The sequence below is a fragment of the Callionymus lyra genome, chromosome 7 (genome assembly GCF_982586985.1).
Source record: "Callionymus lyra chromosome 7, fCalLyr1.hap1.1, whole genome shotgun sequence".
Taxonomy (NCBI): domain Eukaryota; kingdom Metazoa; phylum Chordata; class Actinopteri; order Syngnathiformes; family Callionymidae; genus Callionymus; species Callionymus lyra.
The window spans coordinates 30245467-30315484 of record NC_141824.1 but is presented as its reverse complement, the minus strand read 5'-3'; the positions used below and the strand labels follow the sequence as shown (position 1 = coordinate 30315484).

Below are 70018 nucleotides of genomic sequence, written 5' to 3'. Positions count from 1 at the left end.
CTCTGTCCTTTGTTCTGCCTTTGTCCTCTTTGTCTTTCTTGTCACCAGATTCATCCTGCAAACCACCATCCTATGCTGACTTGCTAAACTCTCACCCACCACTACTTTGCAGTCACCGATCTCCTTCAGATTACATAGTTTATACAAGATGTAGTCTACCTGTGTGCTCCTACCTCCACTCCTAAAAATAACCCTATGCTCATGCCTCTTCTGGAAGAAATAATTCACTACAGCCATTTCATCCTTTTTGCAAAGTTTACCACCATCTGTCCCTCTGTTCCTGTCCTGAATACCAAACTTGCCCATCACTTCTTCATCACCTCTATCTCCTGCACCAACATGTTCATTGAAGTCTGCACCAATTACCACTCACCTATGGGGATATTCTGCATCACTTCATCTAACTCACTATATAATGTTTCCTTCTACTCTAATTTACATTCCACCTGTGTGGGCATTCCTAACAAACTCCTCTTTTAGGATAAACCCACTCAATTTCTCTTCCTGTCAATACCATAGAAGTACAACTTATAACCCACCTAAGCTTCTCGCCTTGCTACCTTTCCACCTGCTCTCCTGGACACACAGTATATCCACCTTCCTTCTGTTTGATTAAAATTGTTATATACATACACGCCATACTTAAATTAATGCTAAAAGAGAATCAAAATAAAGTAAGAGAGTAAAAAATATACTTTGCTTAAAAGCGGGGGAACTTTTGTCCACCCACACACACACACACAACCAACCAACATACATGCATACTGATTACTGATTATTATGGATGTAAATAGCGCAAGCTTTCCAAAGCTAGATGCTCTTCTGTCCTGGAGAGTCAGTTTGTTGAGTCGTAGGAAAAATGAGGCCCGGTCGATTGTGAAGACGCTTGACTTTCTTTTGCTTGGAAATGGTAAATAAACAGCCCGAAGATACTCTGGATTGTTCTTTTCCTGCACAGATTGAAGGATAAAACCCGAGACTGTAGTGACTGGTTTCTGTGTGCAGACGTTGTGTTTGACTTTAATACTTCTCTGCATCATGTCAACCAACTCTCTAGCGTTTCCCGTCATTGTCCAAATATTCAAATAAGTCCCTACACTCAGAATATTGCCTTTCCTCTTCTCTCTCTGTTTCTGAACCTGCCTTCCTCCTCTCCTTGTTCGACTTCGACCCAAGTAGCCCAATTTACATTGTTACTCTGTAGGTTATCAGCATCAATGGCGGTTGTTGTTAACTCAGGCCTCAACCGATCCGTTATGGGAGTCATAGTTTTGATTTGCATATTTGGTTTTACGTCGGATGCCCATCGTGACACAACCCTCTTCACTTATCCTGGCTTGGGACCGGCTCAAAAAGACACTGGCTTGTGACCTCCTAAGGCTGCATTAGATTTGTTAGATTACAATTATTATATAAATATACGCCATACTTAAATTAATGCTAAAAGATCATCAAAATATTAAGTATAAATTACTCGCTTGATCCAAGAGCGGGAACGTTTGACTACACATTCACAATCAAAAAATTACTCCAGACTGATTCACACTGTTTCAAGACAAGCTTGAAACAGAATTACAGTTACGACACCAGAAAATTCAAACATCTGTTTATCTGCAAATCAGACCTTAAATTGTATATCAAAGAATGAAGCAAGAGACACCCGGGAAAGGGGGAACGAAAGATGGAAGATAAGATGACCCGCACCCGAAAAGATTTGAATAATTAGATTACAGGAAGACAAATTAGGATGACTCTCAATGGAGGATCGGGCGATCGATTCTTCCTCTGCACGCCTGGGATCGGGTCATGGACGAAGAGGACCGGCTAGACTTCGAGGAGGAACAGTCAGACCGACTGGTGACGAAGGAGAACAGTCATACCGACTATGGAAGAGGAAGAACAATCAGACCGACTGAAGATGATGATGATGGACTGGACTACTGAGGAACATGATGAAAGAAAGATGAAGGACCAATTCTGAATGGGGCCGAGCCTTGTGTCACACTTTAAAAAATCATATTGCAGGCAGACTAGTATAGTTTCGGTTATACATATAGCGTATGCAGGTACATGATGAGGATGTTGTTAGGAAGATGATGAATATTTGATAAAAGGGGTACTTAATAAAATGTTTCAACGGAACAACCATTTATTTGGAAATTTTGTTTATGATGTGACTTATACAAGCCACGTCAACAGGGGGAGTTGTTAGATTAAAATTATTATATACACCATACTCAAATTAATGCTAAAAGAAAATCGAAATATAAAGTTTAAATTACTCGCTTGATCTAAGAGAGGGAACGTTTGACTACACATTCACAATCAACATTCCACTCAGACTAATTTAACACTGGTTCGAGGCAAACTTGGATAAGAATTAGAGTTACGACACCTGAAAATTCAAACATCTATTTATCTGCAAATCACACCTTAAATTTTAAATCAAAGAACGAAGCAAGAAGGGGGAGCAAAAGACGGAAGAGAAAGTGACCCCCGCCCCAAAACATTTCAAATAAACGACCCGTTACACACTCTGGATTGTCCATCTTTCTCCACGACGCAAAGTATAAGACCCGGGAAGGAAGTGACGTCGTGTTTGAGCAACGGAAGCGACTCTGTGTTTTGATCCTTTTATTAGTCAACCAATAATAATGTAATCAACAATAATATTATTTACCCAACATGTCCAAAAACTAAGTAGGATGACTTACTTCTCCACTACTCATTATTAACCATCAACAACTAAAGTACATCAAAAAAAATACAAACAAACATTCAGCAAAACTCAGTGGAGATATTTAAGATATAAGTAGAGACAAACCAATGCTTTCTTGAACTGTACACTTCATAGTTTTAGAATTACCATGGCAATGAAAAGTTAGGCGACGCGTCAAATGTTACCCGGGCCGTCTGAATCGACATTGGGGGAGTTCTCTGTATATTAATGGGTGACTAGGGACGGCTAAAACAGACATTTATGTCCCCCCTGTAGTGTCACCCTAGTGACGTCTGGGGGCATTGCACGGCGTCGGACGGTTGACAACTTGGGTGTGAGGAAACACCAATTACGTTTCTTTAGAATACCACAAATGAATGACAACTTTTACAAGTACCGCAGATACAAGATTACAAGATACATTCTCCAATGATGAAAATATCCAGATAACCCAAACAATTTTAACAAAATACTCAAAAAACGATGACAACAGTATTTGACTAAAACACACCTTCAAGGATTGAGCCCAATCTTAGACACCACAATCTGAACAGAGAAGTCGATTTGACGTCTCACAAATCCAATTTTCAACATGAAGGGTGAAGAGACCAAATCAAAACAACAGGCAGAGAGACACACTATGCTACGTGGACCAAGACTCTACCAGCATGTCGTGTCTAGAGTGTCGAAGACAATAATGAGGAGAGCCCGCTCAATCGCTCAATACATTTCAAACAACCTGTGGACGATGGGAGACCCCCTTAACTATTCCACCTATTTCAACACCAGTCGCTCTGGTGCCAAAACCAACTCTAACTAATCACCAATGAGAATTTATCCATCACCATACGCAAACAATTAACTGGCCCTGACTACACTGCCAAATACCTGCGGAGCCCCTCAACACAGAAAAACAATGAGATCTAACTGGCTTACACATTCCAGCTGGCAGAGCCTCCAGACCAGGATATCTCCTAAGCGGAAGCCCCTTCAAATCCCAAATATCCTCAAATTTATGATAGCTACTTGGCTTACCGAAAGAGTATGTCTACATTAATCAACCAGAGGCCAAAGCTTCCTAACTACCTTAGTATATAATCTATCTCAGATGCCCTGTAGGGGGAGACACCTAGCTACCACCCCTGAATTCCAGGAGTCACCCGGTCATGTAACACCGTCTCTTCTGCCTATCAATACAGCCAAAATTCTCATCAAGCATTCTTTCAACAATTCCTCGAGATAAAACATCAACCATGGCAACGATAATGTTGTCTACACTTAATACAACAACAAACAACAACTGACTATGCAATACACCAAAAAACGAGCACCAGAGCTTATAATTGAGCACTATTAAAAATGTAATCTCAATTTTTACGTCATCTGTCCAGGCAACCAAAATTAAAAAAATAAATGTTAGCTTTCCTAACCAAAAAATACAAACAAAAAAAAATGAATGAAAAATCTATTTAAAAATAAGCATATCATTAAAGCAGCATTAAAAATAATAATTACAGCTTGTATTATTGGTCAGTAACTCTAAACACTAACCACTCTAAGATGGCTGTGCCACGTGGTAGTTGTGGGAAGTTACCACAGCTGATGTCTTCTAGAGAGAATCAGTTGACTTATGCAGATGTCTGTCCTTGGTCCAGAGACTAGCTTGCATCATCTACAGATTGTTTTGTCTTTCTCAGTCTAAGTGTAGGCTTGACCTGACCTGAAGAATAGATGGATTCACAAGAGAGGCAATGATTATTTAATATGAATTAAATACAGATAGATTATCAGTTAATCAAGTGATTGTTTGAAATGTCTGTTAAATCTAGATGATTGATTACAGTAAAGTTGTCATATCCTTACAACACAAATACTTTAACAGAGACGATCAGTGGATTGTTAGAAATATATTAAGCCCCATCGTCAGGGCTTCACATCATCATCAAGATGGCCGACGGGGAAGCCGAGGCTAGCAATACTAAAAGCTTGATCGAACAGGCGAATTTGTCTGTTCTTGCTGATTTAGATATAGTTTCAGAGCTGAAACATGAGCAACAGAAGGCACTGAAAGCTTTTCTTACGGGAAAGACGTTCTCGCAGCAACTAGTCACTTGAATAATAAGTGCACCACATAATGCCTTCATTACCTGATTTCAAATTCCAAACGGAAGCGGTTCAAGCGATCCCAGACTATTTTTTTAGGGTAGCGAGTGTAGGAGCCCCCGGTAGATATAGGATGGCACCCAGGCTAAGACTATATTGGCGAAAAGGAAAAGAGATCCCAGCAACACAACAATAGCCTCTCTGTCGATTCCAAATGTCCAAATGAATTATGCATCAAGCCGACCTGACATTCTCTCCAAGATGGTACCTGATGAGCAGACAAGGTCATGAAACGCAGCCAGCCGGCCATTCTGGGCGACCCAGCGACGGTTAAGCGGATGACAATGGATGGATGGATTAAACATTTGTCAAAATAAACTAAAACACATTTTAAAAGTACAGTTAACAGTTATTCATTTAGCTGGGATAATAATAAGAATTAATAGTACATGCTACTACTGCTTTAACATTACATTTTCTATCATGATAAATGTTAAAGATGTACACAAAAACTCCAGATTGTCATGTTGAACACGTGATGCCTTTGTTTTTGTTTACTTTCTGTGACAGGCATGATTTCTTGGCGCTCTTCTTCCCATTCTTAAGGAGCACCTCGTCCCGAAAGAATCCACCAGAGTATTTTGTCTCCTGACTTAGGTTTGGCTCCCCCGTTTGTCTCTGGACCATTCTACTGTGTTTTTGGACTGTTCCTATTCTGATGTTGTCAGCATCTTTCAGTTCTAACGTGAGTTTTTTCTTGATCCTCTTTTAGTTGTCGTCCAGCCGCGCCCCTGCCTGCGTCCTGAGTTTCCTGTGTACCTGTTCTCATTTTGTTGTTACGTTTTTGTTTCTCGACACCCATTCTGGGGCAAGTTTTGGATTTATACCTTTTTGTGATTAAACCGCTTAGCTGCCGAGAGTGGATAACTGCTTTTACCCAGGGGTTAAATAACTCTGTCAAGGATCAGCTGGCCACTCGAGATGAACCTCATGGTTTAGAGGCTCTTCTTAGCTTATCCATTAAGATTGATAATAGCTGAGGGAACGCTGCAGGAAACTTGGCAAAGATGCCTTCTCTCCTCTTCCTTTCCTCTGTAACCGACCAGTTCCTCAGATGACTCCTACGACTCCTACACCGCCACCTGACGAGCCAATGCAACTTGGTCGAACACGCTTGACTCCACAGCGCTCACACAGACTAACAAGGGGGCTGTGCCTGTTGTTAGATTGGAAATTGTTATACACTATACGTATACGCCATAAGTTAAATGAATGCTAAAAAGATAATAAAAATATAGAGTATAAATATAAGCAAAACATATATAATGTTTGTTTGTCTTGAAGCGGTGAATAAACGACCCGTTACACAGTGAATTGATCCTTTTTTCTCCATAAAGCAAAGTATTAAGACCCGGAGGGGACGTCGTGTTGGAGCGACGGAAACGGACTCCGGTTTTATCCGTTTTACTGTACTGTGGAGAGCCTGGTCACAGACTACGTTTCTGTCCTAGTCGTCCTAAGGTCAGTGCTCAGGTGGGACACACCCTCTCTTCCCCTGACCCTTCTCCCCGGATCACTCTACCTGCACTCTATACGTTTGACATGACATCCACTGCTGAGACTGTTCTAATAGATTATGGTGCTGACGACAACTTTATTGACAAGAACTTCGCCTTTTCCCTTAACGTTCCCTTGGTTGAACTTGACGTTCCCCGACCAATCTGTGCCATTGACGGCAGACCCATGACCGACTTTACTCGGTTACCTCTTCCTCTTCTCCGTTAGTTCTTGGTCTGCCTTGGCTCCGTCTTCACAACCCCTCACTTTGACTGGGTGAATTCTTCTGTCTTGGGTTTGAGTTGTTAGATTCAAAATTATTATACACTATACGTATACGCCATACTTAAATTAATGCTAAAAGATAATCAAAATATAAAGTATAAATTACTAGCTTCATCTAAGAGCTTAAACGTTTGAATACACATTCACAATCAACATTTCACTTCAGACTGATACACTGTTTCAAGAAAAGCTTAGAACAGAAGTAGAGTCATGACAGCGATTCATTTAACATCTGATTCGTCTGCCCGTAGCGAAGCGGAACACCCATAAAAGGGAGGCTGGAAGACAAAGGCATCCGCCCACGCAACAGGGAAGCAAGGAGGTTTCTCTCCAGGTGACCGAGACATGGACCAACTTGAAAGAACCATCTGCCCCAGAAGAGATGACCCCCTGATGACAGGAAACTTTCCCTTAAATATAGCGATGCACTACAGTACTGGACCGTCTTTCCCGGAGCTATTGACCTGTAGAGCTGCCGGCAAAGAGCGTGTCAGATCGATCGTAAAAGTTTGTATCTTTGTTTGACTTGAAGCGGCGAATAAAAGACCCGTTACAGTCTGCATTTACCTCTTTTCTCCATAAAGCAAAGTATTAAGACCCAGAGGTGACGTTGTGTTGGAGCGACGGAAACGGACTTAGTTTAAACCGTTTTCTTGCCCGGAGAGACAGGCTCTTGAGACTTATATAGGGGAGTCACTGGTAGCTGGGTCGATCCGACCTTCCTCATCTCCCCTAGGTGCAGGGTTTTTCTTTGTTGTCAAGAAGGACAAGACTCTCAGACCATTTATTGACTACCGGGGACTAATCAAGAACGGGTACCCCCTTCCACTAATTGATCCTTCTTTTGATCCCTTGAACAAGGCTAGGATCTTTACAAAGCTTGATCTACGGAATGCCTTTCATTTAGTCCGCATTAGAGAGGGAAATGAGTGGACGACTTCATTCAAGACCCCTCTCGGCCATTTTGAGTATTTGGTAATGACGTTCGGTCTAACTAACGCCCCCGCAGTTTTCCAAGGACTGATTTATGATGTTGTCAGATATTTCCTAAATTAGTTTTTCTACGGGTATCTTGATGATATTCTTATCTTTACCAGAACCTCTGAGGAACATCTATGCCATGGTCGTCGCGTTCTACAATGCCTATTAGAAAACAAATTGTTCATTAAAGCTGAGAAGTGCGATTTTGGGGTATCGTCTGTATGTTTTCTGGGCTTCATTTTAGAGCAGGGCCAATTAAGGCCTGATCCTAAAAAGATTGAGGCAGTTACTCAGTGGCCAGTACCGGGTTCCCGTGAGCAGCTCCAACAGTTCCTGGGTTTTGCAAATTTTTATAGAAGGTTCATCAGGGGCTATAGCCAGGTTGCTGCTCCTCTCACATCGCTCACGTCCACTAAGAGTCCCTTCCTCTGGACGGTCGAGGCTGAAGAGGCTTTTCACAGGTTGTGCTGCTTGTTCTCCTCTGCACCCATCCTGCGCCATCCGGACCCAGCAAGACAGTTCATTGTCGAGGCTGACGCCTCTGACACTGGCATTGGTGCAGTGCTCTCCCAGCGTTGCTCTGAAGATGACAAGGTGCACCCATGTGCCTTTTTCTCACGAAAGTTGTCACCGACTGAGGGCAACTACGACATTGGGAACAGGGAACTCCTGGCAGTGGTGGCAGCTCTTCAGGAGTGGAGGCACTGGTTGGAGGGCTCTGAGGTACCTTTTTCAGTCCTTACGGACCATAAGATGGTTCACTTCATCCCCTTACCTAAGTTGCCGTCTGCAATGGAGACAGCTGACCTCCTGGTGCAACATGTATTCAGGCTCCATGGAATTCCCCTGGACATTGTCTCGGACCTTAGTCCGCAGTTTTCCTCCCAGGTCTGGAAGGCCTTCTGTAGGTCCTTAGGGGCTACTGCAAGCCTCTCATCTGGCTACCACCCTCAGAGCAACGGGCAGACCGCTGCGTATCTGCTCATCACCCTGCTTCCTGGTGCCTTCATCTCCCTTGGGTGGAATATGCGCACAATTCCCTGACCTCCTCAGCCACCGGGGTGTCTCCATTCATGGTAGTGCATGGTTTCCTTTGTACCTGTTCTCATTTTGTGGATACGTTTTTGTTTCTCGACACCCATTCTGCGGCACGTTTTGGATTTAAACCTTTTTGTGATTAAACCGCTTTGGATTTTCTACCTGGAACTCTGTACTACTTCCGCATCTGGGTCTCTCGACTTTGAACACCTGACACAGATTGTCCACAGGATGGCAACAAGGTCCGAAATGGAATAACCCAAAAAGCAAACAAGTCCTTTCTCTCAAAAGATAGTCCAGGGAAAACAAGGGGGTAGTTTCCGACAAGGCAGCAAGACACACAATCCACTTAGGGGGAAAAGAATAAAAGTCAAAACAAAACTCACCAAAAACGGAGTAACAAATAACGGCTAGGAAACTGAGGAACTAGGTTTGAACTGCGAGCTGGTAGAGCTTAGCAGAGTCAAAGATTTATCAGGTGGGACTGGAAATGAGCTGACGCTGCTGGTTGGGGCTCTGTGCGACTGTCAATTTGCTGTCAGGAACTGGACCTGTCAACTGTAAAAGGAAAAGAAATGGCGAAGCAGGAAGTACAATGACAAAATAAAAACAAACAGAATTGGATCTTGACATTACCTCCCCCTCAAGGAGCGCCACTTGGCACTCTCCAAGTCTTGTGTGGAAACTCCCTATACATTTTCTTTTAGGATTGTGGCATCAAGGATGAGGGCACAGGAGATCCAGGACCGTTAGTCTCCCAGTCTACAAGGTACTGGAAACCTCAGCCTCTGTGACCGAGGTCCAGGATTTTATGGACTCTGTAGGCTGGAGAGATGCCGGGAGCTTAAGGCGGACCGCACAGGGATTGATGATCTGCTCAATCTCAAAAGGGCCAACATATCTAGGAGCCAGCTTCCTTAAGTCGACTTGAAAGAGCAGGTCCTGTGAAGAGAGCCAGACCTTCTGGCCAGGGCATTAGTTGGGTGTTAGCATGTGGTTTCTGTCGACTAGAGGTCTGTTGCGCAGTGTGGAATGGCAAAGAGCTTGTCTGGTGTGCCTCCAAACCCACTTGCAGCGACGAATGTGAGCCCGGACAAAGGGGACAGCTGCATCATGCTCCTGGGAAGGGAAGAGAGGAGGCTGATAGCCGTTAGCTGCCATAACTATTATTGCTATGTTGATGCTTCAGGGACAACAGCGAAGACGAGTATAGGAGTCTGATACGTGACTTTGTGGACTGGAGTGAGAGGAAACACTTGGTGGAGAAAGTTGACAACTATAGGTACTTCGGCGTGTGGCTGGACAGTAAACTGGACTGGTCCTGCAACACAGACCATGTTTATAAGGAAGTTCAGAGTAGACTGTACTTTCTGAGGAGGCTTCGATCATTTAACATCTGCAAGAAGCTCCTCTGCATGTTCTACCAGTCTGTGGTGGCCAGTGTCCTGTTCTATGCTGTGGTGTGATGGGGTGGAAATGTGTCCAAGAGGAGTGTCAACAGGTTGGACAGGCTGATCAGGAGGGCTGGCTCTGTGGTTGGAATGAAGCTGGACTCACTGGTGACAGTTGCTGAGAGGAGATCATTGAACAAACTACTGTCCATCATGGACGATGACAGTCATCCTCTCAGAACTGTCATCAGTGAGCAGAGAAGCAGAATGAGTGCACGAATGCTCCTTCCCAGGTGCAAAACAAATAGACTCAAGGACTCATTCATTCCTCGGGCCATTCAATTGTACAATTCTAAGTTCGGGGGCAGGAGTGGAGCCAAAGTATCTGGATGTTCTGTTCTATGTTAGTCTTTGTATCCTTTGTCTTTGTTGTTTTTCTTTGATTTATGTTCTTTGTCTTTATCTTTAGACTTAGATTGTGTCATCTTGTTCTTTCTCTTTATGTTCTTGTTCTTATTTTATTTTGATTTATTTTTTATTTTTATAAAAAAAATGCTGTATGTATTGGCTATTGGAAAAAAACAATTTCAATACAGTTTTACCTTACCTTACTTACCTTACCTTAAATGGAGACATACCCGAAGAGGAAGATGTAAGGGAGTTGTGGGCATACTCCACCCAGGGTAGCTGCAGGTTCCAGGAGGCCGGGTGGCGAGCAGAAACACAGTGAAGTGCTGCATTGAGGTCTTGGTTAGCCCTCTCTGACTGGCCATTAGATTGGGGATGGTATACGTGAGGCTCAAGGTAGTGCCAATGGCTTGCAGAAAGCTTGCCAGACCTGTGAGGTAAACTTACGGCCTCGATCTGACACAATGTCAGTAGGTATGCAATGAAGACGGAAGACTTGACCCACCATGATGTCAGCAGTTTCTAGGGCGGACGGAAGTTTGGCAAGAAGAACAAAGTGAGCCATCTTTGTGAAGCGGTCGATGATCGTCATGATGGTTGTCTTGCCTTTGATGGGGGAAGACCAATGACAAAGTCAATATAGATGTGGGACCAGGGTCCTACTTGGAATAGGGAGAGGTTGAAAAAGACCAGAGGGGGGCCGGTGAGCGATTTGCTGCTGAAGCAGACGGTGACGTTGAGAGAGAGACAAATTAGGTAATCCAGCCCGAGATGGAGGAGGAAGTCCAATCAATCTGGGGGTTGTGTAACTGCAGCCAAGGAAGGCCCAGCACGATAGATGAAGAAGGAGAAGAGATCACTAAAAAATGCATTATTTCATTGTGGTTACCAGATACTGTGACGGAGAGTGGTACAGTCTGGTGCGTAATGTCGGTCAGGGGTCTCCCGTCAATTGCACTCACTCGTAGGGGAGAGTCGAGGCTGGAAAGGGAAATGGAGAGTGAGTCAGCAAATTTACGATCAATAAAATTCTCATCCCCTGAGTCCCCCAAGACTTGTACTGAAGTGGGAACAGAATTAACTACAAGAGTGACAGGCAAGTTCAAATGTAAATGGGGACTTGAAGTATTAGTCTGACTCACCATAGTGCGAGGCGAAAATGAAGGACCCCTAGGCCGAACTGAACATTGGGCAATGGCATGGCCCTTAAGGCCACAGTACAGACAAAGGCCTTGACGTTAGCATCGAACCCTCTCTTCTGGAGTGAGACGAGTCCTGTTAACCTGCATGGGTTCTTGGGAATAAGGATCCAAAAGGGTTTTGATGAAGAGCGCGCCGAAAGTTCAGCCAAAGCAGAGTTAATTTTCTGTAGCGACTCAGTAACCACCCTAAGAACATTCTCTAAAGAAGCAATCCTAGAACCCTGAGTTATAAGGGCATGTTGCAACTTATTGTCTCCTGCTGGGTCCATATTGTGGTCAATTGTTCTGTTATGAAATACTTAGCAAGGTGACCCACAATCAGAAGACAATAAGCAGCAGACAGGATATAAGTACAAAACACTTTTCAAGTTGTCTCCAGAGGAGATAAAAGATGCTCACACCATAGCCACGCATAGACGCTAGGTCGGGTCCAGGGGGGCGGACGGACAAGCTCAGAGAGACTCTTCCTGTGCAAAGAAATCAGGCCTTGGGTTTTAAAAAGCAGTAACCAAAACAAACAAGATGGCAGCCGTATTCTTATGGTGGATGAAGTTTTCAACACGCTAGAGGCTTTGTGAGAGGGTTTAAAACCATTTAAAATATCCACAGTTCAAGTAAATGTGAAAATAGCTGTTGAATCGTTGCCATCTTTAGCATCGAACCGGCCCTTTTTGTGGGGGGCCCCCGCGCGTACCTCTTAACAATATAAGGAATGGGACGGGCCCGTCACACAAGTACTGACGTAACAATTTTCCCCGTCCCTATCAGATTTCCACTTGTCCTGGGTGAGTCTATTCGGACCACTTTGGGGTCTCTTTGTGTTCTCCCTGTTTGCTTCCAGGGAGAACACAAAGTGTACCCTCTGGTTTTCACTGAAGACCACAGACAGACCACTTTTGGAAGTGGATGCTCTGGCCCATCGGACAGGGCCTAGGGGCCTGTTGTATGCTTTCCCTCATGTGAGACTCATGCTACCTTTCTTACACAGAGTGAGAGTTCAGCCTCTCACTGTGTTATTGGTATCACCAGAGATAGCCTGTTTCAGATCTTCCCTCGGCTCTGAGGTGGGGGGTGGAGGGGGCATTTTCTCCCGACCAGTTCTCGGGTGCGGCCTCATGGTGTGGATGTTGAGAAGGTGAGACTAGATGCCTTGGTACACTCCAGGTGTGTAGTTTTAACTATTCAGGGTGCTCGAGCACCATCTACTTCGAAAATGTATGCGTCACGCTTGTGTGTATTTGAAGCCTGGTGCAGAAATAAGGAACTGACACAATCTTCATGTCCAGGCTCCGAGATCCTGCTTTCCTGCAGGAGTTACTGGACAAGGGTCTTGACGCATCTCCACTGGTTCTTACCAAGTCATCCCTTGGTAAAGTGCTTCCTTGTGGGTGCTCATAGGATTAGACCTCCTACTCATCAGGTGTTTCGTCAGTGGGACCTTCAAAAGGTTCTTCAGGGCCTAGCTTGAGGTCCCTTCGAGCCTTTGGACCAGCTAGCTTTAGAGCTACTGTCACTGAAGAATACCCTCCTTTTGTCAATAGTATCAACAAAGAGGGTTTATGACCTTCTGTGGACCCAGCCTGCCTCGTGAGGCAGATGAGTCAGTAAGATTAAGTCCAAATCATTCCTTCTGCCTTCTAGGAAGGCTGAAGATATCTGTCAAGCTGCATCGTGGTCGTCTACGGCCACGTTCGTGCACTTTTATTTACGTGACATGACCGTTGGTTCTCTGTCTCACATAGTTTTGGAGACAGTAACTGGTGGAACCTCATCTACAACAGAGTGAGGTTAGGTAGGATGTTTTTTATTCTTTTGGGAACGGAGTGAAGATCTCTGTCCCAGCTAGGAGTGGACTTTTCGCTAAGGCCTTCGCCTAGGTTATAAACCAATAGCGAAGCTTGTTAGAGGGTGGAGCATGTACGTAATAGAAATATTTGTTACCGTAATATGTCCCATTTTGACTCACTGTCAGAGCTCGCCTCTTGTCTTTGGTTTGTATAAGATTTAACCATTTTTTAGCTGCAGCAGACAGCAGACATTGACCTTCACAGACGAGCTCCATTGTTGAATCAAAGGTTAGTTCTCAGAGGCATGTCATCTCAGCCGATACAGCAGACTGTTTTTTGCTATGTTTGACCCTCTTTCCTTTAATGAATGCCTTATTGTGGACAATTTGATTCGCTGTTTCACGAATCATTGTGTTGAAATACTGGATCAAGTGGCACCTGTTAAATCGAACCTGAAAATTCAGAAAAAATGGTGACCTTGGACAAATGAAGATCTCCTGAGTCTGAAGAGATGTTTTCGAAAGACTGAGCGTCTCTGGAGGTCCACTAAACTTGAGGTGCACAGACTTCACCTCAGGGATCTGATGTCTTCATAGAATGAGATGGTGGAAAATGCCAGATCTGATTACATCAGGAAACTGGTAGCAATAAATAAGAAAACCCCAAAGTGTTTGATTCTCTCGTGTCTCCTGCTCCTCAAATCATGCCTGTCACCTGCAAAGCTGACAGCAATTCAATGTTGAGATTTTTCATTGACAAAATTAAATTGATCAAAGAGAAAATCCTTCCCCCTGTGTGTGTAACCCCAGCTGTCACTGTATCTCTGCAAGATATTTGGCACTGATGAGCAAGATGAAACCCTCTTCTTGCTCGTCCGACGTCCTTCCTTGTAGGCTCTTTATCGAAGTGTTTTATGTAATTGGGCCCTGAGTTATCAAAATGGTAAACCTCTCCCTTTCCACAGGGGTTTTTCCCAATGCATTTAAACATGCCATTGTGGAGCCTTTGCTCAAAAAGCCAGGCTTAGACCGGACTAACCTCAGTAATTTCAGCCTATTTATTTTTTAGAAATCCAACAATGGCTTAGTGAAAACACTTTGCAGCTAAATGTGGACAAAGCTTTGGTTATTGCTACTGATGATAAGGTCCCAGGGTTGAGTCAGTACTTGGGTGACTTAGGTCAGTCTGTCAAATTGAGCCTGAGAAACCTGGGTGTTGTATTGGACAAAGACATGTCTCCAGTTCAACACTGCAGAAAACTGACCAGAAACTGTTTCCTTCAACTGAGAAAAATCTCTAAACTTAGGAAAACGTTGTCAAAGTATGATCTGGAGCTTATAATCCATGCATTTCTGTTTCTCGTCTGGACTATTGCAATAGTTGGTTTTCATGTCTTAACAAGAAGGAGCTGTCTCACCTGCAGTTGATACAGAACTCTTCTGTGAGAATTCTGACCTGCTGTAGTAGAAGAACTCACATTACTCCGATCCTTAAATCTCTTTACTGGCTGCCATTTTCTTTCAGGAAAAACTTTAAAATTCTGGTTCATACTTTCGGAGCTATTCATGGTCAGACTTCTCCTTACATCAGTGATCTGATCCAGCCTTACACCTCAGCTCGGGCTCTGAGGTCTGTGGATCAGAATCTGCTGATGGTATCTCGCATATGGTTCAGGACCAGAGGAGAGAGATCCTTCCAGGCTGTTACTCCTAAGCTTTGGAACAATCTTCCTCTCCCTCTGTGTTTGATGGAGTCTACTGACTCCTTCAAGAAACATCCTATTTGTGCAGGCTTTTCCCTGTTTCTTTGGGACTCCTGTGTTTGTCTAATGTGTCTTGACCTTTTATAGTATGTATTTTAACTGTGTATTGTTTTTGTTTTTATGACCCTGGTCTAGAAAGGCACTTTACAAATAACCACTACTTACTTATTTACTTACTTACCTACTTCAGGCCTTCAGATGTGTAACAAATAGTCATTTTTTGCTAATCCTGTCGAGTGAAAATGGCAGCTAGTGGCGGAAACACAAGTTATTTGCTTCAAGACCTGAGCCAAAAACACTTCCACATTCACAACTATGTCTTCAATCAGTTGTTAAAAATCCATTCAGGACACCTTCGCTAAAGGAAATACATTTGAGAAAAAAAGCAAGTGGTGGTTTGAGATACACACTGTCAAATTCCACCGGGTCAAGACAATAGTCCTTGTGAATACAATTCAAGAAACCACAATCAGTTTTTTCATTCTAGTTGGAACATTGTAACATGCATGTACCGCCGCCATGTGGCAAAACAGGATTTTAAAAACAATTTAAAATTGGATACTAAAGAAAGCCATCGTAGTAATTGAAATCTCATAAAAAAAATGGTGTAGAAGGTGCAAGTCTGTCCGGAGACAAGTTTAGGTAAATCCTTACACGTCTGCATATTTCCATTCACAGATCTCTGAGACATAATTTCCTGGAAGCTGCAAGTCAAAGTCTCCTTCACTCTCATCACTCGCTCTGAAATCCTTGAAATCACTGTTGTAACAAAACAACCTTTTTATAAAGATGTTCGGAAAGGACCAGATTATTTTAGCTTTCTTTTTAAAATAATTAAGAGCAGGATAGTTTTAGGAAGCCCATGGAGTCTCCTTTCCTTATCAATGTGGCCCTGCAAGGCTAGACTGAGCATCTATTAACTGTTGATGTTTTTTTTATGTAAGCCATGTATATAGTCTACAGTAGATAGGCCATGTTTTTATTCATACCTAAAAACAAGTTGAAGCTATTTTAGTTTATCTCTTATATGTAATTGATCTACCTTATAAAATGTTTAGTTGCAAAGTTTTGTCTTTTTTGTTAAGGGCGTTTTTTTAATTTAATTTACATTATTAATTAGTAGTTATTGTTATTGTGTATTACTTAGTTGATCTATCTATCTTACACAGTGCAACAATAATGGATATGACAAATTCCCATTCAAATGAAACACATTGACATTTTTAAAGAATTGCAAAACAAAATATTTAATTTCAATTTCTCAAGTTAATTTCTCAATTATTATGAAAACATCACATTATTCACCATTCTTACTTTAAAAACTTTAATGTAGAAAACAATAAAAAGAAGCCTTTTAAAAATGAGTTAAAAATAGGACAAACATTACATCTGATGAATCCTAAGAGGGACGACCAAATCCAGGTCTTGATAACAGCCAAGACAGGTTTTGGATTCACATTCATGGAAACTGAACCAAATGGTTTGTGTTGACAGACAACAAGTTCAATGATAAAAAAGCAGTGCTTAAACAAAATGCAACGGCCACAAAGACACTTAATGTCGATCCCATGTTTGATTGATTTAAAAACTATACAACATCCATCCCAAGACTCCAGGCCACCTTTGTGAGAGCCTGGACTGCCCCGGACGTTCCGCTGGACTCGTTGTCCTCTGAACAGTCTCCTCCTGCATCGTCCACAATGTTGGGCACCGCGCTCATCACACAGTAGACAGGCGAGTCGCCTCCTCTCGGGCTCTTCTGAGACGGTGACTCCTCCCCAACAGAGAGTTCGGAGGAGCAGGAGGAGGACGAGGACCAGGAGGAAGGTGAGGAGGACCCTGCAGGGGAAGTATGTCCACTCCCTGGTTGGACCTCGGGTCGCTTATTCTGGTTGCTGGTTTTGCGTCCCTTCCTGAGACCTTGAGGTTTGTTGGCCATGTTCATCATGATCTCGTTGGTCACTTCCACAGTCTCAAACCGGACCATGTTCACCTTCAGGAAGCCGTCCACATCTTTCCTGTAGCTGCCGGGGGTTAACAAATGGAAGCTTAATAAAACTTCAATGTTACACTCAGAAAAAAATATGAATCAAAATATAACTACACAGGTCAAACTAGTCGGACAGGAGAGTGAAGAGAGCGCAGAACTTGCTTAGAACAAGTATACCATACATAATTGATGGATGCTTTCAAACCTTTCAGAACCCTCCTAAAATTAGAACTTGACCAAAGGCGGGGACGTTTTTATTGTTATGGTCCTTGTCCTTGAAAGCACAACTTAATTATTCTTTTTTTTTTTTTTTTTTTAATCAAACTTACAACGTATCAATTGGTTAGGTTAACTTTTTAGCTTACTTATTAGCTTTTTGAATATTCAAAACATTTTTAATCGCAATAAGCTCGAAGGTTCGACAGGTGGCAGCAGCCATCTGAAACTGCCTTTGCACAATGTAGATTAATTCAGAGTTGATCAAATTAAAGCTTTAAGATTTCCCTTTTTTTCCCATTTTAAAATTAAACATTGTTATTGAAATATCTCCCAATTTTTTTCCCACTTGAGACCTTGTTTAACTTATTTTACATGATGGCATTTTAAACATATATTAAACTATGTATATAACAGAATTTGATCTTTTTTCAACAACAAACATTTTTGTTTTCAGAGTAAAGTTTCCATCACATTGGCTGGATGGGCTTTCTCAACAGTCCCTGTATAGTGTGGCCCTTTAGGAAGTAGATGTTTTACATTACATGATTTATTGTCATTTTGACGTAATTAATTTAGTTCATTAGTTGTTTGCTGACATACCGAAAGCGAGAATGACCGGAGGGCCACTTCAGCTCATGTGTCTTCCGCAGGTGAAGAGTAAGAGTGTAACACCAAGAGAAAACTTTGTCACAGATGTGGCACTTATATTTGGGCATTTCTCCCACCTGAAAAAAAAAACACACACATGTGATGACTGAGCAGAAGAGGTGAGCAGAAATCATCGTAAGATACAGGTGACAGACCTTGTGCACCCGTTTGAAATGGTAGTTGAGTGTTTGGAATGTCTGACAGAAATATTCACAGCCCTCCACGGTGCAGTGATATACGGCCCCTTCATTGTGAACCTCGGCGTGTTTGTGGACATCTCGCTGGTTCTTGAACCTTAAGAGAAAATCGTTCCGTTATAAAACGTTAAATTTATAAATAAAAAACATTTTTTAAAAGTCAGATTGAAACTTTTTAAGCTAAAACGGCAGGCAAGGGGCCCAGAGAAGGGAAGGGATTCTGTGTTTTTATAGTCTTTGCATCAAGCTATAATTTTATCGTTTTAGTCACCATCAAATTCTTTTACTTTAGACCAGTTTGAGTGAAAACAAGTCTCAGGATTTTTGCTTAATGTATTAATGGATATTTTAGTTGAAGTCAAAGAAAACTGATGATAGCTCAGATCCTCTTTCAAAAATCAAGAAAAGACGATTGACTCTGTATTTGAGTCACTAACGCTATTAATATAAAATTTTATCTTTTAGTTAGACAAAGAGGACAAAGGCCGAACAAAGGAAAAGTTCTATGGTTTTCAGGGAGGAGTTGAGAAAGAATCTGGGTGGTCAGGGAGAGCTCCCAGATGACTGGACCACTACAGCTAATGTAATCAGGGAGACAGTTCGGACTTTACTTGATATTGTCGCCTGGAAGGAAAGTAGAGACTTGGAGACTTGGTGGTAGAATGGGAAAGTGCAGGAGTATAGAAAGAGAAAGAAAAGGGGGGACATTGAGAAGACTGAAGAGAGCAGACAGGAGTACAGGGAGATGCAGCACAAGTTAAAGGTAGAGGTGGCAAAGGCCAAACAAAGGGTCTATGATGACTTGTATGCTAGGTTGGAAAGTAAGGAGTGAGAGAATGATTTATACAGGTTGGCAAAACAGAGAGATATAGATGATAAAGATGTCCAGCAGCTTCGGGTGATTAGGGATAGAGAGGGACATGTGTTGACAGGTGCCACAGAAGAAATAGGAAGATGGAAAGAGAACTTTTAAGAGAAAATGTAAGAGCGTAGGGTAGAAGAGGTGACTATGAACCATGAAGTAACAGATAATAGTAAAGGTAAAGTGATGGAGGCATGAAGAGGATGAAGAATGGAAAGGCAGTTTGTCCTGATGATATACCTGTGGAGGTATGGAAGTGTCTAGGAGAGGAGGCAGTAGAGTTTCTGGTTAGACTATTCAACAAGATCTTAGAGAGTGAGGAGATGCCTGAGGAATGGGTAACAAGTGTGATGGTGTTTGTTTTTAAGAATAAGGGACATGTTCAGAATTGCAGTCACTATAGAGGAATAAAGTTGATGAGCCATACAATGAAGTTATGGGAAAGATTAGTGGAAACTAGACTGAGAGCACAAGTCAGCATTTGTGAGCAACAGTTTTCAAGCCTAGAAAGAGTACTACAGATGCAGTATTTGCTGCAGGTCAGAGGGAGCTGCATTGTGCCTTTGTAGATCTGGAAAAACCCTATGACAGAGGGCAGAGAGTGGAACTATGATACTGTATGAGGAAATCTGGAGTAGCAGAGAAGTATGTTAGACTGGTGCAGGACATGTACGCCAACTGTGAGACAGCGGTGAGGTGTGCTGTAGGTGTGACAGAGAAGGTGGAGGTGGAGGTGGGACTACATCAGTGTTCAGCTCTGAGTCCCTTCTTGTTTGCAGTGGTGATGGACAGACTGACAGATGAGGTTAGACAGGAATCTCCATGAACTATGATGTTTTCAGATGACATTTTGATCTATGGTGAGAGCAGAGACGGTGGAGATATGCTCTAGAAAGGAGAGGAATGAAGGTTAGTCACAGCAAGACAGAATATATGCATGTGAATGAGAAGAACCAGGTGGAACCATGAGGCTACAGGGAGTGGAGATAAAGAAGGTGGAGGATTTTAAGCATTTAGGATTAACAGTCCAGAGCAGTGGAGATTGTGGAAAAGAGGTGAAGAAATGTGTTCAAGCTGCGTGGAATGGTTGGTGTCAGGAGTATTGTGTGATAAAAAGAATATCAGCCAGAATGAAAGTATGGTCTAGAGACATTGGCACTGAGGAAAAGGCAGGAAGCAGAGCTTGAGGTAGCAGAGACGAAGATGTTGAGCAGGAGGTCCAGATGAAGACCAAAGAGAAGGTTTATGAATGTAGTGAAAGAGGACATGAAGTTGGTTGGTGTGAGACAGGGTGATACAGAGAACAGGGTTAGATGGAGGAGGTTGATTCGCTGTGGTGACCCCTGATGGGAGCAGACGTAAGGAAAAGAAGAAGATAAAAGTACAGGCTTGGTTGTTCAAAGAAATTCAAAAACATAAAGCTTTTATTTCTTGAACCACAATTTATATCTCTTTATTTGACCTGCATTTTTTGCTGCATCCAGTCTTGATTTTGTCACAGTATGAACATTCAATTATACACTGGACAGTCACTACCTTTTGTTGCAGGTGTCACAGGCGAACGGCCGCTCATCACAGTGGCGGAACCTGATATGGATCTTCAACGCAGCTAGGGTGGTGCAGGTCATGTCACAGAACGGACATTTAACCTGATTCACTGCCGCACATAAATAAAGTAAAGTATATTTCACAAGTATTGTTTTCTGACATTCTTAGATTTTAAATGTGGCAATTAATTATTAATTTAACTGATGATTACTACGCTTATAATGACATTAAAGTCTGACAAAATGCTTAAGAAGGCTAGCTTAAGAACTTACCGTGCTGGCGAACATGATCCCTCAACAGCCTTTCGCTCGGGAAACACTTGCCACAGTTTTCACACACCAGAGACTCTGATTGGGATGAACAAGAAAGCGTTCTGCTACATTCATGTTTGATATGAATAAATAACTTCTACTCACCGACTGGTTCTGCTTGTCGTTGCAGGTGGTCGAACAGTTTGGTGTTGCTGGAGAACATGCTTCCACACGTGGGACAGGCTACCAGTCTTTCCTGAGTGTGACTCCTCATGTGCTCTCGCAGGCGATACCGAATCTTGAAGTAGGCGTCACAACCTGAGGGGAAACCCTTAAAATGTGAACTGGCACATCTAGAAAGATGAATAGCATCACATACCTCCCCACTGGCAGACCAGAGCCTGTTCCTGCTGGGAGACGGACTGCTGCTCTGCACTTTCTATGTGATTGTCCACATGTCGGTAGAACCACTCAGGATTGTTAAACGTGCACTGAATGGGCAGAAATAATCAGAAAGACCTTAGATACACAGTCCAGACTTGTATACTCACATCACAGCAGTCCCATTGGCAGACGTAACCCCCTAATCCTTCAGGTATTTGGTTGTTGCACTGGGCTTCGTGGTTGCAGCCGGGAAGATTGGGTTTCGACTTTAGCAATTGAGCCCCGATGAACTTGAGCTTTCGGAGATAGTTGTGAAAGTAGGCATGGGCCTCCAACTCAGCAGGGCTACCCAGGGACACAAAATCACATCCGGTCCAGAGACAAGGACATTCTTCTGTACAAAAGAGAAACAAACAATAGATTTGAAAGAGGCTATTATATGGAAATAATTTGCAAGACTCACACAATGCAATAGGACAACATAATAAGGTGGTATCATAAAAGTGCTATACTCTACAGCTAAATGTAACTGTTGGTATATATTTTCAAGATGAGACACTTAGTCAGTGGAAACAACAAGAAGGACGCTTGATCAGTCAATTCTTTACCAAACATCTGCTTTATATTGTGCAGTTGTTCAATAAGGGGACAGACAAATAGGTCTCACCTTTATCCTCCAAATATTCTTTAAGGTGCTCGGACATGTGCTCACTGAGCTCCTCCATGGAGTGACCCTTGAAGCCACACGCAGCCCACTCACACTCAACCTCGAAGTTGTCCAGCCTCTTCGTTGACATCGCCCCAGGGATCTGTTGACCTTTGGTTAATGCAACGTAGATGGACTATAACGGACGGGTCTAGAAGTTGTGGAGGCGACCATAAGCAGGAGTGACATTAGAAGCAACAAGGTGTTTATCTTCGTGACGTCAGCACATCGCTCTTATTAATTATTATACCGATCTTCTACTATTTTGTTCTTCCTGTATTGATGTAAAAGCTGCCCGATGTCTTCGAGTAACTTTCACATCGTAAACGTGGAACTAAAGGACGCATTTCTTTCAATGTAGGTATCTCTGCAGGCGGCAGCTCTTCCCTCCTAGCCGCTCGTCTTTGTTTATTTCCGGTCTCCAACAGAAAAAGTTGACTTCAAAACGTATTCTGTCAGAATTGTTCAGGTTCTTGAATCGCAATATAAAAGATCCCTTTTTATTCTTAAAACAATATATATAAAATACTGCCACACATACGCATTCCATACCAAATTCAACACGAATAATCTATTTGGGGATTTTGGTCTTAAAACAACGCTTGTCCCGAGATTGAACACTGTTAATTCTCTGGCGGAAATAGTTCGAGGCGAACACAGTTCAACACGAATTATTTCTGCAAGAAATAAGTTTCGACAAACACAATACATATGAAGGTGGATTGTGTGTAATAATAATAATAATTTTATTTATATTTAATATAATTACTAGCGCATGATATTTAAACTATAGTTACACGGCGCTTTGCATAAAAACAAAAAACTGTTAAAAATGGCACACTACATTAAAACAGCACAGTAATAAAACAAGATAAAACAACACAAGTTCCATTCAGGGAAAATATTATTAAATAAAATGATAAAGCACTGAAAATAAAGGAGAGTAAAAGCCCATTGATGAACCCAGTTAAGGGTTAAAAGGCGACATCACACAAAAGCCAGTCTGTTTTACCTTACCTTACCTTAAAAGTGTGTTTTTAAAAAGGAAAAGGATTAAAAAGGAGGCTCAAACTCAGCCAGTCTTATCTCCTGGGGCAGGTGTCCAAAGTCGAGGTGCCCTGATGGGAAAGGCTCTGGCTGTGGGTTTAATGTTTTTGCAAGAGGGTTCCGAGGAGGGTGAGGGTAACTGAGTGGGATTTGGAGGTTGGAAGACAATGATTTCTGATTTTGTTTTATTAAGTTGGAGGAAGTTCTGAGCCATCCAACTGGTCACGTCATCTAGACAAGATAAAACAGTTTTTACAAATATAACAAATATTGTGGTCAACAGTGTCGAAGTCTGCACTCAGATCTAAAAGAACATTACATATTTTTGACACTCTGTGACTACACCCATATAACCTCATTTACATCCATATAACCTCATCATAAAATATCTGTCTAAACCTTTTTCCCAAAAATATACTTTAAGTAAATATCTCCGCTCCAAGAGAATGAAGATAAAATAAAATTGCTTACATTGCCACAGTGCCATCGTTTATCTTTTATTATATATTTTATGGTTCGCTGAACACAACAACTGAATTATTCATACACATTATGTCAGGATGACTGATTCACTGAAAAAGGAAGCACCAACATCCAGAGTCCAACAAATCATGGAACTATAAATTTGACTTTTACCTGCTTATTGTTTCTCTTTCAGATGTCGTTATTATCCTGCGTTTGTTGTCCTAATATGACAATTTTTATTGATGCTCACTTCTTTCTGGTAAATAAAAAGGGAAATGATGCACAACTGATTAGTGAACAAAAACACTTATTTGTTATTTTGAAACATTAATAATAAGCCTTAATTTCAGAGGACTGAGTGTCTGACTCAAGATATTGGGGTCGAACCTGCAATTATTTGTATGTGGCCCACAAGAGCTCTAAAACAAAACAAATCTGGGTCATAGCTAAATAGCTTAATGTAATACTGTAAATTAAAATACAGGTACCGTTTTAGATGTCAAGAATTATCCCAGACACAGACAGAGCTGGACATGAACCAGAAATCCTTAAAGGGCGATTAAAGTGTTGATTTAAGTGTCTCTAAAATTGATCTTGGACCTCTAATGTACTCATCAGTATGTGTCTCTTTGTACTAAACTCTCTTATTATTTAACTATTTACATTAGAAAATGTCCTTAAATCCCGCCCACTGAAAACGCTTTGTTTTTCTGGAGATGAAATTATGTTTAACCACACCCCACCTGCTGTGTTTGGTCAACCATCAAGGTTTTTTAACCATGTGTCATCAACCCTGGAATTCTTTACCTTCAAGGGACTCATTGTATATATAAAGCGGGGCGTGATTGCAGCTGGCTGGAGGAGGAGTGGTCATGATGCGGGACTTACTCCATCTTGGAGAGGAAGACTTTATCATTTGAAACCTGGATGTGACAATGTGAGTCAGGAGAGCTGGGTTTTCACATTAGTTACTCTTTAAGCAAATACTTGAAAGAATAATAAAGTAGGCCCTTAAAATTGACGCGTGGCGGAGATTGTCCGTTGCTTCTTTTTCCACTACAGTATTTGATCATTATTCTCTGCTGCATATGTTTTTCTAAATGCTATTTTGCACATTTATGTCCAATTAAGGTGCATTATCCACTATAAACCTTATTGTAAATATATAGTGTATAAATAGAGTCTACTGACTCCTTTAAGAAACATCTTAGGACGTTTCTATTTGTTCAGGCTTTTCCTTGATTTTCTGGAACTCCTGTTGTGTTATCAGTGTTATCTTGACCTTTAAAGTATATTCTTTATTGAATATTGTTTTGATTGTTTAAGCGCTTTGTGACCCTGGTCTGGAAAAGCGCTATACAAATAAAAATGACTTACTTACTTACTCACTTACTTAATATTGTAATACTAAAAGTTACTCTAATCCAGGAAAATAAACCATTTAACAGAAGAGGCAGGAGAGATATTCTCCAAACCTTACTAAACTATGAGTTTCTGTTAATTCCATACTTAAGAGTTCTGTGAAAATGTTCTGGAATCACTCCTAAACAAATAATCCTTGCTGTTCAGGATTAGTAAGGAGCTCTCTCAGAATTACACAGAATCTTGAGAAAAAACTGATACTTGATGTTGGTTTTAATTGGTGGTGTTTTAAAGAAGTCGACCTACCAAACTTGAGGGAAGAAGAAATCATATATTAAGTCAGAGATGTTTGCTTCATTGCTTTAATCATATTTCATTCAGAGCGAGCTGAGAAGCACAAAATCACGACATCTGCAGCGATACGACACTCTCGGTTAGGTATTCCACTCTGGTCTGATGCCAGGCAAACTATGCAGCACGGACAGAAATATGTAATAGCACCAGGGTGTCTGTGATCCAGCGCACCTCTAGTGATCATGTCAGGAAAAGGAATTTGGACACGGTGAACAGGGTAGAGCATCAAGGACCAGAGTTGAGCAGCGTGAAGGCCATGGTGGCGTTTTTCAATCATACACACGCACACATCTCGACAGCGACAGTTTCACAAGCTGAAGTCCTGGCTCATTCCCTGTCCTTCAACATCTGGAGTCATGAAGGAATTTTCACTCTTATATGTTTTGAAGTTATTCAGTGTTTCTATCTTGTTTTCTGAGGATCACAGATGGGTGTTGGTGGAAATACAGTGCTGGTGTGTTTTTATACAGCAGCTCGATGGTGACTTTTTTTCCATCTGATGTGACCAGAAACTACAACTACACATGCAGTATATCTGAAAAATCCTTGTTTGTACTGTACATGTGCACCCCAAAACGGCTTCATTTACAAGCTATTCATCTGCTAAAATGTTGCTACTCAACCAAAGAACGGGGCCTCGCATGCATGCGCTAGTAATTATATTACAGTCCATCGGTTTCTTAGCAACCTGATTAAACCACTCCTTACAATGAAATGAAAACCAGGACCAGAGTGGAGGCACTGTGACTGTAGGAATCATAAAATCACTCACAAGAACTCTTTTTCAGCTTCTACAATCATTTCACGTGAAGTTTAAACGTCTGGTAGAGACGTGCATACAGAAAAAGAATGAATGGCTCATTGTTAGTGGCAAAGTTGTATGAATAATGTGCAAATCATGTGCTCGATTAATAAAGCGGTTCTGTGCAACAAACACAAGGAAGATCATTCACACGCAGGTCTTCGAACAGGGGCCACCAAATGTTCCTTTTCATCTCATCCATTAAAAATGTTGTGAAAAGTGTTTAAACAGTTCACTTATTGAAATTTTGCATAGTTCATAATTGACTTTTTTTCTGTAGATTTTTTGTCCGGATTTCATCGAATCTCACCAGACCAGAGACAACCTTAAGGTTCAGTGACCCCTGTTCTGAAACCTCAACATCCTAACAACTCAATGAGACTTGTCGAAGTAAAGGACCGTGTTGCATTACTGCTTGGCCTCCGCCAGTCTATTGCTGATCTCTTTGCTCTTCTTCGTCACAACTCCCTCAGGTTTGGCCTCCACGGGTGTCTTATTCTTAGCGGCTCTGGGGATCTGCTTCTCTTTTGCTTTCTTCACCATCCTCCCTGTTGTTGTTGTGGGCATCTTTTTTGGTTTAGTGCGAGGCACGAGTTTGTCCACCTGAAATGGAGCACAACAATGAAATTGAACCGTAGTGAACAGGATCGTGCTCTTATCTAACATGCCGCAAATGTATTCAGCTACTCCACCACGTGTCAAAGGGGATGTATTTGGTGGACAGTGGGATGACAGTTGAGCACAACATTATTTGTGCCTTTTATAAAATGAAAGAAGTGCGTGCATTAACCAGCACAACAAATACGATAAACATTAGCGTATGATGTTAGTTTTGTGCTTTGCAGGATTCAATAAGTTGTAGCTGTGTTACCTACGTCACTATGTAACCCATATAAGTTTATCTATGTAGATAATGTCTAGTTAAAGTGGAATGAAAAAAGATCAGCCCAGCTAATAATTCATCAAAATAATGTGTATTTTCAACTTCTAACACAGTTCAGGTTCTAAGGTTCAGGTTCTCAGGTTTCTTCTCTCAGACATAAACATCACGTTTGTTTCGAACGCACTGTAAGAATAATCAAAGTGTAGCTGAGATGCTAGGATAGCTTGTGAGCTGCTGCAGCTTAACCCTTGTTTTGCCTCTGGGTCAAGTTGACATCACAACTTAGCACAAACGCTAATACAAATATTAATACAGGTGTGCCTTATAGTAGGAATAAATGATTGAACTAGACAAATTGGAAATTCCTAAAGGGGAATATGATGATGGGGCTAAGGTTTAAATGTTTACCTTGATGATCAAAGGGTTTGCTGTTCACATTCAACATTTAGCTGAGATGAGCTCACTCTTTAATGTAACATGTGACAGTTGTGTTGCCCTCAGCACCATTTACAAAGGCAAAGAAAGTCTTCATCAGGCAAGTAAGCTAAAATGTGTAAGGTAAGGTAAGGTAAGGTAAGGTAAAACTTTATTGATCCCTCAGGAGGGAGTAATGTGTATAGATGACAATTTATTCAGAGGTGAGTTTACACTTCTGGTAAATCAGAGTAAGCTAGAGAAAAAAAAAGGTTAGCAATGTTAGTTGAAGACAGAAAAACATTGCACAGCGTGCCACTTTCACTGTCTCGCTACTCTCAAGGGTGCAGCAGATTTAAACAGCCAATTTGAGGGGAATGTAAGTCACATTGACAGTTAATAATTCAATAAAATGAAAATTAAATAAATCAAATTGAAAAAAATGTTCAAAGACCTCACTTTGTAATTTCAAGAATAAAAAAATGATTAACTATGATTTTCTATTTGCAGACTGAGTGGTGGGCAAACAGTGAAAATGCAGTTGAATATGATCTGACATCTGGCAGCTGTGATTAGGGTGACTTTGGCTCGGCGTAGCCAAGGTGCATCAGTGCAGGTTAAGATCGGAGTATTTCTGAGGTCCATGCCATCTAGAAAAGACAGTTAACACACCTGACTACAGCAGACCTAGAACAGAGCTGCTGTCTGTCTCTGAGGTGTCCTACAAGAACGAGAGAAGGGGCGACCATGTGAGAAAACACTAAATGTATGCTGATGGAAAACATGTTGTTGTCTCATGCTGTTCTAGGCCTAATTTAAGTTGTAGTTTTAACACTGATGGTAAGTGTAGATTACAGTTGTCTGCTCACCTTGTGGGTCTCTTTGCTGGGCTCACTGTACAGGCTGCGTATCCTCCTGCGTTCCTGCAACTTGTTGTCAGCAGGGTGGGATTTGACCTGCTCTCCTTTGAAAGTAGCACTGTAGCTGGTCTCCAGGCTGGTTTCCTCTCCAGGGGGCTGATATTGAGATGGAGCTTTGATGGGCTTAACTGGTTTCACATCCTTATAGGCCTTAAACTCAGTTCTGATAAAAGAAAAAACAGATGGATCTTTGAAATAATGCTTGTCAAGCTGATGGTCCGAGACACAAAGTCACACAGTTAACTCACATCTGTCTTTTAACTGCCTGCTGGACTGCAAAATGAACTCATCTGTGGTCAAGGCTATCAGGGACATGATGACATAATTATATAATATGATATGTATGTTATTCTAACCCCCTCTTTGCACTTTTACCCCTTTGTCAGCAGGAACAATTAGAAGACGGAATCTGACATGATAGTAGTTGTCAGGGATGTTAATTTTTTGATCTCTTTATCTTGAATCTCGTGGAGTAAGGTTAGCTCCATGGCGACAATTCTTCTTTGTCTCTGACACAAGAAGCATGTCTAGTCACAAATTAGTGCTAACAAAATGTTGGGGAAATCTCAACTGCTTTTCTAGGTCAACAGATAGCTTCCTGTCTTTGGCAGACATAAGAATCCCAGCTGCAGGTTTCCTCTTTGACTGTGGACGGTCACCTTATTTAACAAAGTAGATTGTGTTGTTGGTACTGTTTCCTTGGCTACAGTTACTTATCTCCCTGTTAATAAAGCGGTGTCTACTTTCCCCCAGATAAAGCGGTTTGCCGAGCTGGAGAGAACGTCTAAGACCGAATTAATCAGGAAAGTAATGTAGTATGACTCACTCTTCCATGGCTCTGTCCAGGTAACCTGCCCTGACCAGCTGCTCTGCTTGACCTACCTTTCTCAACTGTCACCCTGACCTCCTAAATCCACTTGCACCTTACCCATCTCTTACAGTTCAGTAAATCTAGTGTATGTGTTCTGCTGGCTTAAAAAGCATGTAAACAGAGTTATGAAGATTGTACATCCGGCTATAGGCCTCCTGGACGTCTTCCAACAACGACTCCCTCATCTCAAACTCTTGACTGGGAAGTGGTGGGTCTATTAGGATTTTGCACTTGCCAAGTTCTTGCTGTCGGCGAGGATCCAATGTATGTACTTTGGAGTTGCAGGCCTACTTCCTTCTTAGAACCTACCAATCTCCTGTCCCCCTTCTGTCCAATCAGCTGCTGGAATGAAGGAGGCCCTCTTTGAGTATCTCTCATGCATCCTTCTATCCACATCTCCCTTTACTAGTGTTTCCAGCACCTTGCTGATGTCCACGTCAAATGGTGTCTCATCAGATGTTACATCCGTGCGCTCTGCCAAAAGCTCGTTCTCCAAACTCAGATCTCGAGTCCACAGCTGTTCTTGCAGGTTTTCCCACACCTGCACACTGTGCTTCGCTCGGTCAGATCGGGGCTCTCAAGCCCGCTCCAATTTCTTTGGGGGTATACTTTCATTAATTGATTTGTAGCTATGAAAAAGATTCCTTCTCATAGAGGAATTGGTCTTGGCTGCCAACTCTTCCCGACACCGGTCCCTGTCTTTCTAAGCTATCAACTACCAGCCTTTTCCTGGTTGTCAACTGATATCATATGGTGTGTGAATTGTGATATTTTAAAATTAAAAAAGTCCCTGTATAGCATGGCATTGGCTTTTCATTATTTTAACTGTGCAGCGTTTTGTTCATTCTAAGGCGGACAATGCAGGCCTTTGTCTAGGGAGGCGTTTCCCATGCGCTGTGATGGACTGGCCATAGTCTCAGTGATCTCATTAGAAGAACTTTCCTATCAGAACCATCCCACTGGCATCTCTGAGGTCCAGGTATGGCTTCAACCATACCAACATGGTAAGGCTCAAATGTAAGGGTGTTAAAGTCTATCATAAAAGATTTCAGTTCACAAGATAGCGTTACTGTGTGGCATATAAAACACGTTTTACTACAAATTTATAAAACGTAAATGAAGTACATTATCTTTCCCTCTGTGCGACCTGGTGAAAAAGGTCTCACACTGCTTCTGTGTCCTGGCCTGGTGGTTGGGGACCACTGGTCTAATGAACAGCGGCCTAATCTACTTGTTCATGACGTGATCCAAGCCTTCATTCATTTACCGGCTCTCTCATTGATTTGGTTACTGTTGGGGTGGAAGAGGCAGGAAGGATCGATATGAAAACCTTATCAGCGGTGATAGCAAGTCATATGAGATTGTAACAGGAGGCCATAAAACAACACAAGATCTTGACAAAAGGAAACATACTCAATAAAGAGTAAACTCCTTCTGTTGCCTGAAATTATAAGCAAGTATAACAGGTTTTCCTCAACATTCTAGCTGTGTGCTACAACAATGGGATGTTGAGATTTATTTGACCACTTCTATGACCATGGTCAGCCAAAGCAGCAACAACTGACAAGAAAGTGTTGTCCTTTTTACTTAATAGCTCAATATATTAAAAAATCCAAATATTTTGTGTGAGTTTTTGTGTGTTGGTGTATTTCTTTACATGGTGATTACAAGTTAAACAGATTTGTTTATTCAATTTAGAAAGGTGAGAAATGTGTAACAAATACACAGCTAAAACAATGCATCCATTTGTAAAGATCATATTTACTGTGATTTTCTATTCTTAATTATTGTATTACAAAATTCAATTTAATTTTGATTATCCATATCATGGATTGACTAATGTGGTTAAAATAGTTTTTTTCTTTATAGATTGTGTGCCCCACGCCTGATTTAACAAGTATTACACCTTTATGAATTGCTATATCAGTTCATAAAGCTTTTATAATCGGCATTTAATTTGAAATAAATCGACATACAGTTTTCTTTCTTTAATATTCTCCAAATAATTTAACTACTTTAGTAAAAAACATTCCCTGTACCCTTCTATACATCTCCTGCTACATGTATAGAATAGTGTCTGTACCTGTAGCTGCTGGAAGTGGTCATCACCTCCTTTATCTGTCTGTTGACCGCGTCCGCCGCCGCTCTGCTGCGCTTCTGCTCGCCGCTCACCTCCGCAGACTTCGTCGCCTCCGTCTTCTCTCCTTTCCTCTCCACCGACTTGTCCCTCCTCTGCTCCTTCGTTTCCTTCTCGTGGATCTTTTCCTCTATTTCGCTCTTCTCCACGCCGGTCTCGGCCTCGCCTGTCTCCATCTTTCCGCTTTTCGCCGCTCTTGACGCGCCGCTCGGTTTGGGGATCCAGGGGTGGTCGTGCTTCTTCGCTATAGGCCACGGCTTGTAGTCTTTCTGATACTGGGTTTCTGGGTTGAAGGGTGCGTGCGATGGCTGGAACTCGTTCCTGGGTTTGCAGCTCGGCTCCGGGCGCACCTTCCACGCCTTGAAGTCTTGCCGCATGACGGAGCCAGAAGAGCCATCTTTGGCCGCTGCTGCGGCGGCGCTCGCCGCCTCGTCGCCGGGATGAGGCTGCGTTTCTATGGCAGCGGCTCTCTTCAGCCTCGGCTGCGGGTGATGAGGAAAGTGCTGCACGTCGGCCACATCCGAGTATTTGCTGAAGACCAAAGGCACTGCGATGTCCGCTTTGTCCAGCTCGGTCCAGAAGCGGTTGATGCAGCAAGCACGCGTGATGCACGGCCACGCCATGATGGAGGCAGAAGACACGCGCAGCAGCAGCAGCAGCTCCAATGAAACCTTCTAGATGTAACCCTTGAGCTGCCACTCGGGGGCTTCTTCACGTCGGGTCTCCTGGCGAGCACACCGGCCCCACCCAACTCAGTGTGACAGAGTCGGTGTGATGTGTACCCGAGGCCCCTCAGTCTGGACAGCGAGGAGGAGTTTTAACCCCCTCGTTGCCATGACGGTGCAAGAAGAACATCAGATGCCCTCTGGTTCCACTGGGAGGAAAATGGCGTCAAAAATAAAGGCACCAGTGGCTCATATATCCCGAGACATCACAGCTTGCAAACTTGCTTTTGCTTTGTCATTCAGTTACATAAGTGTCTTACTCAATACACTTAATACAAATCCAGCCTTCAAATTCACTGTGTATGTTCTGTTTATTAGTCCTGTAAATTATAAAAGCATTCTATGTGCGTCATGTAAGTAAGTAAGTAAGTATTTTTTATTTGTATAGCGCTTTTCCAGACCAGGGTCATCAAAGCACTTAAACAATCAAAACAATATTCAATAAAGTATATATTTTAAAGATCAAGATAGAACTGAAAACACAATAGGAGTACCAGAAAATCAAGGAAAAGCCAGAACAAATAAAAACGTCTTAAGATGTTTCTTAAAGGAGTCAGTAGACTCCATCAAACGCAAAGAGAGAGGAAGATCGTTCCAAAGCTTAGGAGCAACAGCCTGGAAGGACTTCTCTCCTCTGGTCCTGAACCGTGTGCGAGGAACCATCAGTAGATTCTGATCCACAGACCTCAGAGCCCGAGCTGGGGTGTAAGGCTGGATCAGATCAGTGATGTAAGGAGGAGCCTGACCATGAATAGCTCTGAAAGTAAGAACCAGAATTTTAAAGTTGATCCTGAAAGAAACTGGAAGCCAGTGAAGAGTTTTAAGGACCGGAGAAATGTGAGTTCTTCTACATGCCAGTGCCATCATGTGGTTCTAAGCATTGGAAATGGCGAGATCTAGGGGACAAGATGTAAGAATATATATTAAATACGTTTCAAATTATAACTATAATAATAATAATAATACAGAATATTGTAACTTGATGGAGTCTACTGACTCCTTTAAGAAACATCTTAAGATGTGTCTATTTGTTCAGGCTTTTCCTTGATTTTCTGGAACTCCTGTTGTGTTATCAGTTTTATCTTGACCTTTAAAGTATATACTTTATTGAATATTGTTTTGATTGTTTAAGCGCTTTGTGACCCTGGTCTGGAAAAGCGCTATACAAATAAAAATTACTTACTTACATACATTCCCCTCAATGTCTTTATTCCATTATATTGATCAAGTTTCTCTATCTAATTGTTGGCACTCCTGGCGTTCCACAGTCTTGTGTCTAATCCATTTCATGAGTAGATAGACAGACTTTATTATAATGTATTAATAAAGGACTAACACTTTATAAACATCTTCAACACAAATTAAAGACATTTCCACACATTCAGAAATTACTTTCTAATAACATCCTAAAATGTTTAAATTTTTTCCACGTTGTTGTAATTATACCACTAAAACGACTATACAGGCTATACTAAAGAGACAAAGGATTCAATAAGGCAAGTTCTCAAGCACTTGAATGTATTTATTTGCTCTTTTTGGTGGAAAGATATAGTCTTAAACTCAACCTGTTGCACAGGGTCAGACAGTTATATCATTACGTTTGTGAAATGAAGAAATAAGATTACATATTTTAATCAAGGATATTTCCGTCATTTTATTTTGAGGGACAAGACATTTTCAGAATAAAGAAAATTGCTTTAAAAACCGAATTAAAAATCAACTAGTAATTAATAATAAACAAGTACAATTGTAAATTCGCAGTAAGAAACCTTCTGGAAGATGGAATGCAAGGCTGCGTTTAAGTCCCAATTTATCAGCCAATAAACAATGTCAGGAGTTCTGATAATTATAAATATTTTAATATAATCTGGACGAATTACAGATGAGCTGAAGTCAAAGAATTAAACGATCATTTATACACTCGTTATTGAGTATAACCTATTTACAAGAAGTCCCACGCCATGAAACATACAAATGAAATGAACGCTACTACAACCTTTGCTGCCACCTTGCGTCAGGAAAATGAACTCCACCGTGACTCAGAAGAACAAATGCAGTATGTAACAATGATTTATTTTAGCGAAAGATTCTTCCCTCAAGCAGGAAGGTGCACTTTCAACATACACATAAGTACAAAATTAAATGAGATTTAAGAAAGGCTTTCTTGTGTTTCTGTAGTTGTGCTGTCGTCTGCCACTTCTAACTCAGGCTCAGGTTCGTCCTCAGAGTAAAGTCTGCAATATTTGTCCACCATGATTTCCAGGTCGTGTTTGACGTGCGTGTTCACGTTCAGCACGGCCAAGCTCCTGTTCCACTGTTGGCCAGACACACTGTCCAGGTACAACTGCAGTCTCTCACTCGCCTTGTTGCTTCTCCGATGGTCCAGTTTCAGCACCGGTAGCGTGGAGATCAGCTTCAGGAGGCAGTTGACGTTGGGAAAGAACTTTACATCTTGCAGCTGCAAGGTCTCGTGGATGGTGGTGGGCAGCCGCACCTCTTTGCCTCGATGCTTCCATTTTATTCTCCAGCAATGCAGCTCAGCGGAGAGCGTTTCCGGCTTGTGAAGGTCACCCTGGTAAATTTCAGCATAGTTCTCCTCAGAGGTGTTGAACTTCATCTGGCCCATGATGGCTGGAACCAGTGAGAGGCACTTAAGAGGTTTGAGGTTGTTCTCCATGAACATGTCCTCTAGCTCCTGGATGATGCTGTGGACCACCGGCACAGTCACATACTCCTTAAAGTAAAGCTCTGCTTGGACCTCTCCGACCTCGCCTGCCGACTGCTTGCGCAGGAACAAGCGTGGGATCCTGGCAGGGACGCCCATCACAGCAGCCACGCTTAAAGCTTCTTCGTACCAGAACTCATGGTAGACATCGATGTTGTCATTGACCTCGTTGAGTGAGTGCAGCACAGCGGTCAAACTGTTGGCGGCACAGAAGGCGTCCAGCGACTCTCCCTGGAGGTTTCTGCCGAAAGCTCTGGTGAAGGTGAGAATGTTTTTAAGGATGACGACGGTAACGACCACCTCGAACTCAGCGAGGGTTTCAGCGATTGAGTAGGCGGCTGATGTCACCTTCTCCTCAAACCTTCCTTCGGAGTTGATAAGGAATGAGTCCAGGCACAGCAGGAGTGGAGGCAAGATCTCCAAGAGCACGTCGAATACGTTGTGCTGCTCCGTCCAGTCGGAGCGACAGCACTGAATCAAGGTGTCGGCCTTCTCCTCATTTTTCGGATAATGGGCAGAGATGGCCTTCTCCAGCTCTTCCCGAGTGAACGGTGTTTTCAAAAAAGCTGCTATCCGTCTCAGGGTCTCACAGACCACCTGGACTATGGAGAAGGGAAGACTGTTGGCCAGCTGGATGTTCAGGGCAATGTCAGAATACGGTGTGTGCAGCGCTAGCGGATACTTCATGCTCAACAGAACAGCCACCGCCTTCATCTTGGTGGTGGAGGTCCCGGTGACCTTGTGGGACTGGCCACGACAGTCCTCCATGCTAAGGCCCCACCGCTCGGTCATTTGGGCCTCCAACCTCTCCACCAGCACGACTTCATCGCCATCAAACAGCAAGAAGTCCAAAAACTCCTCCCTCAAGGCATTTTGCTGATCTACGAAGCGCACAAACAGCGGCAGGTACTTCTCCTCCTCGAAGTCCACGATATCCCCTGTGATGATGGAGAAGAAGCGGCTCTCTCTGACCTCCATGATCATCTCTTCCCTCACCGTGTTCTCACACACGTCAAGCAGCTGGCCGAGTTGTATGGTCGAAAGGTATTCGGAGTTCACGGCCGTTCCTTTGAACCGCTTTCTCAAAGCCTCATCTCCTGCATTCAGCCGGCTGTTCACTAGTGCCTGGAAGTTGCTGGATGAGTCGTTGCCCTCTAGTGGGATTCCCTGTTTTCCCAACAAAACCACGACCTCAAACAAAGACCTCAGATAATCCCTGAACTCTTTTTCCTCTGTTGACATTTGAGGCGTATCATTTTGGACCGTCTTGTCCTCAACAACAGCTTCTTCTTTCTTCTGAGAAGCTACTAAAGGAGAGAAATTAGCATTTTCAGTTTAATGGAGGCATGTTTGCTAGCTTAACATTCAGGATCATCTGATGTACATCATTCATTTTAAATAGAAAAGCACTGAGACAGAACATATATCCTACCTTCACATAAAAAAAACCCATATAACCTTTTAATTAAAGTATTATATTGGCTCTGCGGTAAATTTTGCGACTGTAATGGTTATTGGCATTTTAAACCATCAAACCGTGTTTGATCAGCTCATTCAATAATTGACAGTGACTTAAATAAAGGCTGAGACTGATCAGTGTGACATCAGCAGATTCTAGAGTTTCTGCTCAGCCAAATCAAAATGACTTCAGGGCGATTGTGATGAATAAAACACAAAATACAAGACACAAATTTAATTAAGGTCATAACATTAGGAATGCTTTGTCAACTAACTTTAATTTGTGTTGATCATAGATCAGATGATGCTAATTGAGGATCGCTATAGATAACAATTATTGGCATTACATAAATCCAGCAAGACTCAGCTTCCTCACTACTAATTCAATTATTGAGCCTTTCATGAATCAAACATGGGTTTAAGACGGCGATCATGAAAAAAGTCATCCAGACTTCTTCTGCTCCTCAGTCTGGCAGTCGCTCAGATGCAGTTTTTCACATTTCAACTTCAAGTGAATAAACTTAGTACACCATTGTATGAGGCAGGGTATAGATTTGATTTGTTAACATAATGTTTGATGTCTACTACATCATTTGAGCGAGTTGCTTTAAATAAAATGTAACTTTAATTTTAAAAGCCAATTTGTGTTTAAGCACGGAGGACTATAGGCGTTCTTTTATCTGACTCATTTACAGAATGTGTGTTGTAAAACACTGTAAACTCCTTTAAGTACATTATGCTTGTTACAACAATACTGCGATAATAATGATAACCGTGATCATTTTGTCACAATAACCATAATATAAAATTGTCATAGTTACGACAGATATCATCCAGCAAAATCTTTAAACTTACATCTCCTCTGTTTGATCTTTTCAATGTCCTCTTCAGTCTGAAACCGAAGCAGTATGTTCATTTCAAGATGCAAGACTCACAATATAGGCATAAAAAACATATACTAACCAATTCTTTTACCCGCTTGCGATGCCGTAAATTAGGATTTTGTAGGTGGCTTGTCAGGTCAAATATGGTGGGAATGGCACTGTCCTTCAAGACAGTCCGGTAAGGGCTCTTGGGTCCACAGGAGATGAGAGTCATTGGTTACTTAATGTTTTTAATACAAAGCTGCTACTTCATTTAAACACACAAGGAAAAACTAACACAACATTTTTGCTCATTAATACTCACAGTTTTGTACACCATTGCAGGATCGAAGTGCTTTGCACATAAGCGATAGTGTTTGTTTAACTGGTCTGAAGTTTTCTCCTCCAGATCTGCACGACGGCAGTTCTCCACCCATATTCTGCACCTGAGGAAATGTAAGGATGAGGGCTGTGAGAACACACATACATTCATACACTTCGCTTTTTTATTAAAAAAAAAACATGCACTCTAAATAACTTGGATGGTTTAGAAGAGTGTCAGGATCTTGTGTTACCTGCAGTTAACATTGTATACAGTCAAAGGTAAAGTATTACCATGGACATCAAAAACTAAGCTATACCAACATGAGGATGGTTAATGATGTGAATTTTTATTAAAATAAGTTTATCTTAAATATTATAGACTTGTTATTACTCAACACATCCACTCATTTCACCCACATTTTTAACACAGATACTAATAAAGGAGATGGTTTTTGCTACTATTTACCAATTCCCCATCCTTGAAAACAACTTCTGATCTTCTCTTACTTGACACATTTTCTTACCGTTCGGGGTCTCTGGGGAAACGAAAGAAAGCCAGATCGGACTGGGTGCTCTTCCGTGTACAATTCGGAGCCGCGCAAAAATTTGGCATGGTTCGAACTAGCCGGTTAGCTTAGCATCCGTAGCTCACTCAAGAAAATCCTACTGGATACTGGTAGAGGATTAAACGATTGGCCTCAAAATTGATTCCTTTTAGTTTTTAAACCACTCTTTGTGATCACCAAACCATTTGAGTAAAATCTCCAGACAAGGCAACAGCTAATACAGAGAATGTCTCCCTCCGCCGAATAAGGTCCCGCCTGCCTCAACACGACGAGTTTCTATTGGCTCCGTGTTGAACATAGACAGCTGACTGACCAATCAGAAGAGACGTCGTCGTTTTGTGCGCGTGTGTTCTTATGAGCTCTGTACCGCCACCTACAGAGTGGAAAAGGATCACAGACGTATGCAAATGCAAACAAAAAAAAAAGATGATAGTGATCACAAATTTCAATCTGTTCTTGTTCGTGTCTTAAAACTTAAATCTACCATCAAGCCGTGTTTGGGACTCGTACTCAGGGATAAATAATAATGTGTTCGCTAAGCGTTTATCTGGCTCGTTGGTCTAGGGGTATGATTCTCGCTTAGGGTGCGAGAGGTCCCGGGTTCAAATCCCGGACGAGCCCTAATCATTTTCTTAACCTCTTTTTCCCAGTGAATTTGGAAGCTTCGCTTGACCAGTAGCTGAAAAGATCAGTCGACATTCGATTTTTGACAGTTCTAGCGACATACTGCTCTAATTGTTACTGACGTCATCTGGTCTGCTTTAATGACGTATGTTGGGAGTTCATACGATAAATCGTTACGTAAATCAATCAAAACAGATGTTTTATTGTAAAATTAAAACAAAAGATTTGGGCTCGTCCGGGATTTGAACCCGGGACCTCTCGCACCCGAAGCGAGAATCATACCCCTAGACCAACGAGCCAACTTACGCATTGGGGGGTAGGTTTACTAATAAATACCTTTGCCCTGGAATATTTCTAATTTATTCCGTAAAGTGAACGTTTGTGTAGTTATTTTGTACAATAAAGACACAAAGAGCAATTCAATTAACTTCTTTTTATATATCATACATAAGACTGTCTTAATATAATACAAAGGGCATTGTCATAAACACAGCAAAGTCTTGACTAGATCTTACAATCTGTGGATACATGGACTTATCCTTTCCCCCATGCTGTTCAATTCTATAGTGCATGTTGCATGTACAAAAAAGTGAAAAATGTGAAATAAAAAAAAGGAAAATAATCCAAATTAAATAAAAACAACTAAAAAAATCCACTTCTGATTGGTGTTTAGATATGTCATCGAGTGTTTGTGTAAAACCCACAAACTCAACAGGCGTATGAAAATGGAAACTTTTTTTCAACCATGTGCTTCTCATATAACCGAAAACTAAGGTTTGTGATGTACATGCACTTACAATATACCCTGTGAAAATTATTAAGGTTTGAAGATCTAGCTTTCCCTGTTTGATTCAAACCCTACCTCATAGTGTTGTCCTGATGTAGTCAAGTACCTTTGCCTAAAGGCAAGGTTTTGCCACTAAGAAAACAGGAGTTCCTGCCCACTGAATGGTCACCAAATTGACAAACATAATCGACAGCAGGAGCAAGGTAGTGAGTTCTATACTTCCTTTATTAAAAAAATATAAATATATACATAAATTCTATTTCAACTATTAAAAAGGGGCTGCATTTCATGACAACTGCTCTAAATAAGAGGTCAATCAGCATGATCTGAAATAGGCGCACACTTACGAGTCACTGCAGTCAATTTTTTTTTCCATTTTTCAGTCTTTATTTTTGGAATGTTTAGTACCAGTGTAGGAGCCAGTAAGAAAAAAAAAAACACTGGCTGTATATAGATATAGATATATTTTTTAAAGTATCTCAAATTCTGTGGGGGGAGGGAATATGAAAAATGATTGCGAATTTGCAAATAACCTTGACATCCAGATAAAACCCCAATCTCAATATAGGTAGCTTTACATTTAGGTCTGTGATATTACCAAGCAGGATTTCCTTAGGATAGATTCTCCGTTAAAAGACGTGACAACAGGATGACTTGTGGCCTGCCCTCAATTTGACAGGTGGCTGTGGGCAGGTGGTTCTCTCTGATTTCAAAGCTGGTAAACAAAAGAAAGGGAAAAACCTCAAAATACAAAAACAAAAAAAAATGGTGTTTCATAAATGTTTTAAGGACATGCATGTCTGTTTGGACAAAGTATGTGACTGTGGCATGAAGAATAAACTTCCCCTCGAGTAGGACAATAATGGCAATCTGCTCTTCCAAATCAGAACAATACTATTCAACGAAACAGTTTGCCACATTTATACTTATCCTGGCAGGAAAATGAAAAAGTCTTTCTTCACAGCAGAGACTTGCCAAATTGACCAAATGGTGTATGAAAGGCAGCAAAACCCTTTGAAATAGTGTAATGTGGGGGCAAAAAAATTAAACAAAAAAAAAAGAAAAAGAAAAGAAAAAGAACCAACACAGTAATAGAACACATTAGTCTCCTTTTTAAACCATCAGTTTCTATCCTGCTACTCCGGAGCCTGCAGAGTAACTACCAAATTCTCTAACATACCAAAAGTTTCAAAAGACTCCCAAAATAAACTACCAATTAATATGGAAACAATTTGGTAAAACAAATCTGGCCAGGATACATGATAGCCAACGGTCTCAACAACGGTCTCCAGTTTTGCTAAGGAATATATTGCAGCTGTTTGTATTGACGTTTAAAATAAGATCTTAATAAACTTTACGTCAAAGTGGTGAACTGCTACATTATTGGTTACAGACACCTATATGCTATAAAACAACTGCTTTGGTATAAAAACATATCCAAAGGGAAAATAAATTCTTGTAAAATTCACAGCATAATTTGAGGAGAAAAAAGGCAGTCACTTAACTTTTTTTTTTCTTCTGTTTCCATGTTTTGAATGGAGAGAGTTGTGCAGGTGGTTCTGATTAACAACATGCATTAAGGGGGAAACAAAACAAAAACAGAAAAGGGTAAACTCTGGAATAGTTTTTTCCACTGCAAAATCCTTAACCAGTGAACAAGGTTTTTAAGGAAGTAATGTTTAGGAGGTTGTCGTGTACAATAAGACCCTGTTATGTGGGGCCCTGCTGAAGAAAACTGTGGAGAAAGGCCTCAAATTACCATTCTTATTTACCTTTTCTAAAATGTTTTGATTTCCTTAAAGAATTAAGGGCTGTCTAGAGAGAAAAATAGAGGAAAGCCATCTTAATTCAAATGATAATGTCCAGCTCCATCCCGTTCCAAGTCCATGAGTCATAAGGCCAAAGGGTTATCTAGAACCAGCCGCTGACCGTCTTCCTCTCGGTGGGCTGGATCACGTACGTCTCCGAAGCCCGTCGCTGCTCTCGTCTGTGCCGGGCCCATTTGCAGCGTGAAGGGCTACTGGGCCCGTTGGCCTGTGGGTGAGGGGTGGTGCCTCCCCCTCTTCTTTGACCCAACGGTGTCAGTATCCACCTGCAGGGTCTTTTCTCCACGCGGCCAGCACACGCCCCTAGGGACTTCACTGTCATGTGTTCCCCTATAACAGAGTTACACAACACTGACCAACAACAAGAAATATCACCGCTAACACTTCCCCTTTTTGTCGAGCTACAGGATTTACAAGCAGCTTTATGCAAAATTTCACTAGAAAGGGCAAAATAATTCAGAACCAGTGGAACTGTAAGGTCAGGCAGTCCAAAGAAGAGGATGCCAAGCATTTCACCAACAGCTACCTGTAAGACACCTTCAAACTTTTCTCTGAAATGCACCTCAGAAGATTTTGCCACATAATACCATATGGTGATTACATGAATCTGGTGAAATGGTCATATGGATGTCTCAGTCTCACTATGGTTATCCCGCATTATTATTTTGTGCCTAATGGTTGCAAAAGAAAAATGGATGAAAATTACATTTTTTTTTTTTAAACAAAAGGTTTTTCTCTGTGGTAGCGGTTCAGTGATATCTCCCTTCTGACGTGAGCAGCTTTTATTCTCAACACACCTTGTAGTAAAAAACACCACCTTAAAAATGACGCACAGGGGGAACACACAGCCAAATGTCAGTGCAGTCACGAGCTGGCCATCGAACTCTGCTGCACACACACTCCAGTCATTGGAGACTCCTCCCGGTCCATGCCCTGCCTCATGCCCAGATGGCCCTCCCCTAGATAGTGGGCCGGCCCAGTGTTCGTGCCCATGGAGAAAGCAGGGTGTGCTGCCATACCAGTCTCCTGCCGTGGGTTCGAAAAGGCACCTAGCCCCATGCTCAGCCCACCATTCTGACCAAAGTCAAGTGCTCCTGCGGGCAAATGGCGGAGCTGGTAGGCCTGGTTGCCATGGTTCCCAGTGGAAGAGGACGATGTTGAGGAAGAGGAGGCAGAGGAAGACAGGGAGGTCATAGACAGATGGCCATGAACCACCTCCATGGAGTCCTGTGTCGAGGAGCTGTGTGTTGGGGAAGTGTAGTGGCGTGGGCGAGGCCTAGTGGCCATCATCTGCCCATGGTGGTGATGCGTATGCGAGTGAGGATGCAGGGCCTTAGGGTGTTGAGGGGGGACATGAAATGTGGTCTCCTGGACTGGATGCGTCTCTCCAGCGACCGACTCTGGTCCAACTCCGCCTCCCCACACCAGTGGGGGTGGGTAAGGCTGCCGTGTCTGTTAATGGCGAGAGGAAACAAGCATTAGTTAGCTTATAATCTACCCAATTAGTTATCCACACAATTTCTCAATTTTTTTTTTATCAAAAACAACTTCAAATGAAGTCATTCGGACCTGTGGGCAGAGACTGTCACCATCAATGGCAGGCAGGGCAGTCCCAAAGTGTCCTCCACTATGCAAGTGGTGATGGGTCGGGTCAGATCTTGCTCTTCCACTTGTACTCGTCCCAGAAGACCCTCCTGAAGGGTAAAGACAAGTACATGTTGTAGAAATGCACTGCAAAATAGCTAATGTATTGCTTAAGAAGAGGTTACACGCAATAGAATATGCAACTACAGCACCTTGAAATCTGATAGTGAATAAGACTTTTTAAATCTAAGTAAAATAAAGATGTGAAAGATCAATTGAAGAGTGGAATAGTGTAGATCTTGACACATCACAATTTAAAGATACTGCAATTAAGAGCTTGTTTATTTTATATATACAAGCTCGTGCACTCGTGCATTGCTACATTCCAGGAGGAAAATACCTGAACTAGAGGAGGTGCTGGATGTGGTTCCTGAAGACTGGGACTGCTCTAATGCGGGACTTGTTGACACACTGCTGCTCGTATTGGTTCCTTCGTCCGCAGTCTTCTTAAAGAAGCTGTGCTGCAGGGCATAGTAGGGCTGGATGCGGCTCTTCGGGTCGTAGTCCAGCATCCGGAGGATAAGGTCCTTAAACTTCAAGTAGTCAGCAACAGCATGGCCAGATTCACCGGCACGCCGGCCACCTGGACCCCCTGTCTCCACACCTAAGATGGAGTGGAGCTTCCGTGAAGCTGGAGGCTTATACTGTGGAAAAAAATGTAGTAGACTTAAGTTGCTGCTAGGGCTGGGTAAAAAAAGACAAATAATATCAACTTAGATAGATGGATGGATAAACCTTATGCAAAATATTCTTTCTATTACATTTTTTTAATTTTTATTTCAGACCATTAGATCAATGATTTGAACTTGATTACGCAGTTGCATATATGCCAGGTTGGGTTCAAGCTCAAGATCCTGCATAACATACACGCACCATGGCTGACGCATATACAACTCACATGACAACATGAACATGGGAAACATTACGTTTTATTAGAAATAGGGAGTGGCTATGAAGTATTACAATATGACATAATTTTTTCTAAAGAATCAGACTGTCACCAAGTGAGAACACAGTCAGGGGTACTTGAGTTTTATGTTGTAGTTATTTTTTTATTATTACAATCATAAACAATTTATTATACACTGAAACTTTTTGTTTTTTATTTATTTATTTTACAAATAAATCACCCCAGTTCACAGTTGTAACATGGGTTCTACATATGTGCATGAAAACTATAGCAAAAGCCTGTTGAGGGCAGAGCAGGAATGAAGTAGAACTGTCGTTTAAAATGTGGTAAAAAAGAAAGGAAATTAAAGCAAGTAAATTGTAGCACAGTAACCTTATTTTCATTATTCAAGAGCAGATTCTGAACCTAATCAAATTTGATCGATTCAGAACATTATTAATCGAAATAGAATCAGTTTAGGAAACTACCAATGATACCGAGCCCTAGTTGAGGCTTGCTTGTGAGTTTTATCAACAAGTTGCTTCTGATAACTATGGTATCAGGCTGAGAAAATAAAATCATAGTCTGCTTACCCTTTTGCCATCTTTGGTCTTTTTGACACTCCATGTACCATCTGAAAGCTTCTCAAAGAACTTTCTGGCTTTTGGGGCTAGGTCCATTATATGATTCGGTGGGATACCAAGAACTTCTACTATTTTGTTCATTTGGTCAACCTGTGGAGAAACATAGAATTATTTAAATTATAAACTGAATTTATTCAAATAAACTTTGATTGATAGTTAGTAAATTAAAATTGTATTTTCTTTAGGTTATTAAGATAAAATTAAAAAAATAATTTCAGTGGCAAACTTTTATTTATCAAAGGCAAGAGTTATCAATCAGAATGGTTGTTCCTTTAATATGAATTGACAAAAATGTACACAGACTGTAAAGAACACTTGAATGACATTTAACGCATACACAAATCTAAATTAACAAGACTTTTGATGTCAAGTCTGAATTTCGAAGAGTGTTTAAGCTGCAAATGTCTTTTAACATAGCTTATACTGAACCAAAATTAGCTGAACTAGACCAGAGTATGAGATGCACAACTAGGGCATTCATTTTACATTTGGGGGGAAATCTTACATTAAACCGTGTTCTCTATGCATTTACAATATTTCTGAAGTACTATCTTTAAACCAATAGATACAGTAAGTGATGATTTCCATTCAGTGCAACTCCAGGGAAAGTTTTGTCATTTATTTTGTCCTGATGAAAACTAAAAAAAATATACCACTCAAACAGTCCTCTCCTACCTCATTTGCTCCACTGAAGAGAGGCTCTCCAGTGTGCATCTCTACCAAGATGCAACCCAAGGACCACATGTCAATGGCCAGATCGTAGGGCATCCCCAGGAGAACTTCTGGAGAGCGATAGAAGCGACTCTGGATGTATTGGTATATCTAAAAAAAACAAAACAAGGAAAATCAAGACAACAAAAAAAAGAAAAATCGTACAAAATGAGTGAAATCAGGTTTTGCACAAATGTATTTTTTCTTTCTTACCCTCTGTCCCAGTTGGCAAGAGCTGCCAAAGTCCACAATTTTGATGGCACTCCTCTTTGGGTTACAGAGGAGGATGTTCTCAGGCTTCAGGTCACAGTGGATGATGCTTAGCTCAGGTGTGGCCAGAAAGAGCAGCGCTGTACATAGCTGCTGAGCAAACTTCCGGGTGAGGTTAAGGGACACACCACGGAAATTGGTGTTTCGTAGCAGGTCGTATAAGTTGTATGAAAGCATCTCAAACACAAGGCAGAGGTGGTTCCGAAACATGAAGTGACGCTTTAAATGAACTGCAAAGAAAGACCAAAAAAGACATTTGTAATTACAATTTTTTTTTTTTTAATATTTTACCCGACCCACGGTCAGGCACTTTTTACAATTGACTTACCAATGTAGTATTTCATTTCCGTATCATGTTTGTTCATGAGCTCCAGGAGTCGCACTTCAATCTGGGCTTGATTGAGGAAAGCTTTCTTGTTCTTGATGATCTTAATCGCAACCCATTCTTGCTCTGCACGATCATACGCCTTGACAACCTAGAGGGGTGAAAAGTAAATTAGAATGTGCAAAGTTTTTGTTGGTCCAATCCAAAAATACAAGATTCTAGTTATACAAGCACACACCTGCCCAAACGATCCCTTTCCTATCAAGGAATCAATCTCATATCGGTCCATCCACTTCTCCCCATTTTTGACGATGTAGTCATAGTTATCATCATCGTAGCCATCATTGAAAACTTTCCTCTCCTTCTTGTGACTGGAGTCCTCACCCTGGCCCTGTTGGTGCCGCCGCTTCTTTTTTGCATAATACACCTGCAGGTATATGACCAAATGAAGTCACCATCACATAAAGGTAAACAATATATGGGGGCTAAAATAATACAGACCTCATTGATGTGTTTGTATGTTTTGATCAGGTCAATGGAGAGCTTCCTCAGGGGAGCTGAAGTTGGGTCACGAAAGCACTGGGGCATGTGCCTCTGTAGTTTCAAAAATAAAAGAAAGGGGAAAAATAGACATTTTACATGACATTGAGAGATAGATCGTTACCCATCAAAGAGAGTGCAATGGCAATAAAACAGAATGTACATGATTTGTCATAAACTTTACATTTTTAATGTGTTTTTTTTGTGTCAAAACATGCTTAAGTACCTGATTGGCAGTGAGCTGTGGCGTCTGGTCGCTGTACGGTAAGACCGTAACAGATTGGTCAGTGCTTGGCTGGTGGCGGTCACTGTACTGCTGGTGCGTATGGGGCATTGGAGCAGCCATCTGAAGACCAGCAGTGTGTAAAGAAAAAGAGGGCGCAAGCCGGACGGACGAAGGTTTGCATGCTGAAGTCTCTCCTCCTGGAAGAAATGAATACTATGTTAAGTTATAATATTCCCCAAAGTGATATACAACTATGCATAAACGCATCAGTGTTGAAAACATTTGTCTTGATGCGTTATAATAATTAAAATACTATACAACATATTATAAAGAATTTTAAACTGCTTATACAATGTCCAGACTTTAAATAAAAAGACAAAGGCTCCTTAGATTTAATATTGATGAAGATAAGAAGTATGATGTTAACAACATTATATTGAACATATAATTTTAAATTACAAATAAATTTCTTTATTAAAATGTGTTATTAAAACAAATTTATCTAAATAAATAGGTGGAGATTTGTTACCAATAACATTTAATGTTATATAGAAATAGCATTTTTACAAATACAGCATGTTTATGTTTTTATACCATAAAACTAAAATATACAAAAATGTATTAAATTATCACATAAACAATGTAAAATAAGTGTATTTGTCAACCTTTGTGAAGAATAAGGAGGCAAGAAGGAGGATTGACAGTGGAAAGGGGAGGAAATACAGCACTTCCACACTGTACAGTGAATCATCCTTCATTTTCAGCCAGAAGGATTAAAAAAATATTAAATAGCATGTTCAGCTATCAGCATTTCTCTCCAGACAACACAATTCACCAGTGCTACACAGTAACCACTATTCAGAATCCCAGCAACAGCACCTAATTAGCATAGCCTATCACCACAGAGATACAGCGTGATTTGGCAAGCCCATCAATGCACAGACCAATCACAACGCAGTATGCAAATAGCCTACTTTTGTTGCCAGGGCAGAGCTGCTCCCATTTTCCAATGAGAAAACAAGAAATAAACAAGAAATAAAATTGAACTTTGGCACACTTAGACAGGCTTTCAACACAAGAGCCTGATAGCAAAATAGCTGCACAGCCCAAAACCTGCACTCCATCCGAGAGCGTTAGAAAGCTGACCCAGCTTTAGAAAGGGGAAAAATACACATCCACTGACAGGAATAAGAGTAACTGTAAGATGATAGAGCTCAGGCCTATACTGCAGCTACGCTGATAAAAATGTAAAAAACATATTCCATAATATTGAAAATAAAATGTTGATGCTGTAGTTGAATTTTAATCTGATAAATTTGGTTTCCACATAAAACAGTGACGTTTCATTCTGCTTGTCTATGGCCTAAGAAAATATATTTTCCCATTGAAATTCCACAAGAAACCATAGATAATGAATCTATCCTTTATACCCTAAATAAGAAAACAAGTGCTTTGTTAGCCAGAGTGTAAAGATAGTGATAGAGAAGAATGTTGATCTTGAGATCAGGGTGTTAGTTTCTCAAGTCTACATATAAAATGCGAACCTGGATGCATCTTCTCCTGTAAAATTATCATATCATCCTGGAAGGAGAGTCCAGCAGCAAAACACAATCCACTACAAAAGAAAATAAATATATTAAACAAGAAAAAACAAAAGAATTATACCGTTATTAGGTTTTGATAGTAAACCTTAATTGTGGAGAGGAGGGAGCCTATAGTGTCCAAAAACTTTTAAAAAGTTCCATGTATGGTAACAGGTATAATACATGAGTAAGTTCATTGCAAGTTGATGTTTTAATAAGAACAGTTTCAAATTCAAGGTATTGTGTGTAAAGTACTAAACCAACTATAGGGATTGGCAAGTTAGTGTTTTGCTTCCAGTCATTTAACTTAAACTTTTTAAAGACCACATATCATACTTAAAAATAACCAAGTCAGGTGAGATAATAATTAAAGCATTTTGCATTAGGCCTACTTTACAACAACATTAACTCTTAAAGTGTATCTATCTATCCATCTATCAGTCAGGTCACTGGGTACTTTAAACTAACATGCAACAACATTTCTGATGTATTAATAAAATCAGTCGTTAAGTGCAGCCTTTTAAATTGACCAGTATTTGATGTTCGTTTTCAGTACCGATATATGAACAGTTCCTCTCCTGATTTTAGCCGTCGCGGAAAAATGGGCCTGTTTTTGTTGTAAATATAACAGCGAGTAGCTTGATATTAACCACAGTCAAACATCGTTACATTTTTTTTATTATTAGTACAGCAAAATGATTTAATAAAAAAGGGGCTCTTGATAAAAAATATCAATCGACAACCATTAAAGGCTAACATTGATCTATAAAGAAGGTGTCCGGGCTTGGTCTGTACTTACAGATGGTTGGGTAGATCTCGTCATGGTTGGAATTTAGAAAGCATATTTCAGTGATAATTTAGGTCCTTTTACTGCTTACATGTTGTCGATAAAGAATCCGATCCCTCGCGTAAATGACAAATCGGGCTCGCGTGACCGTTAACTGCCTAACTAGTCGTCGTTACCCTCAAACTGCGGGGCATGCAGGCAGGCGAATGGATCTCTCACCAATCCAACGTTAGCCAGTGACGCTGTGATCAGCCAGCGGGTTGTGGGGCCCTGGATTCAGCTGGTTCGTCAACAAGGCAGCGTTAACCACTGGGTTAGGCAAATAAACCCACCCGTTTTAACAAGGGCGGCTTATTAAACCACAATTATATATAGTAGTCAGTAAGTCGTATATAACCTAAATGTAACCCCGTTTCTAAATTCGTTACTTAAACCCCTACAATGACAGTGCCTAATATTGCAGGGTTAGCCGTAACATCATGACTCTTCATCAAAGACAAACACGATTCGGACATAAATACGTGTTTTATAAACGGAGTGACAAGTGATCTCTGCACACATTTAAATATGACCCACTGACTGGGTGCAAACGTTAACACCACGGCACCGCCATAAAAACGTTAGCTAGCCGCCATACCGCCAGCGCAACTTTAACTTTGCCTGCCACCTTTGTTCGTCGAGTAAATATGTTTAAAAGGAGACAGACCATGGTTGTAACATCACTCACCTCTAATGGCACGATCTTCATTTAAAGTCCAATAACCAGTATGATGAGGAAACGTATCCAGCTTGAGATTCTCCTCCCTGCACGGTTAGCGAGGAATCCAAACGTTAGATCCGCTCCCTGTCCGCAGACCGGACCGGCAAACTCTAAAATTCGCCAGTAAGATTTAATGTCCTTTTCATCCCGTATGTACTGAGGAAGAGCAACTTGGACCGACGTTACTATTCGCTGACGACTAGCAACATGCTAACTAGCAAGCATAACTTACTAGCTAACCTTAGCAACGAACGCGGCTATCATTAGCTACCTGTTAGCCCGAAGCTAACCGCTAAATAAACGGAACACTAAATTCAGATTTTTAAGCAGTCTCTGGAAATTCTGCGTCGACCAATTCGATGTGTGCGACAGCACCGCAGTAATCCGGGTGTTAAGGACGCGAAATAGAAATCGTGTCCTCTGGTAATTTTGGTGAAGAATTTTGTGTCAATTTTCACAAAATGGCGCGCGGTCGGTCCAAACCTGCGCAGTGAACCGGCCCGGCGGACCAGAGAATCGGATAACTGTTCTGTTAGACCGTCGGCCTTTCAATCTTCTTCATCCGATCCACTGGACGTGTTTCGCTATCCAAAAACGACAAGTGTATATCCACTGACAGCATTATTCCGGCGGGAAGGTAGAACATTTGAAAAGGACTGTGAGCTGGGGGGAAAAACCCTCCTGACAAAATGGCGATGCTCTAGCTTGTTGCCATGGTAACTGTCAATCAAAAAAAAAAAAAAAAAAACCCGGATGTAGCAATGACGAATAAAAAAATCCAAGCGGCCACATTTACAGGACACGCACAACTTTCGCCTTCATCACCATCAAGCATCATCATGTGTTCCTACATTCACCTTACACAACTTTTAAGTTCAAAGCGCAATATTATACATCACAAAAGACGAACGCAAATATAAACATTAGCAGCCAAGGACCCCGCTGGACAGCGAGTACAATGCAATACCTATCCTGCACGTAATACACGAAATTACTTTGATAATCTTTGAGATCAAATATGAGTCTCTCACAAATCCAGTCAAATCAATGTTAACCTTGACACAGCTCTTTTGAGTTAAAATGATTAATGAGCATAGCTGCAATTTTAAAACGCCAAACTTGAGATTGTTGATTTAATTATTTACAATTGTCTCAGATTATGAAATATTATTTTGAATCCCATAACAAGAAGAGAATAGATTAAAAAAAGTGCTAATAATGCAAATATTTTAGTTCTTGTTCCACCAAAGAGTTATATTTAACTGCTTAACGTGATAGAGAGAAAGAGAGACTTTCACTCATGGGACCTGTCTGACTTTATCTTCAACCTACACACAATATACACACAATATACACACAATATACACAAGTAGATACACACCACCCTCTAACACAAAAAAACAAAAATGATATACAGAAATATGTTGTATATGAACGTATTCATTTCCATTTAAAGACGGTGTGAAAACCCAACTCTCCTGACTTACTCACATATTTAGAAATGTTGAAGTCTTTCTCTTAATATGTTATTGTATTATGTTTATAGCTTGATGTTTGATGTTGCACAATGGACCAAAGCAAATTTCAAATTAGTTGACTCTCTCCACTAATAATGGCAATAAATAAATCTGATTCTGATTAAAACGATGCAGTAAGTCCCTCATCATGACAATGTTTTGAAGTTATTATTTTATAACGTTTTCCTCCGTCTGAAATCTCGACCAACAATAGGTTACGAGATTGAAGTCAATTATGCCATAATAATGGGCTTCACTCCTAGCCCAGCCAGCTGTTTGGAGGGGGAGACTTCAGGGATAGAGGACACATGGTGACAAACCCAGATACTTTGCCACAGCAGACTTGATTAGGTTGTGGTAAACAAGATTTAATCTCAAGAAACTAGACCCACATATTTATTTATTTCATTCTACTGGCATCCTGAAATTATTCTCTGTCATTATCCCAGATCATGAGGCTATGTGAATGTATTTGTTAATTAAGGTACACAAAACAAGAATGCAGAGTTAAGCTGTTCTTTGAGTCAGCAGGTACAAGTTAGTCAGGTCCCGTGAGTGAATGTCACCAGCTGGACTTGTTGTGCATGCTACCAAAAAACTGTTAAGATATCAGGTAAACCGGTTTGATATGAGCGCCTGTTTCTATTTAAGTGGAAGGCAGTAAAACTGTAGAGCACAGTTCACTGAAACATTTTATTTAAAGTAATTTATCACAATTGCAGATGAAAAGATGCTAATAACATAAAACACATTTGTCCTTCAAAGAATTGTAAAGAGTAATGAATAAGTTAGTTATGCATTTTAGTTTAAAGTTTGTTTAACTTTCACAATTTCAGAAAAAACAAAACAATACCTAGTTAATACTTGATATAATATATGTCAATAATTAGTAAAAACAAAAATAATAATTTAAGCAACCTTGTAACTACTACTAATTCTGAAAAGTACCATACTTAATAATAAAATCAACAAAGAAAAATGTTTAAATTCGTTATTTTTAAGACCTGTGTAGTCAGGGTGACTTCCAGGTTAAACATTAAGGTCTCAATGTATTTGAACATGGCCCACAATTATTTTTTTACAATGTGTCCTGTTAGTCTGCTGGTAAAAATAAGAGTTTGAGCCACCGTACCCCTTTAAATCACATTTTAATTCCTGATTATTAGTGGTCAGTTGTAGAAAGTTCTATAGATATTTTTATCATGAAAAGTCACAGAGCTGGAGGTAAAAAAAAATAGCCTTCAATAACATTTTATCTCCACACATCTGCTTGTCCAATGAATTAACAACAACTAAAGGCGCGCTTCCTGTCAATGGACCCCCAACTTCCTGACCACAGCAGAATGTGTCAACATCAAGTCCACTTTAACACTCATTTACTCACTGGAGTTCTACTCTACTCCAATATGTCTATTCGACAATTCTAAACAACATCTGAAGTATATTTGTTCTTGGGGTAATTGTATTAACAAAATATGATTTCCTTTGTCTATTTTATTAACAATTTACAAAGTCTACTTTTGAAGGTACTTACAAGATGAACCTTGTTGTTAAACTTGATAAAGAATTGTCCCTTGTTTTTTATGAATAAGAGGTTAAGTAGTTATACTAGAAGCAGGAGAAAGAGGCACCGTTGTAGTTCTTGTGGGTGGAGTAAAAAGTACAGTAGTCATTTTATTAGGTAGAGGAAGAGGTACAGTACTTATAGGAGGAGTAACAGGTTAACTAGTAGAACTTGTAGTTTTAGGAAGAGGTGCATTAGTAGTACTTGAACCTGAACCTTGAAGTACAAGTAGGTTCAGAAAGAGGTTCAGCAGTAGTACTAGTTGGTGGAGGAAGAAGTACAGTAGTAATACTGGTAGGTAGGTAAGATGTATGGTAGTAGTACTAGTAGGTCGAGGAAGAGGTGAAATAGTAGTACTAGTAGGTTAAAATAAGAAATACAGTAGTAGTACTTGTAAGTAGAAGAATAGGTATAGTAGTAGTACTAGTAGGTGGAGGAATACTAGCATTACTAGTAGGTGAACGAGTAGTAATTAAGTAAGCAAGTAATTTTTATTTGTATAGCGCTTTTCCAGACCAGGGTCACAAAGCGCTTAAACAATCAAAACAATATTCAATAAAGTATATACTTTTATCAAGATAAAACTGATAACACAACAGGAGTTCCAGAAAATCAAGGAAAAGCCTGAACAAATAAAAACGTCTTAAGATGTTTCTTGAAGGAGTCAGTAGACTCCATCAAGCGCAGAGAGAGAGGAAGATCGTTCCAAAGCTTAGGAGCAACAGCCTGGAAGGAGTAGGTAAACTAGTAGTACTATTAGGTTGAGGTACATGAACAACTAGTAATATCTGTACCTGAAATAACATATGTAGTAGTAGTAGTATTAGGAGGCAGAAGAAGAGGTAAACTGGTAATACTTGTAGTTTTAGGAAGAGGTACAGTAGTAATACTAGTAGGTGGAGGAAGTGGTACAGTTGTAATACTTGTATGTGTAGAAAGATGTACAATAGTGTTATAAGTAGGTGGATGGATAGGTAAAATAGTAGTACTTGTTGGTGGAGTAAGATGTACAGTAGTAGTACTAGTAGAAAGAGGAACAGTTGTAGTGCTAGTAGGAAGAAGAACAGTTGCAGTACTAGATAGATGAGGGATGGATGGGTGGATGGATGGATACTTGAAGCAGTGGAAGTTCTATTCTATTCTTATTATTATTCTGTTCTATTCTATGTTAGTCTTTGTATCCTTTGTCTTTGTTATTTTTCTTTGATCTATGTTCTTTATCTTTGGACTTCGATTGTATCATCTTGTTCTTTCCCTTTATTTCTCTTTGTTCTTGTTCTTATTTTATTTTTATGAATAATTGTTGTATTGCTAATTGTAAAAAAAACTATTTATATCAATAAAGTTCTACCTAACCTAACCTAAGTGGTATTGTGGAGTGTACAGTGTTGAGAGGACAAAATAAATATGGCTATATAGCCATATATATATATATATATAGCCATATTTATTTTGTCGATATCAAAACAAAGGTGCAAAATATTTTTAGATAGTATATATATATAGATATATATAGAGATATATGTATTTAATATACATTGAATATATAATATAATATATAATGTAGATCATGTTGATTTGAAAACGAAAATTTTGTACCACAAATGCCTTAGCAATTCACATAACGGCCACTAGATAGCAGTGTTGCTACGAGCATTGGCGAGCTAAAACATTGCCAGACATTGAAATTAGAAATCGTCATATTGGCCTTTTTCTGCGGAGCCCTACGGAGCTCCTAAGGGGATGTGGGAGAAAACTAGATCTTTTCAAACTTCTTGAGATGTAATTTAAACTTGTCGAGATCTTTCTTAACTTCTTGGGGTCTTTTAAAACTTCTCGAGATCTATTTTATCTTTCTTCAATGTCCTCTTAGGACCTCTGCAAAGCCCCTGGCAAACTTATTTGTTGACACAAAATACAAATCCTAGCCACAAAATGCTACAATCTTTCAATCTACTTATTCCCAATTACTACCCTAGATTGCATCTACCCTGCATAGTGTACAATACTCAAAGATTCCTGAAGTCTTTGTTCACAATTTCTATGAGGTCTTTTTAGAGATATTTACTTGGGCTCTCCAGGCTTCCTTGTTTAATTTGGTAAATGCATTTACTAAACACGATGTAATCTCACTTTATCTTACTTTATTGTAATCCATTTTTTTAGTCTCATTTCTTTAATAATGTGTATTTTAACGTTTTTATTCCGTACTGTCAACAGATGTGTCACGTTCCCCTTTCCGTGGACTTTTATCTTGTATAGCTGTTTCCGGTTCCTGCCCTCTTCTCTCTTTCCCTTAATAATAATAATAATAATTGATAGGTTTTGTATAGCGCTTTTTTGGAGGTCACTCAAAGACGCTTTACATTGCATAGAATATACATAAAAGAAAAGAAAAAACACGAAAACAAATTCAAAATAGAGTCAGGTATGGTATGGGTGGAGTCAGGGGTTGACTGTTGGCGAGCACGGCCCTTCCTCCGGCGCTCTGTGAGAACCACACAGCCACACCCGCACTGAACTGTCTCCGTTTTCTCTCGGACATTCGTCGTTGTTGAACTGAGATACATACTTGTGTCGCACTGTCACCATCTTGCGAAATCTTCTTGTATTGCACCCTGTTTTTTGTATTAAATTGTGTCGTTTGATTGTCACCTCAGCCGTTGTGGTTTTAGTATCTTCCGCACCTGGGTCTGGGTGAAGCAAATCATTACAGAACCTGTTGAACGCAGCGGAAGATGATAAAATTCAACAAGCTTTGGTCACCCATGGTTCTAGTATTGACACGCATGAAGTCACTGAGTCCCTTAAGAAGATGAATGTGGCTCTTGTGGCACTCGCTTTGGGTTCCTTCAGTCCTCCAGCACCCATGTTTGCCCGCGAATCTTCAATCCCTTCTCCTCAGTATTTTTCCGGTGAAACCGGGCAATGTGAACAGTTTTAACTACGGTGTAATTAAATGTTTGACCAACAACCTTACACTCACTCTTCTGATAATTTCAAGATTGCTTATGTTATTAATCTGCTCGGGGGAAAGGCTAGTCCTCGGGCTACTTCTGTATGGATATCTGGAGTTTTCTTCGGAGATGTGTCCGTTCCACAACTCTACAGCCGTTTCTAGTAAACTTTTAAAGCTGCGCCAGGGGTCTTCTTCCATTGCTCAGTTCAGCGTAGTTTCAAGTGGCGGCTTCAGAGTGTGGTAGGAAGGAACGTACTCTGAAGTCATTGTTCATCTTCAGCCTTAGTGATGACATTTGTGACCAACTCATGACCTGGGACGAGCCGGATATCCTAGATGACCTTATTTCTCTTGCGGTTTGTATTGACAATCGGCTTCGGGAGCGTAGACGCGAGGGTCGCTCTATACGTTTAAACCTTCTGAGTTTTTTCCTACCCTCTGACTCCCTTTCTGTACACAGAGATTCTGCGGACTCTGAGCCCATGCATGTCATTGGCACCCATCTTACTCCAGAGGAAAGAAGCCGCCACTTCAGTCGGCGTTTCTGTCTATATTATGGTCTCAGTGGCCACGTTATCTCCAAGTGTTCGACTTGTCCTAAGAGATCCCGGCCTTCGCCACAAACTATGGTGAGTCAGACTAACACTCATACTCTGCCTCCATGTCCTAATATCCCAGTCACCCTCCTTGTGAACTCTGTACACAAGTCTGTCCAGGTCCTTATAGATCTGGGTGCTGATGAAAGGTTTATCGATCGTATGTTTGCTGAGTCTCTGTCTATTCCTCTTTACTGCCCAGATGCCCCGCTTCCAGTGAGCGCTATTGACAGGAGGCCTCTCAAGGATGTAACCCACCAGACCGCTCCTCTTCTACTCATTGTCTTGGGTAACAACAGGGAGGCTTCTTTGCTATCTCGTCACCTTTATCTCCCATCGTGCAAGGTGTTTGGCTTCAATTACACAACTCTGAGATCCATTAGGTGTCCTCCTCCATCTCTGGGTGCAGTAATTACTGTCACTCTCACTGCCTTGGGTCCGCTGACCCCAAGATGGGGGAATCTAGTGCTAGTTCCTCCACTCCCGCAAAGTTAAAGCAGTTTCTTATCCCCCTCACTTTCCTTATGCACTATGGATCTGAGACCTGGTGCGCCACTTCTTTCTAGTTGCTTCTACAATGTCTCCCACCCGGACCAAGATGCCCATAGGACGTACATCTCTTAATTCCTTTGCCCAGGGTTGATTAGGCCTTCCTCCTCACCTCATGGGGCTGGTTTATTTTTTGTGGCTAAGAAAGAGACACTCTGGCCTTGTATAGATTACCGCGTCCTCAAAAAAATTGCGGTGCGTAACAATATCCCCTGCCCTTGATGGATCCTAACTTCAAGCCACTCAATCAAGCCACATTCACTAAGCTAGACCTACGCACCACCTCATGCGGGTACGTGAGGGTGATGAGTGGAAGACTGCTTTTTAGACACCACTCGGCCACTGAATATTTAGTTATGCCATTCGGGTTAACCAACACCCCTGGTGTATTCCAGGCTCTGATTAATGATGTACTGCTTGACATGCTGAATCTCTTTGTCTTTGTGTACTTAGATTATATACTGATTTTTTTTCTAAGTCTCTTGATGAACATCATGTCTGCCTGGTTCTCAAGTGACTACTTGAAAACACACTCTTTGTGGAGGCAAAGAAATGTGACTTTGGGGTGTCATCTGTTGGTTTTTGGGGTTTTATTTTCGTTGCGGTTGTTGCCTCAGACACTTGGCGCCGTCCTCTCCCAGAGGAACCCCAAGGAAGGAAAGGTTTATCCCTGCGCTTTCTTCTCACAGACGCCTAAAGAAACTACGACTCCCGCCAGGCCTGCTGGACGTTTTTTCTTCTCTCTCTCATACTGACCGGAACCAGGAACACTAAGCTAGAAGCCCTCTCCCATCCCAACTATGCAGATGATTTTATGACAAATCTAAAAAACATGCACACATTTAAAAAGTACGCACAGAAATTAAGATTTCAGCAATGGCAATAAATAAAAGTTCTGATTCTGATGTTTCTCTGAAAAACTTAAGGTGCGCTGCCTAGAACTTTTATATGCCAGTTGTGAAACTCTTGTGAATTTAATCTAGTGTAACAAATCTTGGAGAAATGAGGTATACCATTCTTCGGAATCATCTCTATGGTATTAAATGAAAACAGAAATAAAAAAGGAGAGATATTCTACTTTAAATTTTTTAGTTTGTCCATTTATCAAATGAAATTTCTGGGTCTTTCAAGTGGCTTGTGGTTGACCACCCCAAGGAGCCTCTGTATCAATTCAATTCAATTCAATTTTATTTAAAGTGTCTTAACATAACAAAGTTATCTCAAGACACTACACTTGGAATAAGACTACAGTTGATTAAGGAAAAATAGATCCCAGCAATTCAACAAAGAGCAAGAAACAAAACACTGTACAGTGAGCTGTACAGTGAGCAATGGCGAGGAAAAACTTCCTTTTAGAAGGCAGAAACCTCGAGCAGAACCAGACTCATTGTTGACGGCCTGCCGCTTTGACCGGCTGGGAGGAAGGATGGGGGGGTAGACAGATGCATAAGGAGAGGAGTGAGGGAGGATATAGTGAGAGAAAAGAGGAGAGTGTAGGAGAGTCCATGGGGGTGCTGGAGAGAACTCGGGATCTGATGACGTGGTGAAGATCCTGGATCAGCAGCAGCTCTGGAGGTGGATCCCTGGGGCTCCGGGAGAGAAATAAAAAGGTGTGGGTTTGGGACAAATGTATACAATACACAGGTATAAAGACTCCGGTGACGGGTGAAGATATATAGAGGGGAGGGGGGGGGGGGAGGTTGAAATAGCCAGGCCAGAGGGCACATACCTAGCACAGCAGGATCCAGACACGGGGGCCCAAGCCGCGGCAGGAACCCGTGGGAGACCAGGACCCGGCAGGCGAGATAACCACCAGAGCCAAGCCCGACCCCAAACACCAGCGAGAAGGCGGACCACCACCGGGGGCGCGAGAGGGCAAGCACAGGTGAGGACGACCGAGGAAGCAAAGAGGGGGAGGCACCAGGCGCAGGCACGGAGGCAGGGCGGGCCACGGAAGACCCCCAGACCGTCAGGCCGCCACCAAGTCCATAGCAGGGGACCGCGAGAGGACAAGCCAAGGAGATAGGGATCCACCACAGCAGCAGCAGCGGAGCCCCCCCAATACCCTGCGGACACGGCCAGTAGCCGGGCCGAGTGCCACCGCATGAGCCCAGGGGAACAATGGCCAGGCACCGGCTCAGGTCCTCCGGTGAGAGTCCCCCGGGTCACAGGGGGGCCACGGTTGTGCGGGCACGGCCCCCAATCTTCAAACTGTGGACCGTCCCCAACAGCCACAGCCCACCTCCCCCATGTCATGAGGGAAGTTTGGGGGGCCAGCAGTATTTCATGGGCGGTCCACGGTCTTTAAGGTGCAGAGGCCCCGCCCATCACACGTACTGACCCCCAGCCCCCGCCCCCACCCACCATGCAGCACCCAGGGGGACAGCATCACTTGCATGGGCGGTACATGGTCTCTACGGTAACATGGGTCCGCCCAATGCCTCTGCCGTCCCCCCAACATGGCCCCGCCCAGTGTGGCCCCCCCCACCCGGGAAGCCCCCGAAAGACCGACCAACCCGGCCATGAACCCCCAGGACCAAGGGTGACAAACTCCCCGACCACAACACATGCCACACAGGGCGGGTAGAGGACCACAGCCACCGCTGCAGCAGACACCCACCCCAAGACAGGCCCCCACAGCCCCCCACCACATACCAGGTGAAGCCATCGGGGCCGGATGGCCCTCCGGACTGAAGCCGGTAGTTTGTTCCACAGCAGAGGGGCTTGAAAACTGAAGGCCCTGGCTCCGAATCTACATTTAGAGATTTGTGGTATAACTAATAGATCAGAGTTTAAGGATCGTAAGGTCCTTGAGGGTTGGTAAGTTTGGATTAAATCTTTAATGTATGTTGGTGCTAGACCATGTAAGGCTTTATAGGTTAGGAGAAGGATTTTAAATTGTATTCTAAATTCTACAGGAAGCCAATGTAGGGAAGACAGTACAGGGGAGACGTGTTCGCGCCTCTTAGTCTTAGTCAGGACACGAGCTGCAGAGTTCTGAATGAGCTGAAGAGTTCTGAGAGATTTTTTAGAACATCCTGAGAGAAGAGAGTTATAATAGTCGAGCCTGGAGGTTACAAAAGCATGGATGAGCTTCTCAGCAGCATCTAAAGGAAGGAAGTGCCTGATTTTTTAAATGTTACGCAGGTGGAAGTAAGCAGTCCGTGAGATTTGTTTTATGTGTGAGTTAAATGATAAGTCCTCGTCAAAGCATACACCCAGATTCTTTACAGTGGTGCTAGTAGCAGGAGCAAGTCCATTTTGTAAAGCTAGATCATTAGTTAATGATTGTCTGAGATGTTGCGGACCAACTAGTAAAACCTCAGTCTTTTCCGAGTTCAGTAGGAGGAAGTTTTTGGTCATCCATGACTTGATATCTGTAATACAGGACTGTAGTTGTGTTAGCTGATTTCTTTCATCTGGCTTCATGGACAAGTAAAGTTGGGTGTCATCAGCATAACAGTGAAAGTTTATAGAGTGTCTTCTAATCAAGTCCCCTAGTGGGAGCATATAGATTGTGAATAGTATTGGACCAAGAACAGAACCTTGTGGGACACCATAGCTGACCTTAGTGTGTGTCGATGAGAGGTGGTTGACATGTACATAGTGCGTTCTATCCGACAGGTAAGATTTAAACCAGTTAAGAGCAGTTCCACGAATGCCTATATGGTTTTCTAGCCTCTGTAGAAGGATTTGGTGGTCGACAGTGTCAAATGCAGCAGGCGGTCTCTGTGCTGTGGTGTTCCCTAAAACCAGACTGAAACACCTCAAATTGATCATTGTCCTGGAGATAATCACAGAGCTGACTTGTTACCACTTTCTCCAGAAGTTTTGAAATGAATACTAGATTAGAGATAGGCCTATAGTTAGTGAGGACCTCTGGATCGAGAGTGGGTTTTTTAAGCAGAGGTTTAATTACTGCAACTTTAAAAATCTGAGGCACATAGCCTGATGTTATTGACAAGTTAATAATGTCAAGTATGAAAGTGCTAAGTAAGGGGAACAGTTCTTTAAGTAGCCATGTGGGAATAGGATCGAGAAGACATGTTGTGGACTTTGAGGAGGAAAAAACCTGGGACAGCTGTCGAGGACTCACTGGTAGAAAGGAGTCAAAATATGTATCAGTCATAGTGTCTGTGTCCGGTGAGGCTGCACTGGTTGTATTAGAAGAATCTAGGAGGTCTTGAATCTTTCCTCTAATAGTTACAATTTTTTCATTAAAAAAGTTCATGAAGTCACTGCTACTAAGATGAGAAGGGATGGACTGCTCAATGGACTGATGGCTCCGTGTCAGCCTGGCTACAGTACTGAATAAGAACTTGGGGTTATTCTTATTTGCTTCTATAAGTGATGAGTAGTAGCTGGCTCTGGCTTTCCGAAGAGATGCCTTGTATATTTTTAACTTTGCTGCCAGTCCTGGTAGAATTCATTATGTTTTGATGAACGCCATTTCTTCTCTAGTCGTCTAGAATCCTGTTTTAATTTACGCATTTCCTGAGTATACCAGGGAGCAAGACTACTTCTGTTAACAGTCTTTTGAGTTAGTGGTGCGATTAAGTCAAGCATATTGTGCAACGAGTCTGTAAAACTGCCCACAAAGTTATCAATGTCTGGGTGACTATGGGTAGAGTTTCTTGACACACTGAGGCTAGGCATTTTACTGAGCACAGAGGGAATTATTTCCATAAACTTGGTAACGACACTTTCAGACAGACATCTTTTGAGAGTGCTCCTGCTCTGTAGACTTGGCTCATTTAAAATGAAGTCAAAGGTTATTAATTGATAGTCAGAAAGAACTGAATTCTGAGGAGAGACAATAACATTTTTAATTTCAAGTCCGTATGCTAGGACAAGGTCTAATGTGTGCTTAAAGCAGTGAGTCGGTTCATGTACATACTGAGAGAAACCAAATGACTCCAGGATAGAGTTAAACCTGTTAGCTAAGCTATCATGGACCATATCAACATGGATGTTAAAGTCACCAACAATAATCACTTTATCTGATTTAAGCACCAGGCTGGTCAAGAACTCAGGGAACTCAGACAATAATTCAGAATAAGGTCCAGGGGGACGATAGACTCCAACAAAGAGAAGTGACTGACCTGATCTCAAGGTTGTATTAGATACGCTAAGTATAATACTTTCAAAAGAGTTGAAATCACATTGTGGTCTAGTAAAGGTTGACAGACATGAGTTGATGATGGCTGCGACTCCACCTCCTCGACCAGAGCGTCGAGGGGCGTTAAAGTTAGTGTGGCTGGGTGGTGTGGATTCATTTAAAGATACGTAATCATCTATAGACAGCCAAGTTTCGGTTAAGAATAATAAGTCAATGGTTTTATCTGATATAAGTTCATTAATTAGTGCAGCTTTTGAGGACAGGGATCGGATATTCAACAATCCACACTTAATTCTTCTGTCCTCTACAATGGTAGTATTTATTTGATTTAGATTTATTTGAATTAGATTTTCTTTAATAGCTCTTCTACCGACATTTTTACTTGGTTTTATTAAGCGGGTCAGATTGACCCTCTCTATGTGGTTAGAGGCGGGTGGCTGTTGTGGGAGAAGGGCAGAAGAGTGTGGAAGACCGCAGTTCTGCCTTCTGATCTGTGCTCTGAGTCACGTTACACTAAAACTCTCAACACTGCTAGACAAGAGAGATGCTCCTTCCAACGTGGGATGGATGCAGTCTCTCCTAAGCAGACCAGGTTTTCCCCAGAAGGTTTTCCAGTTGTTAACAAAGCTAACCCCATTTGCGGGGCACAACTCCGACAACCAGCGATTAAATGATGAATAGCGAGTAAACATATCATCATTGGCCATACTGGGAAGGGGTCCAGAGAACACTACGGAGTCCGACATTGTTCGTGCAAATGCACACACCGACTGAACGTTTACCTTGGTGACCTCCGAGCGACGTATTCGGATGTTGTTGCTGCCGACATGAATAATTATCTTACTGTATTTATGTTTAGCTTTAGCCAGCAGCTTTAAATTTGATTCAATGTCGCCCGCTCTGGCCCCAGGAATGCAGACTACTCTCGCTGGCTTCGCTAGTTTAAAGTTCCGAAGAATGGAATCGCCTATGAACAGAGCAGGTTCCTCGACAGGTGACTTGTCGAGTGGAGAAAATCAGTTCGAAACGTTAAGGGGTTGGTGGTGCTCCGTTGACTTTGGCCGGGAATTATTCCTCCCACGAACAGTCACCCACCGACCCTGGTTTCCCGGCTGCTCGGGAATTGCTGGAGGACTACCTGCTAGGCTATGTGGCTGTGCACTGTCTACCTGACACTGGCTAGCTAGCGGTTTAGCTTCGACAGCGCACAACCGGCTCTCTAGTTCAACGAGCTTCACCTCCAGTCTAGCTAACAGGCTACACTTTACACAACTAATGCTATCTCTAAAGGAGGTCGAAGCGTAACTAAACATCTGACACACCGAGCAGGAAAGAACAGAGGAGGGAGAGGGAGAGGGAGACATAGTGAGGGGAAAGTTTGACGAATGCGCTCACCGGGAAGTTTTTCAGACTTGTTCTCGGCCCGATTCGACTTCGGAGGATGTTGGTCCAAAAATAAATGTATCCAATGCTGCTGGGTAGAAGATGGCCTTCAACAAATTTAGTTTAGAGGGGTCTTTGGCAGCACTCAAGGACGCCGTATATGAAATGAAAACAGCCAACCATAAAATCAGAATTGAAACATTAAGACATATATTAAAATGTTGAGACCCAGATATAAGTATTAAGTAAATTAAATTTGTTTAGTGTTTAAATAGCAGTGAGCTAAATACTTCTATAAAGTAAATTGATACCATTTAGCATATTTTGTTTAATTTATTAATACTTTGGATTTTGTCCTGTGTTTTTCGGTTTGCATGTGTGCCACCTCGTCCGATTGTCCCTTTTGAAGCGACAAACCTGAGGAATAAAGTTTCCAAAGAAAGAGATGGAGTCTGTTGCTGGTCTTTCCTCACCGTTTTCGCTGATTGGACTTGCGGATGGAAGAAGATTGGACCACTACTGGTACAAGACACGAAACCAGCGAATCCAGCGAAAAACCTGGTAAGCCATAAATAAGCATTATAAAAAAGAACATAACCGACAGTCTTAGAGCAAGTGCAAATAGTCTGTGTGATGTCGGAGACAAGCCTCGCAAGGTAAGGCGACAAATCATTCAGAAACTGGGAGATGATTTTGTTTCACTTGAAGATGGAGGGATGTCACTTTTGTTGGAACTTAATGAACAGATAGATGTGTTTATAAGTGAAAGTCAATTATCTCCGTCGAACCAACAGTCACCCGAGCACCATCCCATGGTTTAAAATGGTACTACAACAAAAAGCGTTTCGTCCAGCATTAGTACAGAAAAGAGCTTGAAATAATGGGTAAAATTGGGAAGGCAAATCAAAAAGAAAAACATGTTGTGCAAGTTTGGAAAGACGAATCAAGAAAGCAATCAAAAGAGGATATGAAAGAAAAGTCATTGATTCAGTTATTCAAGAAATTGCCCCTGGACTAAAATGAAAAAGTAGCTTGGAAAATTTGTGTTGACCTGACACTGGAAGCTCTCAGACGAATATTAAGAACAAACTATATTGAGAAGGATGCCACAGAGTTGTATCACTCCCTCACAAGAGTTGTCCAAGAACACAGAGAAACACCAATCCAGTTTCTTGTCAGAGCCATGGACCTAAGACAGCTGGTGTTTGCATCAGAGAGAGTTGATTCTGGATTGAAATAGAGCTCAGAACTTATTCAAAATCAATTTATACAAAAAATCTGGCCTCTATCATGACCCAATTCGAGCAGATATGAAACCCCACTTACAATATGGCAATGCTTGGAGGTAGAAAGCACGAACAAACTGTGAACATCAAGACGAAAAATTAATAGAGTGGCTGCAATTGGAGAAAAAAAATGAAAATGTGCCAAAACCAGAAAAGAATAAAAGTGGTGAGACACTCATGGAAAAAGTTGAGCAAGGTAACAAAGCCAAATGTGATCGCTGTTAAGTGTTGAAGCACAGAGCAATGGGTATCAGGATGCCGAATGAAAAATGTCTAACCAGCACAAGTAAAATCCAAATTCGTCAATATCCAGCTGAAAACACAGAGAAAGCAGAACGTTTCAGTCTAAAAACAACTCTCACTTGTAAACGGCGGAGCTGGTTGGGTAAATATGTCTGATTCAAGCTTCTTTTGGTGAAGTTAATACCACGATACTGTGGGAAACTTGTTCGCAGGTAAAAATTGTGGGATCCGACTGGAAAACAAAGTACCTACCAGACAAGCTACTTGAAGATGGACCGCTGGAGCTTTTGGCTGCAAATGGAATCGACATAACATTAAGTCACCTTATCCAAATATGCCATAGCTGGGATGAGCAACAAACCTGTCTTGGTACCCATCCTTGTGGCTAACAGTGACATTCAACGCCCATTCATCGGCTTTAATGTTGTTAAGGGACTGGCTCTGAACAATTAAACAAGTGAAGACTGTATTTCTTTAGGGCAGATGGTAAAGATACTGTGCACAGCTCTGGAGGTCGACCATAGAACTGCAATAGCTGTCTTATCCATTTTGAAGAAGTAAAAGCCTGAAAACCAGCCCCACTTGGCCAGGGTAGGCAGGCAGCCAGTTACTAACCCAAGGACCAAATTTGTGGTCATACAATGTGGTTGGCTAAACAAGAAGGTGGTGAGTGCAGCGCATAAACAATCAAAACAATACTCAATAAAATATATACTTAAAAGGTCAAGATAACACAGAGAACAACACAGGAGTTCCAGAAAATCAAGTAAAAACCTGCACAAATAAAAATGTCTTAAGATGTCTCTTAATAGAGTCAGTAGACTCAGTAGACTCCATCAATCGCAAATAGAGAGGGAGTTTGTTCCAAAGCTTAGGAGCAACAGTCTGGAATGATTTCTCTCCTCTGGTCCTGAACCTTGTGCGAGGAACCATCAGTAGATTCTGATCCACAGACCTCAGAGCCCGAGCTGGGGTGTAAGGCTGAATCAGATCAGTGAGGTAAGGAGGAGCTTTACCATGAATAGCTCTGAAAGCAAGAAACAGAATTTTAAAGGTGATCCTCAAAGAAACTGGCAGTCAGTAAAGAGATTTAAGGACCGGAGAAATGTGATTTCTTCTACTAGAGTGACTCAGAGTTCTGAATCAATTGCAGGCGAGACAGCTCCTTCTTGTTAAGACATGAAAACAAACTGTTGCTATAGTCCAGAAGAGAAGAAACAAACGCATGGATTACAAGCTCCAGATCATGTTGTGACAACATTTTCCCAAGTTTAGAGATTTTTCTCGGTTGAAGGAAACAGTTTCTGGTCAGTTTTCTGCAGTGTTGAACTAGTGACATGTCTTTGACCAAAACAACACCAGGTTTCTAAGGCTCAGTTTGACAGACTGACCTAAGTTACCCAAGTACTGACTTAACCCTGGAACCTTATCATCAGGAGCAATAACCAGAGTTTCACTTTTTTCCACATTTAGCTGCAAAGTGTTTTCACTCAGGCATTGTTTGATTTCTAGCAAACAATTGACTAAGCTGTTCAGCCTCTGGGGCTCAGTTGGATCAAATGATCATTACAGATGGATGTCATCAGCAAAAATGTGGTAAGAAACATCAGGAAATCTCTGAATGATTTTACCCAGGGGAATCAAGTACAGCAAATACAATAAAGGACCCAGAACAGAACCTTGAGAGACTCCAATCGCAATCGTGTAAATAGTAATTTTTGTTTATTTGTTGTACATAGTTATTTATATCCAGAAAGGGAGAGAGAGAGAGGGGGGAGGGGAGAGAGAGAGAATCATGTTAATAGTTGTTTTTGTTTATTTGTTGTACATAGTTATTTATATCTAAAGAGAGAGAATCATGTAAAAAGTTATTTTTGTGTATTTGTACATAGTTATTGTAATTTTACTTTTTCTTGTTGTATACAGTTATTTTAGTTTTACTGTTTCAGAGTGGGTTCAGTTTCAGTATACCATTGCCAAAACACTTTGTTTGACCTTTTATTGTAAAAATGTCATGGGCTAATTAACTATATGTAATCGGATGGTTATTTTTAGTTTGATATTGAGATGATTACGTTTACATTCTCTTGGTTAAGCACGCCCTCTCATTACCTCATTGGCCTCAACTGCTAATGGAGCAGAGAATATAAAGGGATGAGTCACTCAGTCTTCCCCTGAAGGGTTAGTGCCGTCTGAACCTTGGCGGTCCACATTCCAATTTTGCCATCACGCAGAAGTTCAGCCCCTCGTTTCCCGCTCCTCGCTAGCCAGACTAGGGGGTAGAAGGCGTGTATCCATTCCCGGGGCATCCACAAAAATAGTGGCAACAACTTGTTCCTCCTTAGTAGCTTCATGTCGATCCGTGCTGATTAAACCACTGAATCACTAGTTTACTCTGCCAGCCGGATTATTGGTGTCCCCGGGTTTGGTCCGTATCATTCGAGGTACCGCGTATGTCCCTGTGGTTAATGTTGGCATGTCAGTAGTTGAAATTCAGCCTAGGTGTCCAATAGGACGGGTGTCCCATGCGGAGGTAGTGAGTCTCCCGCCAGGGCTGAGTGAAGTGCGGGGTGATACTGAGCGGGTTATTGCCACCATTAGGTCGCAAAGTGTGGGGGGCAGATCTGTTGTTGATGAAATTATGGCGCTTGATCTCTCTTTACTCTCGGATGTAGAACAGCATAATGTAAGGGAGTTGTTGCTCAAGCATGAACAGGGGTTCGAGGCGGTAAAGGCCCATATACATCAACTACTGGAAACTAAGGTGATACGAAAGAGTAGTAGTCCCTATGCCTCTCCCATTGTTCTTGTCAGGAAGAAAAATGGGGATCTGCGACTTTGTGTGGACTACCAGCAGCTAATCAAACGTACCAGGAAGGACACTTTCTCCCTCCCTCGCATCGAGGAGTCCCTCGATGCCATGTCTGGAGCTAGATGGCTGAGAAAGATAAAGCAAAGACTGGTTTTGCACACCATCTGGTTTATTTGAATTTAACCGCATGCCATTTGGTTTGTGTAATGCTCCTGGGACTTTCCAGCGCCTCATGGAGTGAATGTTTGGAGCACAGCACTGCCAAACCCTGCTGTTGTATCTGGACGATATCATTGTGTTTTCTTCAAGTGTAGAGGAGCATCTAGATCGGTTGGAGGTTGTGCTGACCCGTCTGGAGTTAGAAGGACTCAAAGTTAAGCTGGAAAAGTGCAAGTTCTTCCAGCAAGAGGTACAGTACTTGGGCCAATGTATCTCCAAAGAAGGGGTGTCGACGGATCCCAGTAAAGTTTCTGCAGTCGTGGACTGGCCACGACCTACCACAGTCATTCCTGGGTTTTTCCAGCTATTATAGGCGGTTTGTCGAGGGTTTTGCTAAACTGGCTGCCCCTCTACACAAGATGGTTGCCGAGCTGGCTGGAAAGAAATCACAAAAAGGACGGAACGTGCTGCTGGGAGACGGATGGTCGACAGAGTGTGAAAAAAGTTTCACAGAACTTAAAGTGCGTCCTGTGGCCTAAGCCAGCCGCAGTCTTCACCCAGCGGAGAAGAGTTACAGCTCCATGAAATTGGAGTTCCTGGCCATGAAGTGGGCCATGGTGGAGAAGTTTAAAGACTATCTGTGGGGCCACAAGTGCATTGTGTGGACAGACAACAATCCCCTGAGCCCCCTGGAGACTGCCAGACTGGGTGGACAAAGCAACGCATTTGTTCCCAACCCACCATTGTTCGCGTACCCACCGTTGTCCATGGGGCGGCTAGAGAACATCTCTATGTGGGGTTGCAAGCAGCTGTGGCAGCCCTTCAGTCCCGGTCACTGGACGATATCCAGGCACTTCAGGCAGCTGATCCGATAATTGGAGCCTTCCGCCACTTCTGGCTGGATAGAAGGTTGCCCAGCCGAGCAGAAAAGGAGCAACTGAGCCCCCAGGTATGTGGGCTGTTACAGCAGTGGGACCGTGTAGTGATGAAGGATGACCTGCTGTATCGCCAACTTCAGCGTCCAGATGGTGGGGAAAATATTCTCCAGCTCCTTCTGCCTGAGTGTCTTAAAGAAGAGGTTCTCCAGCAGCTTCACCAAAATCATGGATATCAGGGTATAGAGTGGACATCAGAGCTGGTGAGGCAGCGTTGCTACTGGCCCCGTATGGGCAAAGACATCCGAGATTGGTGCCAACAGTGTTACCTCTTAGCCGCTCGGCCAAATCAGATTCTTGCCGTTGACTTCACTCTTTTAGAGCGTGAAGAGGATGGTAGAGAGCTGGTGATGGTAATGACTGATGTGTTTTCAAAGTTCACTCAGGCTATACCCGCCCGGGACCAGAAGGCCTCCACAGTAGCGGGAGTGCTTGTTAAGGAATGTTTTTTCCGCTATGGTGTTCCGGCCCGTATCCATTCAGACCAGGGGAGGAACTTTGAAAGTACCCTGGTAAGGCATCTGTGTGACTTGTATGGTGTACAGAAGAACCGCACCACCCCTTACCATCCTCAGGGCAATGGACAATGTGAGTGGTTCAATCGAACACTGCACAACCTGCTGTGCATGCTCCCCCCTGACCAGAAGTGGTCCTGGCCCAGCCACCTTCCCCAGTTGATTTTCAGCTACAATACAACCCCACACCAGTCGACGGGTATATCACCACACCTGCTCATGTTTGTACAAGAACCCCATTTGCCTGTAGATTTTCTCCTTGGTCATCTTCCAACACCAACAGCAGGCCGTGTGGATGAATGGGTAGCAGAGCACCGACGTCGCCTTGGTATAGCCCCTTGAATGTGCCAGGGAATGGCAGGAAAGGTCAACAAAGAGGAGGAAGGAAAGACATGACCAGGGGAAGCTGTGCAAATCCTTGGAAGTAGGTCAGCGGGTTTATCTAAGGGACCATGGAGGCCGTGGACTTCGCAAGATCAAGGATATGTGGAAATCTACTATTTATAAAGTTGTTAAAGCTCCAGAGCAGGGTGGAGTGGTATACTCCATAGGTCCAGTACATGATATGACCCAGTCCAGAGCTGTTCACCGAACATTATTAAAACCTGCATTGAATCTGCCATCACAGTTTTGCGAGGATAAGCAGTCACCATCCGAGGAGAGCCTGTCGGAGGATGATGCAGGTCTGTATGTGGTCGTAAGTGGGCGTAATCAATATATCTCATATAGAATAACTAAAAATGGGTGCGATTATTCCGGTCTCATTATCAGAACATCTGGTATGCCATCTACCATATTTTCCGGACTATAA

The 70018-nt window shown here is 41.8% G+C and overlaps 4 protein-coding genes, 2 non-coding genes and 3 pseudogenes across 9 annotated transcripts; 2 read left to right on the top strand and 7 right to left on the bottom strand.

Annotated features, from left to right (window-relative positions):
* The window catches only part of LOC148076085 (uncharacterized), a 4086-nt pseudogene extending 4032 nt beyond the window's left edge, over positions 1–54 (bottom strand).
* A 16534-nt stretch (positions 55–16588) lies between these two features.
* LOC148076083 (histone H4 transcription factor) lies at positions 16589–22430 on the bottom strand. The gene is made up of 9 exons (XM_087796239.1): positions 22000–22430; positions 21500–21726; positions 21328–21439; positions 21114–21266; positions 20970–21044; positions 20686–20806; positions 18246–18384; positions 18043–18167; positions 16589–17257 (listed from the first exon to the last, which is right to left on the bottom strand). The coding sequence occupies exons 1-9, from the start codon at positions 22127–22129 to the stop codon at positions 16822–16824; spliced, it is 1518 nt and encodes a 505-aa protein (XP_087652365.1). The 5' UTR covers positions 22130–22430; the 3' UTR covers positions 16589–16821.
* Positions 18401–20412, top strand: LOC148076084 (uncharacterized; annotated as a pseudogene).
* Positions 22431–25260: 2830 nt separating the features above from the next.
* map6b (microtubule-associated protein 6b) lies at positions 25261–32073 on the bottom strand. Of its 2 annotated transcripts, XM_087795447.1 has the most exons (4): positions 31240–32073; positions 28235–28448; positions 28038–28086; positions 26551–26671 (listed from the first exon to the last, which is right to left on the bottom strand). In XM_087795447.1, exons 1-3 carry the CDS (start codon positions 31914–31916, stop codon positions 28042–28044), a joined length of 936 nt encoding a protein of 311 aa, XP_087651573.1. In that variant the 5' UTR covers positions 31917–32073; the 3' UTR covers positions 26551–26671; positions 28038–28041. The 2 variants fall into 2 exon arrangements, with proteins under 2 accessions (XP_087651572.1, XP_087651573.1); XM_087795446.1 differs by lacking the exon at positions 28038–28086 and having other exon boundaries at positions 25261–26671; positions 31240–32070.
* A 1489-nt stretch (positions 32074–33562) lies between these two features.
* Positions 33563–38183, bottom strand: thap12b (THAP domain containing 12b). The gene is made up of 5 exons (XM_087796125.1): positions 37913–38183; positions 37390–37510; positions 37165–37272; positions 37057–37093; positions 33563–36050 (listed from the first exon to the last, which is right to left on the bottom strand). The coding sequence occupies exons 1-5, from the start codon at positions 37999–38001 to the stop codon at positions 34168–34170; spliced, it is 2238 nt and encodes a 745-aa protein (XP_087652251.1). The 5' UTR covers positions 38002–38183; the 3' UTR covers positions 33563–34167.
* Positions 38184–38503: 320 nt separating this feature from the next.
* On the top strand, positions 38504–38575 carry trnap-agg (transfer RNA proline (anticodon AGG)). Its single transcript has one exon. It is a non-coding gene; the product is annotated as a tRNA-Pro (tRNA).
* A 230-nt stretch (positions 38576–38805) lies between these two features.
* Positions 38806–38877, bottom strand: trnap-cgg (transfer RNA proline (anticodon CGG)). Its single transcript has one exon. It is a non-coding gene; the product is annotated as a tRNA-Pro (tRNA).
* Positions 38878–38996: 119 nt separating this feature from the next.
* On the bottom strand, positions 38997–50366 carry dyrk1ab (dual-specificity tyrosine-(Y)-phosphorylation regulated kinase 1A, b). 3 transcript variants are annotated; one of them, XM_087794872.1, is made up of 12 exons: positions 49538–50366; positions 47985–48055; positions 46441–46637; positions 46176–46268; positions 45913–46101; positions 45678–45825; positions 45293–45579; positions 45044–45190; positions 44318–44458; positions 43176–43479; positions 42761–42885; positions 38997–42643 (listed from the first exon to the last, which is right to left on the bottom strand). In XM_087794872.1, exons 2-12 carry the CDS (start codon positions 48013–48015, stop codon positions 42056–42058), a joined length of 2250 nt encoding a protein of 749 aa, XP_087650998.1. In that variant the 5' UTR covers positions 48016–48055; positions 49538–50366; the 3' UTR covers positions 38997–42055. The 3 variants fall into 3 exon arrangements, with proteins under 3 accessions (XP_087650998.1, XP_087650999.1, XP_087651000.1); XM_087794873.1 differs by lacking the exon at positions 47985–48055 and having other exon boundaries at positions 49538–50359; XM_087794874.1 differs by lacking the exons at positions 47985–48055; positions 49538–50366 and adding an exon at positions 48823–48885.
* Positions 50367–62377: 12011 nt separating this feature from the next.
* On the bottom strand, positions 62378–63238 carry LOC148076077 (uncharacterized; annotated as a pseudogene).
* Positions 63239–70018: the final 6780 nt, after the last annotated feature.

What these genes read in the sequence shown, in the direction of transcription:
- map6b (XM_087795446.1), bottom strand. Translation starts at nt 31,916, where the DNA reads ATGGCGTGGCCGTGCATCACGCGTGCTTGCTGCATCAACCGCTTCTGG. An exon ending in ACCACTTCCAGCAGCTACAG is followed by an intron (nt 28,449 to 31,239) that starts GTACAGACACTA and finishes TTCTTTTATCAG; the next exon opens with AACTGAGTTTAAGGCCTATA. An exon ending in CCAGCAAAGAGACCCACAAG is followed by an intron (nt 26,672 to 28,234) that starts GTGAGCAGACAA and finishes GCTCCATTTCAG; the next exon opens with GTGGACAAACTCGTGCCTCG.
- dyrk1ab (XM_087794872.1), bottom strand. Translation starts at nt 48,015, where the DNA reads ATGATAATTTTACAGGAGAAGATGCATCCAG. An exon ending in CTTGCCAACTGGGACAGAGG is followed by an intron (nt 45,191 to 45,292) that starts GTAAGAAAGAAA and finishes TGTTTTTTTTAG; the next exon opens with ATATACCAATACATCCAGAG. An exon ending in TCTTCAGTGGAGCAAATGAG is followed by an intron (nt 44,459 to 45,043) that starts GTAGGAGAGGAC and finishes GTTTCTCCACAG; the next exon opens with GTTGACCAAATGAACAAAAT.
- thap12b (XM_087796125.1), bottom strand. Translation starts at nt 38,001, where the DNA reads ATGCCAAATTTTTGCGCGGCTCCGAATTGTACACGGAAGAGCACCCAG. An exon ending in TTCCCCAGAGACCCCGAACG is followed by an intron (nt 37,511 to 37,912) that starts GTAAGAAAATGT and finishes ACATTTCCTCAG; the next exon opens with GTGCAGAATATGGGTGGAGA. An exon ending in AAAGATCAAACAGAGGAGAT is followed by an intron (nt 36,051 to 37,056) that starts GTAAGTTTAAAG and finishes TCTCTCCTTTAG; the next exon opens with TAGCTTCTCAGAAGAAAGAA.
- LOC148076083 (XM_087796239.1), bottom strand. Translation starts at nt 22,129, where the DNA reads ATGTCAACGAAGAGGCTGGACAACTTCGAGGTTGAGTGTGAGTGGGCT. An exon ending in GCCAATGGGACTGCTGTGAT is followed by an intron (nt 21,440 to 21,499) that starts GTGAGTATACAA and finishes CTGCCCATTCAG; the next exon opens with TGCACGTTTAACAATCCTGA. An exon ending in GGATCATGTTCGCCAGCACG is followed by an intron (nt 20,807 to 20,969) that starts GTAAGTTCTTAA and finishes TATGTGCGGCAG; the next exon opens with TGAATCAGGTTAAATGTCCG.